A 68894-nucleotide genomic window follows, 5' to 3' on the forward strand; every position below is an offset into this window, starting at 1 on the left:
GTTAGAACAAGATTCATCAATTAAATCAATGCAAGAAGTTGAAGCAACTACCCTAGAGATAGGAATTGCACAAGGGATAGTTTGCTTCATTTCCAAAGAGTCATTTGTATCATTAATGCTCTCAAATTTTAATTTAAGCTCTTCATGCTCCTTGCTAAGCAATTTGAATTTGGACAACAAATTTTCAAAATTTGTATGAAGAGAAGCATTTAGATCATTGAGAGCATTAAGGCTTTTAATTTCTTTTCATTGCTTCTTAATGACTTTTTGGTGCTCATGAACAAGGTCAAGAAGTTCATCAATTCAAGGAGAGTCGGAGTCATCATCACTTACATCGCTATCCATACCTTTGGCCATAAAGCAAGTGTTGGATGATAATCTCATGTGGGTGGTGAATTTCTTGTTTGATTCATCACTTGAACTACCTTTGGCCATAAAGCAAGTGTTAGATGATAATCCCATGTGGGTGGTGAATTTCTTGTTTGATTCATCACTTGAACTTGCACTTGATTCTTCACCACCGCTTACCCATTCACCAAATACGGCATATGATTCATGTTTGGGCTTATTTTCCTTCTTTTATTTGTTCTTCTTGAATTTCTTCTCAACCCTCATGAGTTGATGGTGAGGCCCATCTTTGAGAAAGATCATATACCCCATTGAATTGATTTCCTTCAAGCATTTGTTCATCTTCTTTACTTGCTTGTAGAGGTTGGGCTTCATTGGCTCTTTTTCATCATTTGAGGAGTTTCTTGCATCCTCTTCTTCCTCATCACTTGCGCTACCTTTGATGGCCATCTTCTTCAACTTCTTGAGGTGTTTGCATGCAAGTGCGCTATGTGTTGTGAAGAAGATGGCGCCTTTGTCTTGATGTCATTGCGTAGCTCATGGGCAATCACCTTGTTGAGGACTTGATTTGGTGTCATCGTGTCAAGCTATTTCTCATATAGAATTGTGGTCACCAAATCAAAGTCCGGCTTTTGGAGTGAGTGAAGGATCTTGCGAATGAGTTCCAAGTCTTCAATTTACTTCACACCTAAGGAATTAATCTCATTCACAAGAGTGTTCAAGCGTGAGTACATTGATTCGGCATTCTCAACATCAATTTGCTTAAAGCTATTAAGCTTATCAATTAGAACATGATATCTTTCGTTGGCAACATCCTCCGTGCTCTCATGGTTCTCAATGATAGTCTTCCATAGCGCTTTAGCATTTTCACAAGAATAAACACGATTGAACACATTGTCACTAAGAGAAGACAAGATTATGCATTTAGTGGTGACATCATGTTGATTCTCTTGTTGACCATTATATTTTACACATTCACTCACAACTCTCCAAACGTTTAATCCCGTTGCTTGGAGATGGGCTTGCATCAAAACCTTTCATCGTTGGAAGCCCGTGCCGTCGAACCGTGGAGCGGGTCTAAAAGGATCCATCCTTTCCCCCTAAGAGCTAACTCACTAGGCGGTGAAGTCTACCGATCTAATGAGCCGGTAAACACAAATTTGCCAATGGAATTGGTTTTCTTTGTGAGAGAAGTGAGTCCCGGCTCTAATACCAATTGAAAGCGATCGGGTGCTCTAGCCTAAGAGGGAGAGGTGGTGAATTAGGCACTATTAAAATCTTAAACTATGCCTCCAACTAGTTTGCACAAAACTTAAACTAGATTAAGCTATCTAGATGTGCAACTACGGTTCACCTTAGTGTGAAACCCTCATCCCAAAACAGTTTTGCAACCTATAGCCAATCCTAGCAAGATACTACACTAAGAAAGTAAAGGCACACAAGTTGCAATATGAAATGCGGAAGCATAAAGAGAGGGATGAGAGGAAGCGAACTCTCGACATGAGGATTTATCCCGTGGTTCAGATTGCCACAAAGGCACCCCTACGTCCACGTTGTTGAAGCACTCACAAAGAGTATCGCTTCCCGGCAATCAAGTCTCTTCCGTGAACACAATCACGGTCACCTTGATCCCGATCTTCACTAAGGGAGATTGCCCACGAAGGAGGGGTTGCCGTCCCCCGCACAATGTCGTCGACGCCGCTCCACACTAAGCCGGAGGGTCGTTGACTTGTCGGCGAGCCACCAAAGCTTCAAGGATGGCCGGCGCACCAAGATAAAAAGATGATTCACTCTAGAACACCAGCATAAGGATCTAAACCTTGCTTGATCACTCACTCAAGAGGTAACCTTGCACTAACACTCACAAATCTTGTGCTAAGGACTAAGGATTTGATCTTTATTCTCTTGGATGGATTGGAGATGTTCTTGGGTGTGTGTGGGATGTTCAGCAACTCCAGCAAACTCAAAATGGCCGGGGTGAGGCGTATATATAGGCCACCAAGTCTTATAGTCGTTGCTCCAACGGTCAGCAGAAATCAGCATACCATCGGATGAACTGATGCCTCTGCATGGGGTGGCGTCGGTTCATCCGGTCACTCTCAGACCTGAAGTAGCCGTTGAGCTTCTGACGCACTGTCTGCAGAACCACCGGTTTAACCGATGACTGGGTATCGGTTAAACCGGTCACTCACAGCACTCAACTAGCCGTTGGACCTCTTTCTCTCCTGCTAACGTCATTACACCGGTGCTATGCTCCGATGCACCACCGGTTCAACCGGTGCTGAAGGCTTGGCTCCTGCATGCTTGACATCGTCTCTGGAACATAGTACATCCAATGCACCGATGCCTAGCTTGACGCCGTCGGTTCAACCGGTGATCTGGCTATCTTGACTTGGTCTTCGCTTGATCTCCATTTGGTGCTATGGGCGTCGGATCTTCCGACAACCATCGGATGCACCGATGCTATGGGCATCGGTTCTTCCGGTGCTACTGATTTCAGTAGAACTCGTCTAATTCAGCATTTCTTTGAGTTCTTTCTTCGTGTTTTGCTTTGTATGGCCTTTTTTATTTCATCCCTAGGATCTAGAAATGTTCACTTAACAAAATCATTAGTCACATTGATTGCGTTGTCATTCGATCACCAAAATCACTCGAAATGGCATAAATAGTGCTATATTCGTTATACATGGCCGGGGTCGGGGAGCAGGCTTTCACCAGTCTTCACTCATGGTTGAGATGGAATAGTCGTCGGCGTTGCGTCGCGCGCGCCCGAGAAATTCCCTTCCCCCGCAGGTCTAAAGAAGTCGCTGGCTCCTTCTGGGGGAAAAGCCGGACCAGAGACCGCAAAGATCAGAGACACACACTATCGAGATGGAATGCGACGCAACACACACGACACTAGTGTGCCTGCGTGCTTCTGGTGCTGAAAGACAGACGACGGGATATAAACCTTAGAACAGATTTGGCAATTGCGGCCTCACAACTTGTCAAATGCCCAGTGGGCAATGATCTCTTACAGGAACGAATCAGCTGAGCAGCACAAAGTTTACAGTTCAATGGCTACTCCGTAGTGCTCCCCAGCATGGTTTCTGGCTAGCCTCAAGATCAGCATGGAGGGTAGCGCGGTGTTGATAAAAAAGATTGCAGGTCTTCACAATGAAATGGAGACATAGCGTTTCTGTGAAGTGATTAGTGCAATATTAGCAACAAAATTAGATCAAGGCCGCTAGTTCTGCGGCAAACACCTTCTGTGTGGTTAAGAGCAAGAGCAATAACGCAGCCGGCTGGCGGGTGGCATGCGCGGCCATGCGCCCGCTGCCGGTTCAGCTAATTTGGGCCCGCATGCAGCAGTGCAACGCTCCCGGCTTCATTCTCTTTCTTATTTTCTCTCTCCTCCATTTAGGATTTAGTCTTCTTATAGCCCACTATAATACTTGCTCTAAGAAAAACCGCAGCTACTAACACGCACAAGAGACCGCGATTTAGGGCCAGGACAAGCACGAATGTAGTTACCTGGAGAGAATTCCTTATTTGCCATCAAAATTTACATTGCTTCCCTATTTGCCATTGAGAAAGTTTTCTTTTCCTATTTGCCATTGAGCTAAACTTCATTTCCCTTCCTACCACTTCCGTCCGTCTGTAAGGATGACGGTGTTAGAGAGCAGATGAAAGGACTATTTTACCCTCGGTAGAAACTCTATTGTAAAATTTGGTGTTTCCTTTCTTGCCATCAGAATTTGGCTATCATTTCCTTTCTTGCCATCAGCCTGTGTATCGCTTCTTGATGTAATTAAAAGTGGACATGGAGCTGTTAAGATATGCACAATTATATTTTTTTCACACATGAATAATCACCAATAATTCATCCATAACACATCAGATTCAAGACACATCCATAACACATCAGGTTCAAGAGACATGACCCAGACCGTGACATTACCTTATGGCCATTAAACAATGTACAGATCACATTATATCATGTGTTCATTGTGGCCAAGCAAAAGGATTATACTACTAGGTGAGAGATCTCACTGGTGATGAAATGCTAAGTTGTTCATGCATACATAAGGCCAGAATCACATTACATCATAGTTGCTCATGCAAAGCACCACCAAAACAAAATAAATAAGCATCCATTCACAGACTGAGCCTTCTTTTACTTCTTGTTGACATTGCTGGGCTACTTGGATATGTTGTTTTGCTTCTAGTGCCCATTGCAGGGCTGTCAAGTTTGAGCTTCTTTACCTTTTCTGTCTTCTCCTTGACTGCAGCCCTTTTCTTGCCTCTAGTTTTGGTTGGTGCCTTCTCGGTTTGTTGTCCGGAATTAGACAAAACCACAGGATATTCAATGGAGAGGGCCTCGGGCTGATTGGATCCACTTATTCTCCTTGACCTGACATGCATACATTTGAGTAAGACAAAAAAAATAAGTGTGAAGATAGCACACAATATGTTAATCAACTACCTGACATATTTTCCTTTTCCAGAACTTGAGGTGCGACCTTTTCTTTTTTTCTTAGCTGAAAGTTCACTGTTTTGGCTATGAAAAAAGATAGAATAAATAAGTGATTGTTACTTGTTTTTTTGTTGGTACTAGTGTTTCAACAGTATGAGGCCTAACCTTGGTGGAAAACTCATGCAGGGTGCTGCTGCATCATCCAATGGGACAATGCTTAACTCAGTGGCTGCCATGGTAGTTTTCTTTGTCTTCTTCTTTGGTGGCCTGCATAGGAATCATAGAAACATAGGAATAACATCAAGTTATTTTATAAATTCTTGTAAGAATGTAAACACACATGATCTGTACCTTTCAGCCAACAGGGCTGCAATGTCCTCCGGGTCACCTTCCCTGCATTTGTACCAGCGATGACCATAGCCCTTGCAAACCTTACATTTGTGCTGCCCCTTTTTCTTCTCTGCACATCCTTTGAACCTCTCAGTTCTTCTCCTACCACCTGCTACAGCCTTTAAAAGTGGTGGATTCATGAAGAATCCATGTTCAGATTTTGGCCACTGAGACTTGTCCACCAATGCAGGGAGTTGCTGAGCATAGATTGTTCTAAATCTCTCTACAGAGTAGAAGGGGTCCACATAATTCTCTAGGGATGCATTGCTAAGTGAAGTAATGAATGCTAAAGCATGTACACAGGGAATGCCTGAAACTTGCCATTGTCTACAAGTACATGTTTTGTCATGTAGGTTGACCACACACCTAAAGCCACTGCCAGACAATACAGAAACTTCAGCAAGCCCATTTCCACATTCTATCACATCCAAGTCCAAGTCCCTGCTCCTTTCATTCAACCTTTTCAATATGTGGGGCAGAATTAACCCTTCCAAAATGTTTGAGATTTTCCTCCTTCGGTTCCACTTTTGCATAAGCAATTGTCTAATTCTGTCCATGAGATCATCCAAGTTCAAGGACTTGTAGTCTTTAATCCAGTTGTTGAAGCTCTCTGCTAAATTGTTAGTCACATAGTCAACCTTACTGGCTGTTGAGAATTGGCTTCTTGTCCATAATCTAGTGTGCCACTGCCTTAGATATTGTGTTGCAGCTGGGTTTGCTTCTTCTATTTCAGCCCAGTGCTTCTCAAAGATGTATGGATTCAATGCATATGCAGCCTGCCATAGATGTTCATCAAACACCTTTCCACGATACCTCTTCTTAAAGTTTGTTACCAAGTGGTACATACACTCCCTGTGTTCTGCTTCTGGAAACACATCTTTCACTCCTGTCATCACTGCTTGCCCAGCATCAGTGCATATGGCTAAGCCTCTTGGTGATCCTATTAACTTCTTAAGCATTCGCATGAACCAAGTCCAGTTCTCATTGGTTTCAGAATCCATCACTCCAAAAACAACATGATACATCCAGTTATGACCATCAACAGCACAAGTAGTAGCCAATTGCCCCTTATACTTTCCTGTCAAGAAAGTGCTATCTATTGCTAGATATGGCCTACAACCACTAAGAAACCCCTCTATGCATGGTTTAAAAGCAACAAACAGTCTACTAAATCTGATCTTGTCATTTATTTTGTGATGTTCAATGTCAACTAAACTACCAGGAGAGACCATCTCAACTTGTGCCTTAAACTTATAAAGATTGTCAAAGCTAGTATCCCAATCACCGTAAATTTGTTTCAGTGCTAGCTCCTTACCCATATATACTCTCTTATAGTGGACCTTTATCTTGTAGTGCTCTCTGATCTTTTGTTGTAATGCTTTTGGTCCCAACTTTGGATCCTCAAGTAACCAGCCCTTCACCTTGTCACATACCCAATGCTTGGATGCATTCTTCGCTTTCTCTTTCCTTCTAGTGCTTGAACAGATATGACCAAAAGGGTTACGTGTTACCTGAACAAGTGAAATAATGAGAGGTCAAAAATTGTACAGCAAGCAAATTTTACAACAATGAACATTCAGCAATTACCTTTATAGTTTGCTTGTCATCCATTGTAGAAGCATGTAACCTCCAGGGGCAGTTATCTTCTTGCTTCCTTGTACAATAGGCTCTGAATCTGCCCTTATCGCTCTTTTCTGTGTTGTATTCAAACTCATGTTTGATAGCATGTTGAGCTAATGCCAACTTAAATACTTGAATATTTGGATATGTCATCCCAACATGCATTGGAGGGTCATTTTTATCATAATCTGCATCTATAGGCTCCATCCCTTCTACCTCATTTTCATCATCCATCTCAGAGTCTGAACCTGAATCAGAATCTTCTTCTACCACATAGTCTGCGTCCTTGTCCTCGCCCTTGCTTGGAACATCATCCGCAGGCTCCTTGCCCAAGTACGTGCTCTCCTCATCAATATCTACGTACTCATTCTCTAGTAATGGATTTGGACAATTTTCGTCCTCAGGTTCAGGCTTTCCTTTGTTCATAGGCTGCTTTCCTTTGTTCATAGGCTGCTTTTGCTTTGGATCACAAGTAAAATCAGAATCAACATCACTAGCACCAGGCCACTTAGTGATTGGTATATATGGTTCCAAAGGATCATTGTATGTAATGGCCATGTCAACAACCTTGTTCTCGGTGTGTTTCTGAAACATTGACAGCAACTCTTGGTCTGTTTTAACTTTAGGAAAAGCTGCCAAATAACTATCATAATAGTGCACATGAACAACTTTCTGGTAACCTGGGGGATACTGGTTTACGATGGACTCAATGAAATCCTTAAAATTTGTCGTGTCTGAATCAACAACCTTCTCGAACAGAAAACAAGTGACATCATTCCTAACCTTTTTTGGGTTGCCAATAATTCTAATTTTTAGTAAGTAACTTGAACTAGCATCCATCCTATCAACCAAAATAATAAAACTAACTCAAATTTTGTTGGATCTCTTCTATTTCTACTGAACTAGCAACATCTTGAAACAAAGGAAAAAAATATTGTGCTGGAAAACCAAGCCATTCGCGAGTACTCACCCTTCCAATAGCCATTTGCTTGCTCCGGCGAGGCTCCCACAGAGGGCAAGCTCCGCACCTGGGCTGCTCCCGCGGGGGGCGCGGCCGCTACCGCCCGCCGCTCCTCTAGCGCCGGCGGCTGCGACGGATTGCCCCTGGGCAGCGCGGGAGCTGGGGCGCACATGCCGTCTGCGCTGCTCGTGTGGGGGGCCGCGGCCCCTGCCGCCCACAGCTCCTCCAGCGCCAGCGGTCGCATGGAGTCACTGGGCTCCCTGGACGCCTCGGGAAGGGGACCGCCAGGCTCCCTGGGCGCCTCGGGAGGGGGACCGCCGGGCTCCCTGCCGCTCCTGTGGGGGGGCGCGGCCACGCCCGCCCACCCTTCCTCCAGCGCCGGCGTGCTCATGCACGCGTGAGCGGGGGTGCGGCCAGTGCGGCCCCTCAGCGCAGGAGCAGCCAGGCGGGGAGAGAGCGTGGTGAGGAGAGCGTCCGATCTAGGGTTTGGTGAGGACAGCGTGGGGAGAGAGGAAATTTGGGGTAGAAAGGGAGCACGGGGGAGAGAAATAGAAAGGGAAGGGAAAGGGAGCAAGGGGCAGTTTAGCCAATATGAAAAAAAAATTGTATGCCTCTGCGTAACAGATCATGACGGAATAGACGGAAGTGGCAGGAAGTGAAACGAAGTTTAGCTCAATGGCAAATAAGGAAAAAAAACTTTCTCAATGGCAAATAGGGAAGCACTGTAAATTTTGATGGCAAATAAGAAATTTTCTCAGTTACCTGACCCATCAGTTTCCAACAGACTAACAGTGTAACACATTGTATGGACAAAGCGCATGTCAAGAACCCGAGAAGAGTTAAGTCTCAGCTCAGGGTTCTCCAATACAAAACCGCAATACAGAACGCGTGTTATAAGTATTGTAATTGATAAACGTTCAATTTTCAGATAAACCGGGCGCTGAAAAATCATGCTCAGTGCAATGAAAAGGTACAGATGCTTCTCTATCCTGTTGGTTACGTACTTTCGTGCCTTCCCGGAACTAGTAAAAGACAGAACAGGATATATTCTCTGCCGAAAGAAGAAGGCGACCGTAAGATTCGCAGATCACAAGATGCCATCATCCATATCTCATCCTCTGGAAGACTGGAACAGGCTAGTCGCTCTTGATCATTCAAACCTTGCGTCCTGCATCTTAGCTCAGTTTGGGCTTGGCCTTTGGCCCTTTCAAGTTTCAAGAGTACTTCACAGAAAAAGAAAAAAGAAAAAGAGGCCATGGATAGTATCACATTGCAAAAACTGACAGCTCACGTTCACATAAAACCAGAGTACCAGATGATTCATGGAAACATTGCAAAAATGAGAATTATCGGGAAAGCAGCACATGTCATGTCTCGACCGAAACAAAAGATGGGATCAGAGCGTCCATAAGGCCATATGGACTAAAGATGTAGTAGATGTTAAGGACTGATTTAGTTAGCCATGGCCTTGGAAAGAGATCTTCACAAGGATGTGATGGACAACATCACATGATCCTGATAGCTCACGTTCACAAGGCATGGATTACATCCACAGTTGATAGCTCACCTTCACATAAACCAGACTGATTCAGAGAAACCATAGAAAGATGGCCGTTATCAGGAAAGCAGTACATGTCTCGATCAAAACAGCAGATGGGATCAGATCAAGGCAAAGATTTCAAGGACCAATTTTGAAGATGTCAACGGCAAGTATTCCGACAGAAAAGCAGATGAGTCAAGTAGTCAACATATACTACAGAATAGCTCAAGCAGCAAGATCACGTGAGCAGAAACCCTTGTCGAAAGAGTGTTTGTTTTGGCCAGGTTTAATAACCATAAAACAAGAATCATGTCAACGTCGTGATGTTTATTGACTACCTTCTTAAATGCAAATCAACATCCAAACAAACTGTTGTCGGGAGACAGGCAGCTAGTATGACGCTTATAGTCAGGCTTGACTGCAATGAGCAGACTATCATACTTCTAGTGCTATTTCAGGAACTTCCTTGCTTCACTTGGCACATAAATAAATTTGTGAATAAGTAACTAGCAGACATGATTCGATCTCCAATTCAGCAAAGACCTAGGAGGCACTTCACTTAAGATTGAGGTTGGATGTCATTTGTCATGAAAGAGAAGTCCAGGTCAACCTTTTTATGGACAGCTCAATTAAACTTAAACCTTGATTCTAGAGAACTAATGCAAAGCTTGCAACTGATTCATGCCAACTTAAGGAATTCTGAAAAAATAATCTGTTAGCCCACTCTTGAGCAACAGACCTCAGATATCAAAACAAGCTTACATCACAAAAAATAGATTTATATTAAACCCGAATTGCCAAGAAGGTAGTTCTTAGACCCCGCGTCGCTAAGACAATTTTCTTGTTATTCACTGTCATCATAATCATAGCAATACAATAGATGATCAAACTCACTGTAGCAGTTCGATCAATGTCTAGAGCTTGTATACCTCAAAATTCAGATGGATGAATGCAATTGCAAATATGAAAATGCCAAGCCCAAAATTGAGTCTAGATTCTATAGTAAGCATGCAGAGTATTGAACCACTCCCTTTCTGGTTAGTCTTCGAAGGCTGACACCAGCTCCGGCACCGGCTCCGGCACAGTGGGCAGTACTGGGTAGTTCCGAGAGAAGCAGGCGTCACAAAGCTCATGTGCTTCATCACCGTAGATGCTGTGGAGCTTGTCCAGCGAGAGGAAGGCGAGCGAGTCGCAGCCAATTGACCTCCGCACGCCCTCGAGGTCCATCCTGTTGGATATCAGCTCACCCTCGCTCGGCGTGTCGATGCCGTACAAGCAGGAGCCGATGACCGGAGGGCTGGCGATGCGCATGTGCACCTCGCGCGCGCCGGCGTCGCGGAGCAGGCGCACAATCTTGCTCGAGGTGGTGCCGCGCACGAGCGAGTCGTCGACGACGACCACGCTCTTGCCGGTAATGACGCCGCGCACGGGCGCGAGCTTGAGCTTGACTGCGAGGTCGCGGATTGCTTGCGACGGTTGGATGAAGCTCCGGCCGCTGTAGTGCCACCGGATAAGGCCCTGCTGGAATTCGAGCCCCGACGCCTGCGCGAAACCGAGCGCGGCGTAGAACCCCGAGTCCGGCACGGGGATAACTACGTCCGCGGTCGGAGCCGGGGACTCCTCGGCGAGCGCGCGGCCGTACGCGCTGCGGCGCTCGTGGACGGCGTGCCCGAACACGACGGAGTTGGGGAGGGCGAAGTAGATGTGCTCGAAGACGCACGACTTGCGCGGGCGGTGCGGAACGAGGCAGGCGTAGGACACTGACATGTCGCGGCGGTCCACGACCACCACCTCCCCGGGCTCCACCTCGCGCTCATAGGCCGCGTCGATGAGGTCCAGCGCGCAGGTCTCGGACGCGAACACGACGGCACCGTTGGGGCGGCGCCCCATCACAAGAGGCCGGAAGCCGAAAGGGTCGCGCACGGCGAAGAGCTTGTCGGCCGTTAGGAACAGCAGCGAGTAGGCGCCGGCGAGGCGCTCGCAGGCGTCGCAGATGCGCGAGAGCAGCGGGCGCGAGAGCGATGTGGCGATGAGGTGCAGGATAACCTCGGTGTCCGACGAGGTGTTGAAGATGGATCCCTGCGCCTCCAGCTTGTTGCGCAGCGCCTGGTAGTTCACGAGGTTGCCGTTGTGCGCCACGGCGAGCTGCCCGAACCTGTAGGCGGCGAGGAACGGCTGCACGTTGCGCATCGAGGAGGCGCCGGCCGTGGAGTAGCGCACGTGGCCGATGGCGGCGTCGCCGGGGAGCTTGGCGAGGCGCGCGGGGTCGCCGAAGACGTCCCCTACGAGCCCCAGCCCCGTCACCGACTTGAGCTTGCCATCGGCGTCCGCGGCGGCGATGCCCGCGCCCTCCTCCCCGCGGTGCTGCAGCTTCTGCAGGCCGAGGTAGCAGAGCGACGACGCGTCCGGGTCCCCGATGACCCCGAACACGCCGCACTCCTCGCGGGGGTGGTCGTCGCCGTCCGCGTCGAAGGAGAAGGGCGTGACGCGGTCCGGGAGCAGGGCCCGCGCCGGGGCGAGGCGCGCGGCGCGGTACCGCAGCTCGAGCGGCGACGGTTTCGCGGAGCACCCGAGATGGTAGTGGCGGTCGGTGGCCGGCGCCGCGGCCGGGCGGCGGAGGAGGGGGAAGGAGGGCGTGGTGGTCGCTGCGGCGGCGGCGGCCATGCGTTGGTACCGGGAGTTTGGGGAGGCGACTCCGAGGGCTATCGAGGGGGATGCCCTCCCGAACGCACGTGAAGGGACGGGATTTAAAGCGGGCGGCCGAATTCCCCCAAACCTGGAGAAGCGGAGAGCAGGAGGTATACGGGCGTGTATACAGGAGATATACGGTTGGGCGGTTGGCCCAGCCGTCTACGAAATTTCTTCATGCCTTGTTGTTGGCCTCGTGATTTTCTTCCAGCTGGTGCGGGGGGATCATCATTATTAAGATTTTCAATAAAGATTTTACTGTGAAGTTTTAATACAGCGAGTGCATAGATTATCTCTTAGTACTACGCGGATTTCCTTTATTTTGTACATAGTACAGCTGCATCTTAGGCAGGCACTAAGTCTGCAAAAGGTAATATGTATTCATTGCAGTTAACATGGGCGGGCTGTAGGGAGGAGCATGACATTGAGTTTTATGTTTTTTATATCAATTTCTGATATGGAACTATAGAATGGACGTTAATTTAAGAATAATTCAAATCTCACAATCAGTGATCGGATATGTATTTTTCAATAAAGGATGAACTGGCCTCTATATCCATCCGATGGATACGTACGCCCAAAGGTCGGACATGTATAATGCAACCAAGTATTTATATAATCCACAAAAAGAAACAAATGCTTATATGAAAAAGTCAATTGCAACTATTGAAAACATAACAGCTCAATTTGTTTTTTTGTCTAAGTCCGTGGTGCTTACGCCATCCATCTACTCTACTATAGTAGATCAAAAGCATTATAAACATCACTGCATGAATACTGATGCATAGTCTACTGTATTATTGTCGTACACAAAGAACATTTTGCAACAACATTGTGTGAATACCGCCACAGTGAGCTAAGCTATTGTTGTATATCAAAAACTTTTGAAACAACAATGTGTGAATACACCGTGCAAAATCTCAGTACTCATGGAATAAATGAAATTCCTAAGAGCATCTCCAACAGATTGATTTTCCCCTTTCCTCTTTCCACTTTTTAGCCATAAAAAAGATTTAGGGGAAAAAATTTAGCTCCAACAGATTGATTTTCCCTATTTCCTATTCCCTTTTTCCCTTTATTTCCCTCCCCTCTCCCCTATTTAAAGGGGAATTCCACGTTCTCTCTTTCCTTCTCCCTTTCTATCCATTCCTTCCTAGTCACAAGATCTATATGCATGAGAAGATCCTGGCCACTCATGAATTAAAGGGGAAAGGGAAAAATCAATCTGCTGGAACACATCTCCCCAATAAGATAAAATTGTAATGGGGGATTCCCCTATAAGATGAGAAAGGGAAAAGAGAAAAATCAATCTGTTGGAGTTGCTCTAAAGACTTCTATCTTTTAATTTGGGCCACAGAGGACGCAGCCACTGGAGACAGCCTTCGCCCCCGCGATTCCCTGAGCGTCAGCCTGACGCCGTCACATAGCATTTCCTTTTTAGAATTTTTCTTTTGTTTTCGAGAGGCCGCCTTCACGCTTTCCAATTCCGGACTGCTCCTGCTGTTGTGGGCTCGAGGTGAGAGAGGCCCACTAGGCGACTCGTGGGCCCACCACTGAGCCGACCTGACTGTGGTCCCCGAGCCAAGTGGGTGCGGTGGGCCCGGCCCCGCTGAGCGTATACAGAATACGGGCCATACGTACGGCCCACGAATGATGATACTCAGTTTACTACCTTTTCCGGGGCTGGGGCAACATGTTGTTTTCTGTGAGCACCAGTTACCGTCGAATCTGAAGCACTAAGGCTATCTTTACTCATAAACTCCGTAAACACAAAAAAAATCATCGCATCATAAACTCCGTAAACACAAAAAAATCGTCGCATCGAATATTTCGACACATGCATGGAGTACTAAATAAATTCTATTTACAATTTTTTTTTTATAGATGGGCTGTAAATCGCGAGACGAATCTAATGAACCTACTTAATCTATGATTTGCAACAGTGATGCCACAGTAACTATCCGCTAATTATTGATTAATCATGGATTAATTAGTATCATTAGATTCGTCTCGCGATTTACAACCCATCTATACAAAAAATTTTGTAAATAGACTTCATTTAGTACTTCAAATTAGTAATATTCCAACACAAAAAAATTTTGCTTTCGAACTAAACACGACCTAATAATCCAAGCAGGGAATCTTTTTTTTATGGCAAATCCAAGCAGGGGAATCCTACTCGTGTCCTCGAGTCAATCAGCTGGAATCCTCGTCGACGTCGGCGCGTTGCGTGATTCCTCCCGGCATTCGCTCGCCGTCTCCACCCTCCAGCGGCCTACCCTTAAGGTTAACCGAGCGCCGCGCAGCCATACGCGATGACGCGACGAAGAGACACCGCACAGGCCGCAGGCGCACGGGATCGCTAGCGTCCAGCGGCGCGAGTCCAAGTCACGGAATCAGAGCCGCCTCGGCGGCGCCTCGCGGAGCCCTCGCCGCCGCCTCACCGGCCGCCACTCGAGTCGGGCGGTGCGCTGCCCGTGCCCGCAGGATTCCGTTCGTTTTGTCCACTCCATACGACCACACACGGACACGGGAGAGGGGAGGAGAGGACATGAGCGTCAGCGGGCAGGAGGAGCGCGGCGCGGGGGCATGGCTTGCGGAAGCCGTGGCGGGCAGCTTGCCGTCTCCCTCGTCCAGAAATCGGAGCCGATGCAGGGATGCTTGGCTGGATTCGCGTGCTACGCTCTCGTCCGCAAACACACCAGGACTGGCGTCCGCTTCAGCAATGCTGAGTTTCCGGATGACCGCACGCAAGAAAAAATTACGGTCGACATGACCCACCACGTGATCCCCTCCCCCACCTGCTCCATTCCTCCTCTATCTATTTTTTCTCTTTCTCATTCTAGATCTGAATCCAGACGAGCCGCCCGGCGCTGTCCGTCCGTCCTCCTCCCCATCCCTTCCTCTCCTCCATGGCCGGCCGTCCTCCTCCCCATCCCTTCCCTCTGCCTCCCCCTTCCTCTCTCTCCCTCCCTTCCTCTGCTCCATGGCCAGCCGTCCTCCTCCCCCTCCCTTTTTTCTCTGCTCCATGGCCGGCGGCGGGGGAGGAGAGGCGGGCGGGGCCCTCTGCTCCGTGGCCGGCGGCGCGGGAGGGTAGGCGCGGCGGGGCCTCTCTCTGCTCCATGGCCGGCGGCGGGGGAGGGGAGGCGCGGCGGGCCCCCTCTGCTCCATGGCCGGCGGCGGGGAGGGGATGCGCGGCGGTCCGGCGGCAAGGAGGTGAGGGGTGGCGTGGCGTGGCGTGGCGGCGGCAGGGACGGGAGGCGCGGCGCCGGGCCAGCGGCGTGGAGGGGAGGAGGCGCCGCGGCCCACCGCCGCCCCAGATCCAGTTTTTTTTTTGCAAAAATTTTTCAACAATTTTTTTTGAATTCCTTTGATTTTTTCGGATGAATATTTTTTAATGATACAAAAAAAATCTTGAATTTTTTCTGCTCTCCAAATTTTTTTTCTTGAAAATTTTTTTCTGCTCTCCTTTTTTTTGCTTGAAATTTTTTTTGGTCTCCAAATTTTTTCGTCAAAAAATTTTCCCTCTCCAAAATTTCTCTTACAAATTTTTTTCCCAAAATCGAAAAACGACAAAAAAAAATTACTAAAAATGGAAAAAAAAACAAACGGTCAGGAGATCGATCGTAGGGAGCCCCTCCTTACGGTCAACCGTAAATTAGCGATACCATCCGCTTCGCTTCAAAAAAGGCGAGAATCTCAGGCTGACCCCAAGAAGTCCGTCGTAGTTCGTGTCAAAAAAAAAAAAGCGAGAATCAGCGGGACACGGTGCTGTGCACCGAAAGCTGCCGTGCTGCTGCTTACACGAACGATTTCACGGAACCTATCCCCTGCTGGGCAGGCAGGTTACCGCGTTGTCGACGGAAGAGAAAGGCAGGTATGTGGCGTCGCGGGAAATCTTCGGGCTTACAACAACTCCAACAGATTGATCTTTTCTTTTTTTTTTCTTTTCACTTTTTCTCAATATAGAAGATTGATGTTGAAAAAACCTACTCCAACAGATTGATTTTTCATATCTTTTTTCCTTTATTTTTTTCAATCCTCAATAATTTCTCTCCAATCCGTAATAAAAAGGAGAGACATCGCATCTCTCTTTCAATATAGAAAGGGGAAAAATCAATTTATTGAAACATTTTTTCTATATATGTTGAAATTGAGAAAAAAAAAATTCCCTATACGGTGAAAAAGAGAAAAAGGAAAATCAATGTTGGAGTTGCTCTTACTTGACGAAGCGTTTCATCGGCGGTCGAGTGCGCACGAGCACGGTACGAAACGAACCCTGCGGGATGATGCGCCGGTTCTGTTCGGCCGGCACGGCTGGCAGGCGCCACGGCCCACGGCAGGTCGGGAGCAAAACCCATTCTCTTCTTGGCATGCGCTGACGTGCCTTTTGTCGTAGTACCAACAAGCGCTCGAGTGTGCCAAAGCCAAGGCGTCCGTCGAAAGCGCCGCAAGACGGAGGCGCCGGCGGCCAGCGGGGGAAAAGAGCTCCGCGCCGCTCTCCTTCAATTCCGAGGCTCCGAGCTCCCCGCCCACCTGAAGTTGTCTCCGGCGGTCCGGGCCGCCAGGTCTGGAGGCCGCGACGCGAGACGAGCACGAGACCAAACCGACCGACCAACCATATGATGAGCGAGCCGGCACGAGTGCTCTCCAAAGCCCAAACGCGCGCGCGCGCGTCGTGTCGTGTCCGTTCCCGCCGGCGCCGCGGATCCGGCCGGGCCGGCGGCGGCAAGAGACCCCCGAGGCCCGAGGGGTTAGTTAATACGGGCAGCTTCCTGACCGGCAGCCATTAGCATGCTGGCTCGGAAGCTGACCGGCGGGCCCGGACCTCATGTTACTGACGTCTCTTCCAAAGGTTTTACGGCCTCGTGGTCCAATAGCCTAGCCATAACAAACTTGTTCCTGTCACGTGGGTACCACCACTTGCTCCGATCAACTTCGTGCCGATCTGAGGCCGTGTTTGTTTTTCCAGTGTAGCATAGCACACAATTTCCGAAAAAAGAATCTTACATGTATGGAGCACTAAACGAAGTTTATTTGCAAAACCTTTTCACGGATGGGTGTAATTTTTCACGACGAATCTAATGATAGTAATTAATCGATGATTGACTACAGTGATGCTACAGTAACCATCCTCTAATCGTGCGATCAAAGGCCTCATTAGATTCGTCTCGCGAAGTAGTACAGGACTGTGGAGTTAGTTTTATAAATTACCTTTATTTAGTACTCCTAATTATTGGTCAAAATTTTTGTGCTAATTTTGCTACTCCCATCCAAACATGCCTGAATTCGAACCAGGGAAAAAAAGAAAAAGGACGAAGCTGGTGGGAGTAGCGAATTAAATGCACATGGTGATACTGCATCTCCTAGCCCATTTTCGCCTTCACATCCAAGTCCCAATTTTAGAGTCCAACACGGCATTTCGTGGCAGAGACTGGCCGTGCACAACAACCATCCACCCCCAAGCAACGCAAGGGCGAGGCAAAACCCAAAAACAAAAAAACAAAAAGAAAAGAAAAGGAAATGGGGATCGAACTCATTCCCGGCAACGAGACAATTCCACCATCTCGTGCTCCCGTCCTCTCTGGCTCTCTTCCCTGTTTCCTCCTTTCAATTCAGCCCCATCGCTCACATCACCGGTCAAAACCACGCCGCTTCAACCCCCCAAATCCGAACCTGAGCGCGGGGGCTCGCTTCAAATGCGCCGGCAGCGCGCCGCCGCACGCCGACGATGAGCCCCGCCGCGCCCGACGCCTCGGGCGGCGACCTTTTCGCCGCCAACCTCACGGGCTCGCTCCTCGCCGTCGCCTCCTCGGCGTTCATCGGCGTCAGCTTCATCGTCAAGAAGAAGGGCCTCCGCCGCGCCGCCGCCGCGGGAGCCCGAGCAGGTATCTGCTCCTCCCCCGCCCTCGCTCCCCGAAGACGCTGTCTCACTCCGCTCGCAATTTTTTCTTTCTCTCGAATACTCCGCTCGCCGCCCTCTAGGTCTTTCTGGTTCCTGTATGCTAATTCGAAACTTAAGTGCTGAGAAATGTGACAAAGGCTACCTCTTACCTACTTTAGCTGTCCAAAATTTCAGGTGCCGGAGGGTATAGCTACCTCTTGGAGCCACTCTGGTGGGTCGGGATGGTCACCAGTAAGCATCAACGGATCCCTTGGGCTCATTTGTTCTTAATCATGCCAAAACTTGTATTCAAGTGTTTTATCAAAACTGAAACTTTGCAGTGCTTGTTGGGGAGATTGCCAATTTCATCGCTTACATGTTTGCGCCCGCAGTCCTCGTCACACCACTGGGCGCACTCAGTATTATTGTCAGGTATAGTGGCGAATTTTTCAGCTGGTTTGTTCTGAATGTGTCTTTTTAGGTGTCTGATGAGGTGTTTTGTTGTGTGCAGTGCTGTTCTAGCCCATTTCACACTGAATGAGAAGTTGCATCGGGTGGGCGTGCTGGGCTGTGGTCTCTGCATTGTTGGGTCGACAATGATCATCTTACACGCACCCCAGGAAAGGACCCCTAGTTCAGTGGAGCAGATTTGGCACTTGGCGACACAGCCTTGTAAGTTTCCATGCCTTTTTGCGGTAGTTAGCTAGTTGCCATCATGCTGGACTTAAATTTTGATAGTGTCCTGTAATTTTTGTTACTGCAGCCTTCCTTTGCTATGCTGCCATAGCAGTGGGAGTGTCCCTGTTCCTCATGCTATATTGCGCTCCACGGTACGGACAAACGAACATAATTGTTTATGTTGGAATTTGCTCGGTGATTGGATCCCTGACAGTAAGTGTTATACATGAAATTTTATTCTCTTCTGATAAAGTGTTGTTTTGTTTGTAATGTGAAATTTTCGTTCTCTTTGCAATATGAATTTGTTTGCTGTTGTGGTATTTTTAGGTAATGAGCATAAAGGCTGTGGGCATTGCCATTAAGCTTACAATTGAAGGCATAAACCAAGCCGGCTATTTCCAGACATGGGTATTTGCAGTGGTTTCGGCAACATGTATTGTTATTCAATTAGTTTATCTGAATAAGGTATGCTTCTGCCTGATCAGTAACATTAAAAGGAAGCTTGTTACTCTTCAGATTTCATAGAACGGTGCTTCCATAACAGATGTAAACTGTGACATTTGAAAAGTGTATCATAAGTTTCCTAAAAAAATTGTCTCAGAGGTCCCATATTTGCATCCACATTGATCAATTTAATGCAGTGTCACGAGTGACTGCAGTACCTAATTTCAGTTCGTGTTTTCTTAGTAGTAGCTAATATGCTTACTGTGTGCTACACGGCTACTGCATGTTGTGTTAAATTTCAGGCCCTGGATACTTTCAATACAGCAGTTGTCTCTCCCATCTACTATGCCCTGTTCACAACGCTCACTATTTTAGCAAGTGCTATAATGTTCAAGGTTAAGTATTTTTTTTAAAAACTTTAGTGAACCAATAATATGGGTGTTGCCATGTTATTTTGATAGTAAACCTATTTCTGATGACTATACAGGACTGGTCTGGGCAGAGAGCAAGCAACATAGCTTCAGAGATTTGTGGGTTTCTTACAGTTCTAGCCGGGACTGTTGTGCTACATTCAACTAGAGAACCTGATCAAACTGCATCAGCAGGTAGATTTTTGTTCAATCTAGTGGAATTGTTACAGTGATTTTCTCCAAATTATTACCTTAACTTTTCTGTATATTACTGCAGACCTATATGCCGCACTTCCCCCAAAAATATATTGGCACATCCAAGGAAGTGGTGATATTGGGAAACAAAGAGAGGATGACTCCCTTACATGTGAATTCATCACTGTTGTGCGGCAAGACTACTTTGTGTAGGGATCATCCAGGATGCTTGCCTGGTGTTTCATGTGTTTTTTCTGAGTCTCTCCGCTGCAGCATGTGGACAGAATCCGTTACAAGACCCATTCCAGTCAAACACCAGCTTGAAGCAATTGTGAAGTTTTGTAGAAATTGTATTGGCTTGTGTCCAGCGCATTGCCTCCGAGCTAGTGGCCAAAATATTTGCTCTTTGAACTACCTAGCCTTAGTCTGACAATGCTTCGAGGATATGGTAGCAAGTGGTTTACTGCTCCCATCTGAGTGTAAATTATGTAAGGTTGTTGGCTTCATTCAGCTATCCTCTTTTTTTTAGTAGAATCCTTTTCGGCTCCCGAATGTAAGCCCCTGTTTGGGAGGGCTCCAGGAGCGGCTCCACGAGTGGCTCCAGGCGAAGCCCTCCCAAACGGTAGTTTTGTAACCGGCTTCACGTGTGAAGCCACTCCTGGAGCCATTGGCGGCTTACACAGACAAGGTGAAGCCATGAAATCGTGGCTCCACACGGCTCCGCGGAGCTCCTACCGTCCCTGGACCACCTTGCCCTCGCTAGGGCCCGGGAGCAGCGGCGCGGGCAGACGCTAGGAGCCAACGGCGCGGACGGAGGCCGGTGGCGGCGAGGAGGCGCAGCGAGATGAGGGAGGGGGCGCGGGCGGCGGGACGGAGGAGGCGCTGTGAGACGAGGGAGGGGGCGCGGGCCGCTGCCGGCCGCGGGGAGGAGGAGCAGGCCGCCGCCGCTTGAAGGAGAAGGCCAAGCGGAGGAGGCGGCGACGGGGTTGGGAAGTCGCGAGAAGGAGACGTGCGACCGGATAAGAGGAGAGGAGGAAAAAAGAAAAGGGAAAGAAAAAGAAAAGGAGAAGAGAAAAAGAAAGAAATGGAAAAAAAAGAAAAGGGCAATTTAGATTTTTTACAACATCAATCTAACAAGTGAAGTTGTTTTGCCAAATATTTTCTAAAACGGCTCCAGCTCCACTAGAGAAGACACTATCTGAGGAGCCGGAGCCGGAGTTGTTTTTGGAGGAGCCGGAGCCCTGCCAAACAGGCCCTAAGTTGATGTATTTGAGGTTTGTATTTGTGCAATTCATTGTGTATGTAAAAATCCCAGCTCAGTGAGGTTTTATAACCGAGCAAAGCTGCTTGCCTTAATCGTGAGCGGATGACGTGACGGGACGGTAGCAGTGGCGGAGGGCTGTGGAGGCCAAACTGGGCCATGGCCCCCCTTGGCCTAGGAAAAACAATGAGGCCGTGATACTCCAAGTTGCTGCTGCAACGGCGGACATGATCTCGTTGGGCCGGCCGGCATGATCGAGATCGACCGACGTGTGAATAATTCAATTACGTATGGAGGGGTAGGGCCACCTGTAGTGGAGCTGCCACCAGTGGAAAAGCTTCTGGCGCACATCCCTCGGCAGCTTGCCTTTCTTCTTCTTCCTCGAGAGCTCCTTCCAGAGGCTGCTCAGGTAGCCGCTGTCCTTGTTCAGGAGGCGGTTCTTCAGCTCCATGTCTTCCGTGCTCGTCACTGTAGCACCCCCCCCCCCCCCCCCCCCCCCCCCCCGATTTGGCAATAGCTCCGGCCAATCTGCGTGCGGCCTGCATGCTCTGTGCCGCCTTCGCTCGACAGCGCCCCAGCCAGGTCATTGCGAGGGCAGGCAGCGGCGGGGGCCTCGTCGGCGCAGCCCATGCTCGCACCGTTCAGCTCCTGGTGCTCTACCCGCGGCAGCACCGAACACGGCTTGTTTCAGGAGGCAGTGCTTTGTTGCAAGCTTGAAGCTTGGATCTCCTGGCATTTTGTAATCGCTACCTGACGGATGCAATGCAAGAGGAGATATCAGGATTCAGGAAGCACACATTGTAAGAGGGCTAGTGAAGTATGAAGCTGCTCGAGTGCTTTGACCGTAGGTGCAGCACAATCCCGAATATTCAAGAGGTTCGAGTGCATGCTCATCTGTGTGTATCATGGATGTTCCTCTTACGCGCGTCATTGCTGTCGATCTTTTCGGTCGATTTGTCGGGCTCTTCTGATATGTGCATGTACGTATCTTTCCTGGGTGAACATCTCATCGCTATATACATATGCAAGTGAATGACATACAATCTACATGCTACGCTGTCGGTCGAAACAAATTCCTTAACCGACTCACTTTATTTTCAGTAAAATAAAAATAAACCGTCTCACTGTCGAGGGATCTGATTTCCTTATGCCCTGTTTAGTTCTTAAAAAAATTTCTACAGTACCCGTCACATCGAATATTCAGACACATACATAGAGCACTAAATATGGTTAAAAAATAACTAATTACATAGTCTAACTAATTAGCACGAGATGAAGCTTTTAAGCCTAATTAGTCCATGATTGGACATTATTTGTCAAGTAACAACAAAATGTGCTACAGTACCAAAACCAACAACTTTTTACCAACTAAACAGGGCCAGTCTTGGTAAAGTAGGCCAATAGGGCACAAACAAATTGGCACTTTACAATACAAAAATATGTGCTTATTTCGAGTTTTAAAGTACGTAATACAATCACATCAACTATAACCGTACTATCAGATATACAACTTGACCTGGAGGTCACAGTCACACTAGGACACTCCACAAGTGTGCAGTGAAAACTTGATAGAAGACAGCGTGATCACGATTCACAACTATATAAGATTAGATGCCGACAAGAAAACATGGGCAGAGACCATTTGTAAAGCAGGTCTTTAAGAGATCCAAAGCTTGTGCAACGCATGCAGTTGGCCCAGAGAGGAAGACTTAAGCGACAGACGGTACATCTCTTTCAGCTTAGCAGCTTCGTTGTTGCTAGTGCTGGACTGGGCGCCAGAAGCTACTCTGCCAGTGCTGCTAGGTAGCGATGCAGCCAGCATCCTCTTCAGCAGGCTCTGCAGTTGGCTCCAGAACTTTGGCTTTATGTCCAGATCCACATCGTTGGAGTAGTCTTCATTTGCCTCGACCACCTGCCGCCCTTCCAACAAGTGACCCAGTGCAGTTTCAAGCATCTGTAAGAAAGAGGCACAAATTATGGAATACATTCAAAAGGAACATTTACTTCTGGATTGCACATATAAGATCGGGAGAACAAAGGTGCAGATAAAAGGTGAACTCAAGGCAAGAGACCTTAGCTAATTTCTACCTAGTACCTACAGGTAATTACAAAGAACTATGATGAAGCTGTGTAATAGATTCTAGCTAGTGTGCGCTGGCCGTAGAGATTTGTATACCGCCATAAAACAGCTTTCCAGGGTTTGCCCTCCAAGAAATTGTTACTCCTTGGAAGAAACAAAATCCAGTTACTTAACAAAATTTCCTACCACTACAGCCATGATGCTATGATATCGAATATAAAGCATAGCAGGAATAATTCTTCTATGCATACAGCACTAATCTGCACAATAGGCATACCATGAACTAGCACACTGAACAAGGCCTTTGAATAGGTAATGCCCTTTTCAAAATGCCATACAGAAGAGTGACTGAACTTAATTCTAGAACACTGCCAAACTTAATTCTAGAACACTGAAAAGCTGGAGATAGGTAGGAAGGCCTGGGGGGAAACATACCGAAGTTGAGTGAAAGGAATTAGAGATATTAATGCAAAGGGCAGACAGTGCCATAAGGATATTAAGAAACATAGTAGGATGTGTCTTCGGACCATAGAATTCTAAAGCCTTCTGCCAGTTCTTCTCTGCTCGGGAACCATACCACTTGCTTTTCTGACGATATTTATCGTCATTTTTCTGTTTAACCTCCTTGTCAACTAAGTCCAGAGATCTTAAGCACAGATCCCTCTGATAACAAGCCAGCTGAAAATGACCAAAAGCAGCTTCCTGTTTGCGATGCTCACCAAGGGATTCATAAGTAGACAAAGCCTCCCGAAAAGCATCACTTGCTGAAATCTCTAGAACTGTTCTGTTAGACGAGTCATCAATGAGTCCGCCTTCATAACTGTCAGCTAAGAAGCTTTCCCTTGCCAAAAGCATACCAAGTCTCAGGTAGGTATGGGCATACTGTGTATAAACCTCATGGTACAGTACTTTATCAACCTCAGTATTTACATACTTCAGTTGCCTCTTAGCTGTTGAATAGTAGTTTATTGCTTGAAAATATTCTGACTTGGCTGACTTAAATGATTGCATATATGTGCCTTCAGGAAGATCAAACTTCTGAAATTCATCAATCCTGGACACACATTCCTCTGCTAATGCTCTCCTACCATGACCTAAGTTGCAGTTGATCAATATAACATTTGTGTGATCATAGACCTCCTGAAATGCTCTAATAGCATCTGCAAAAGCAATCTCAGCACTACTAAGATTTCTAGTCTCAAGTCTACAGCGGCCCAGTTCATTAAATGCCCAGCCTCTCTTCTTAAGAACAGTGGAAATTTCTGCTGAACGCACAGGATATGCGAACAATGCTCCCTTGGCTGCACCATAACAGTGAATAGCAGAAGACAAGTTGTACTCAACATCTCCTGGTTTGGGACCACCCAGGATCTTGAAGATGCCACCATCCCTCACAGTGGGAATACTTGTGTGAGATTTATCGGGAACACCATCCATATTTCTAGACTGATTTTCCCTAGCATGATTGTGGTGATCAACATCATCATCTGATACTGAATTGTTTCCATTACACGTATCTTTCACACTATCCTGCTGCTTTTCAGAACCTTGTGTAGCTTCCTGTGCCATAGGGTTCTCCTCGGTTACTTTATATTGTGATTGAGGGTTCCTGCCAAGTGATTTTTTATTTTTCTTTCGACCATAGATTGTGGAGGCCTCAGGACTACTGCTACTTGCACTGCTTCCACTACTTGCCCTGTCACTTTGGCAGCTACAGTTTATCAAAGAGCATGTGCCACAGTTCTGCTTATCCTTTCCCAATTTTCTCTTAAGACGTTTGACTTCCAATGCTACTTCGTTCGACATTCTAACTTCACCACGAGACTTTTGTTCTGGTACTACCTTTGCTTGCTGAGCACTCAATCTGTGATATTCTGCATAGACATCACCAACAAGCATCCATGCCTTTGCCCAAAATAAATAATTGGGTGGCAACCGTTGGGAAGAAATTTCATAGCTGAAGCATTCGGTGTCCTTACAATAGCCTGCCTCATCCAGTACAAGTTTGGTTTTTAGATCAACATCTTCCTGGCCCAATGAACAGGACATGGATGAGATGAACTCATCACCATCAAGATGTCCAGGCATAGACCCATAAACCAAACATGCTAATTCAACAACTTTAAGGGTGCGCTGAAGCTGCCCATCATTCTTGTATGCCTCTCCAAGTGCCAAATAAGATTCCCCAAGCAAGAGAACAAGTTTCCACAACTTATGATCCATTTTCGATTTTGGCAGCCACTCCCTAATATCACAGACTTCAATACAATCAACATCACCACATCGGCATAAAGAGAAGTCGACTGACCTCTCCCAAATGGTATCTGCGCTGTCGTCGCAACCATCCTGATTGTTCTGCAGTTGACGATTCCATCTAAGGGATTTGATAGCTTGAGATATGTGGTGTATGGCAGCCAATTTAGAGGAGATCGCATCAGCAATTGTTTTTGATATTCCCGTCCGGCACATTACCAAGCTATCCATAGAAATGTCTACTTTTGCAACGGAAGATGAAGAACCATCATCAACATGGCTTGGTTCTACTAAACTATCTGTTGTACCAGAAGACACCAATGGTGAACATTCCAACATATCGTCTAACGCTGCTGGCTCGTTCTTGCTAATCTCTGGCAATACATTTTGTTTTGATGGTAAATTCTCGAGTCTCAACTCTGGAGAATCATCATCCAGATCAGTAAGGGTGACTTCAGATTCAATCATAAATGATTCAGATGTCAATTCCAATTCCAACTCCTCATAGCATTTCAGGATGAGCCTGGCAAACTGTTCATGAGCACATGCCCGGACAACCTAGAAGATAGAAAAGAAAATAAATATCACAACTCTACTGTTACACTAATACAGTAAAAAGATTACAAAATGACATGATAAATAGAATACCAGGTGATCCTGCTCACTGAGAAAGTCCAAACATTTCCTGAAGAACTGTGCACATCTTGCTTTATTACTAGGCACCTGAAAAACATATACAAAGAATTGCCCAAACATTTTGCATTATTAATAGTCAACAACAAAGTAAGATAGCAAAGGATGAAAGATAATACTCCAGTACCTTAGATAAGGACATCCTGTGAGCAACACGATAAAGGAGTGTACCCAAAGACAACAATGACTCCTTTCTCCCCTTGTTTATAAAGGATGACATAGGACCACATGGAGATCTATGATCACCAGCTGTATGTTTTTCAGGCAAGATAGACAGATCATATAACTGTATGACATCTTCTTCAGCGCCTTTGTACAGCTGAAAAACCAAAGATTCAGTATAATGAATGAGAACAAGCAAGATCGTCATTGCTACAAACACGAGATATTTAGGCAATTCAATCAAGGGGATTTAGTATAACATCTTCACAGTAGTTGCGCGTGGTGGTGGTGGTGGTAGTGGTGGGTGGGTGTTTTGGGGGGGGGGGGGGGGTTGACATACCCAATATGCACCAGGGTCTTGCTTACAGTTAGCCTGAAGGAACCTTAGGACAGCGAGGCCATTTTGCCGGACAACTTGTGGATGAAATGCAGGTGTGCCATCATCTGAGACACCCTTAAGTAGAAATATATCATCATTCTTTAAAAGCTCATAACCTTGAACAACACCATTCTGATGATAACATATGGCCAATTCTGGAACACTTGCCATCACATTGTCGAGCCAAGCTTCAAGCCAGTTCAGTGGAGTAACCTATAAAAATACAATTTGTTAATAGGAATGGAAAAAATGTGTAGTCATATCCATCAGCAGCGAAAGAATACCTGTCTAGAAACATCCCATAGGTGCAAGCTGACTGCAACATATTTCTCATTACTAAATATGAGCAAGTCACTACCCAAAAGCATATGGAAATTGTGGAATTCCCAAAAGCAAACCTTCCGGAATCCATTGTTTCCCACTCTCTTGCTCTTCTCAGATTCTTGCATCTCACAGCTGGTTTTTTCTCCAACACGAGTGGTTTTTTTTATAGGATCAGATCCTTTTGTTTTTTGCTTATTTTTCCTTGCTCCTAAGTACAGGCTTTCATGAGTACCATGTGGACCTTTTCTACTTTTACTATCATTCTGATCCAGATATGGTGACGTGCTAAAACTAGATGATGGTGGCGAATCAAAAGAACCCTCCCTACAGCCAAAGGGTCCACGTAAGACTGCTGAGGCTGTTTGCTTCTCCTGTGAAGGTTGATGACTTGGGGGGCAATCACAAGCTTCTGCTCGCACGGAGTGCATCGCGAAATTCAGAAAAATCGATGGATCAGATCCTTTAGGCTGGTTGTTTTGTCTTCTAAATATCTTTTCACCTTCATCAACATCAGGCCTACAACAATTATTCAGCATGATGATTATTTAGCATTGCATTTGTACTATGTTCCGCATGATGGTTACAGTGCAATCAACTACTTACCCTGTGTTCAGAATGAGTGTATCTCCTATACGGTTCACAGCAATGGATACCTGTGCCTTGGAGTATGGTATTTTGAAAATCTGCTTCAGAATATCAGCAGGGGCAATCACATCTATCTCATCACCATATTCCGCTAAACCTGACACAGCTAGTGCTTCACACTTCTTTGATAAGTTCTGGTTGACAAGTCCACTGTCATACCGTAATCCTGACCAGTATTAACAGAGTTATAAAGATAATAATAAGAAATGAATCGTCACACATGTGTATATAATGCATCAGTACTGGACGGCTCGGACAGGATGTTGACCACATGCCAGTATTCTTTTTTTTTCTCTCTTTCCATTAATCAGATTATAATTATCAAGCGTCAAGTGGGATCACCTTCAGTATTCTTTGCATCATTTGGAAAAACCTTCTCCGGGATGTTTGGAATCATAGGGAGAGTGTTGAGATCAGTCTCCAATGGCAGCATTTGATATCTTGGAGCTCCAGTCCTGCATGTTTTGTTACAGCACGGCCATAATTAAACAGTAATTCTCCTGAATGGGCCTGGCATTCTGAAGTTGAATTGGACATGAACAGGATCGTAAGAACTGAGTGCTACTTTATATCTTTATCTTTCAATATAATTGTAAGCACATGCTTGCTATTTATCACAGCACAAAAGATAAAACTAAAAGGAGGGAATTAGTATCCAGTGTCCATCAACATTCTAGGATCCACCAGAACATATATGTGTTCTGTTTATTTTTGCGTTATAACCACTGAATTCTGGTAGGCATTGACGAGAAAATCAACATAGTCATACATGAGATCACGCCATTTTCATCGAAGCGCACGACAAGTTTAAGCAAACTAGCAAAAGGATAAAACTTCAATTATGGCGAAGAACAAGCTGTTTTACAAGCAAGACAACAAAGAATTAATATTCCAATCTTGCAAGAGTGCATGGGTGGTTGATGGGTGAACCAGAGAAATAGAAGAAAATAGAAGACATGTTTTGCTTGATTGATTGTGACACTCCAATCAACCACGACCCTACTCTTTTACAGGGCGACAGCCCTCTTGCTTTTCAAAGCCGAACGTATCCAAGTCCAATCAATCACTCTATCGATACACGAAAAAGTGGGCACTGGCTCCATCTTCTCGCACATGGGTTCGCCAGCAGCAACGGCAGCAACTCGCAGCCATATGCAAAGGAAGCAGCAGCATGCATACATTTGGGCTGCGGTCAATACCTGCAGCAGTTGATGGCCCTTTATTGACCTGAGCACATACACCTCGGGGAGCTGTATATTGGACCTTGAACTAACAAGAAGAAGCAGCTTGCATGGTGCTGTTGATCAAACCCAAACAGACACACATGAGCTACTGTCAATGAGGTCCAATCAGTTAGTTAAGTACAAGTGCATGGTGATGGTCAGGCTGTTATATTGTGATCCAAATTCATTGCACAAGAAAAGGCCGACTTCCGACGGAGCGAAGCGGAGGCCCGTCCATATACCCTTTAGGGTTTGCTCCTCATTCAGTTGATTCCTCTTGTAAGCCGCCGCTAGGCGTTGTAAACACACACCCGATATAGTGAAGATTTGCTGGCTGGTGCCCGTGGTTTTTCCCTTCCGCATTGGGAGGGTTTTCCACATTAAATCCTCGTGTCTCCTGTGGTTTGATCTTCTTGTTCTTTGCCGTTTGTTCGCCGTCGTTTCTAACACAGGCCTTGTTTTTTTTCAATAACCACCAAAGTAAATCAACCAGATTAATTGATTTCAGACTATAACCAATCATAACATCTAGGTATTCCTTTCTTGACCGAATAGCATGGTAATCTCACAGAACAACTTCTACTACTCATATATGGCAACATGGTCAAGCACAGCCGGATCTGTTGTTACCACATTCTATAACTTGGCTACCTTATACATTTCATCGCAAGAAACTAACAGGCTAATTAAATAATCAGCCAAATTAAGCTAATCATCTACTCAATTTTTGTATTGTTCAACCCAGCAATTGTGTCTAGGCTATAAAATACCATTTGTTACTATCAGAAGTAGGTTGCATCCATCCATCAGACCAATCCTAGCTAACACAGCAGGTGATTTCTATTCATTTCACCAAAACAATTCTATCACCATTTCCTATCATGAAAATTTACAAACTGAATAAGTAATTGGTAACTTATCCTCAGCTCTAAACTGATGCCTATCTCAGAGGGTTCTCCCTACCAAATCATAATAAACACAAATAATTCTAATTGCACAGCATGGAGAGAGGAAGGCGCTTACTCCCACCGCGTTCTATCTCAAATTCTCAGTTTCAATCCTTACGAAACCCCTAAATTACATCGAGACGCTTTAAACCCTAAGCATCAGTTGCTCGCGATTTGAAACAGGCCATTGGAGTCGAACAGGAGCCACATCCAGCACTAGCTAAATGCCTTAACCAGGCGCATGACATAAGCATGCGCGCGGAGGCGAGAGTAGGGAGAGAGGGGCTTACGGGGACGGTGAGGGCAGGAGGGCTGGGAGGGAGGCGGAGGAGTCGGTAGGGACCGGGAGGGAGCCCACGCGGAGGTAGCGCGCCGGCGGCGGCGCGGCAACCTCCAGCCGACCCACGCACTGCAGCTCCCCCGGCGCGTCCATCCCTGACCGCCGTCTTCCGCGGCGCTCTAGCACTTCGATCGCCGGAGCTTTCGAGTTGTTTGCTTTGGTAGTCTGCTTGTGCTTGGCGATTTGATGGGTTCGAGAAGCCTCTCGGAGGCAGCGGATTCTCCTCCTCCAGTAGGGATTGAGTATATTAGTGTATACAGATCACATATGTTCCCTTTTTTTTAAAAAAAAAAGATATAGGAGGAGTATAATGTTTGTATGCAGGTCCTTCAAAAGATATTCATCGTAACAAACTTAAAAATCTCTAAAAAATATATATATAAATACCACTATTTTACCTGAACAACTGGGTTAGGGCGTTAGGCCAATTTAAAATATAGGAAATTCATCTTGTTATCCTATCTCGGCAATTCAAAGCTAAAGATGTCCCTTAGTTAAAAAAAAATCTAAGCATGTCATCCTGCATCCACCAATGTAAATATCTGATTTTTCAAGTTTATTTACTGGCTTTGGCAAAACCATTTTAAAAAATCACAAAAACAATTCCCTAAGAAAGAATCACAAAAATACCATGAAGCAAATAACATTGCCTGGTCTAAAAAAGGTAGTAAGAGCCTGAGTTTGTGGGCCAGGATATGGTCATATGGAACTAAAAAAAATGTAGCAATCTTAGAATTAAGATATCAAACTGAACAACAGTTTAAGAAATCACTACCAAACTGAGCTTAGGAAATTGATTATGGTATTCTGATGCTACAAAACTCACAGCAAACCATGTACACCTAAAAGATTAAACGGCACTGCATCAGAAATATGTGACATCAGAAATCAACTCTTGCTCCCCGCCCCCCCCCCCCACCCACCCCACCCACCAACATCAAAAAAATATGTATACAAATTACTCTGATATCTATTCGATGATGGAAAATTACCACCGCAATATTAATATCATGTTTCATACAATATTCACTGCAAAAAAAGGACAATAATCGCAACACCAGTACTTGTCTCTTGCAACATGGGTCGAAGCATCTGATTTTTTCTGCACGTCGCACGTCCTAATCCTAGCATTACTGAAGATTAAAACATTGTTTTACTATATTTGATGTAGGATGCCAATCATAAATAATTTAGATCATTAGGTCAACACAACAAATTAATAAAATGAACTAGATTGACTCAATTCTACATAACTAATTTAAGGAGAGAAATAAACTAGAATGATATGCTACTGTAATTAATCAACTGATCCAGAAAATACAATTGGGAACCCACCTGCAAGCAAACGTTATACTTTATGCGACACCAATCAAACTGAGAACTCACTAAAGCTCTACAAAGCGAGATCGGATGCTGGATTACAGAAACTTCAACAAGATATGCTGCTTAATGGCCGTTGAATGAGCTTCTCAGTTAGTTTCATGATAATTGGGTATGATCATGCACTCGTGTGCGAGCATCCACGTCCTCACTGTGCCAAACATTTCACCCTCAAGAGGGATTACTCGGTCGAAGACCTAATGAATCTAAGCAACACAGAAGAAAACACGACGAGATCTTTGATACTCTTTTTTCCTTCAAAACTTGCATTCCTTGTACAAGAGCTAACAAACACAACAAATTCTTTTTTACAATAAAATTTCCCTTTCACCCCACCATATATAATACAAAGTTGGCCTGGGCATGAGCCCGTGGCCAGCATCTCTACCTCTCTTGGTGCCTTAAAACTGGCACCGCGCCGGCGTTTCAAGCTGACACCTTGCTGCAGACAATTTAGCTCAACAGATTTCTTGTATCCTTCAAGCAATCTGGATTTTCAAGAGCACATATTGCAGAATGTTTTTGTGGTTTTAGCATCGATTGATTTAGATTCATCATTGTACTCTTAGGTTGTCAACTCTATCGATCACATCAAGGGCTTTTGTCCGGTCGATCTCAAAGTCGATCACAGGAAGCAGCCTCCTGATTGATAGCAACTCTTTCCTGTTGCCACTGCTTGGTGAATGGCTGTTACTTTTGCTTAACCTGCTTTGCTTGTTATGCCCTGCCCTAGTGTCAAACTCCTGGCTTTTGCTTATACCAGGGATGAATTTTCTGTACTTGACATCCCTTAGCATATCTTGATCTTCTTGCGTCAGGATAGGTGATGAATTGCTGCTGGTTTTGTTTGGTGACAATGAGATTGAGGCCCCCCTTTGCGTAGGAGACCGGACAGGAGACTTGATCGGAGACCTCTCACCATTAGCAGTTTTGGACTGACTGATAAGATTATGAAGCCACAAAACAAGCTCAAGGATATATGCTTCAGTCTTGTCCTTGTCAGCATGGTACAGTGTCTCAATTCGGGTCAGGTCCATCTGCCCCGTTGGCTTGCAGCTCACATCTGACCTGCATAGGACAAAAAGATCAATTACTTCCATGTTCTAGCCATTTGCTTTTCCAGTTAAAATTGAACAAAGTCAGGTATCAACCCTGTATTTGCCCACTCTCCAACCCATCCGAAACCATGGTGAGCCCTGGTATGAACAGAACATCATAAATTCAGTAAAAGAAAGGGATAAGCAGAAGCCTGTAGCTGATTTTGCATGGTATGAAGGTAGTTTAGATTACTTGGTGGTGTTAGATGCAATAGGGACGAGCCACCGCAGGGTCTTCTCCATTTCAGCCTTGATTTGAGAAACAGTAAGCTACACAAATCAAGTAAAAGCTTACATTAACTTTACAGTTACATGTAATAAGCATAGTATGGTGCTGACTCTAAAGCCTACTATATTTTCCAAGTCATGCAAACATCTCACATACCTCTTCCTTAACTCCAAACGAGTGTAGCTTAGAACGGAGAGATGACTTTATTGTAGGTGGCAAACTTTGATATAACGCATCCCTTGTGTTTGGAGGAATAGAACTTGATCGAGAAACCTGCCAAATGATCAGCCCTCGTTAGACTACCAGGAAAAAAAAAGTGGTTTTCTAGCACAACAAATTCATTGAAAGTTGAGTTTCTTAGCACAACAACATTCAATCTGTATGTGACCATAAAACAAGTACCCCCTGAACTGTAACACTACCCAATCCTCCATCCCCATAGAAGAGCTGCATTTTCTCAATGGAATATTGGGCAGTAATAGGTATGTGATATTGACAAAATTGCATCCGCAATGCACGATAAAAGTTTTTCGGACACAGAAAATGACCTATTAAATTTTCTCTTCATGCCACAGAAAAAATAATAAAACAGTGGGGTTTGTGAACTTACAAGAGTATCTATCTGACTGATGATATTGGCATAATGCAGCGCAAGGCCTGCTGGACCCAATCTATTACGTCGTTTGGTAGGTTCCTGCGATTCCTCATTGTCTGCGTAGTGTTAGAATGACAAGCTTCAGTCAATGCTAAATGCAATAGTGGTGAAGAAAACCATCATAGCATTCAGTGTCGAATCATAATATGTTTAAAATTTAAATCATGAACATGATTATGTTTTCATTATATGCAAATTACATATTAAAAAGATAAGTTTGATCATAGATCACAGATGCATGAACAATTGTGAAATTATTTTCCCAAGAACTTGCTGTGACATAATGGCAGAAAATACATCAGATCCACAGACTCTATAAAGTATGGCATACAAATGACTTAACTAAGGCACGAAACACATCCCTGTACTATTTAAGAAATAAGTGTTAAACAAGAAGAATCTTTTATATACTTGGTAACCAAGAAAATCAATGGGCACAGTTTATCAAAGAGCGAGTGAGACAATGCCTGTTAAATGCTAGTGGGTTAGCTTTATTTGTGTAACAGAACAGCCCCAAGACCAGATGGACCGGACCGAATCCTGGTTCTGTAGCGACGGTTACTGTAGCGCCGAAAAATACTGTAGCGCAGGATCCATAATCCCATGCTGGGAATCGGTAGCGAGCCAGACCAGCTTAAAAGCCTTAACTCCGGTTCGAACCTTTTGCGCGAAGCGAGGACGAAAGCGCAAGAGAGAATTGGCAGGTGTGGTCCACTCAACGTATAGAGTGGATCTTAGCCGTTCTCATGACAATGCTCTTGGGCTTTCGCCTTCACTTTGGCGAAAAGGATATAAGCCGGTGTACTCGTTTAGACTAGCAATGTCATACTACCCTGTACCCCACCTAATGCCCGATACCAAACTCGCTCCCTCCCCCTCATGCCACGATGGCAACCTATAAAATAGTGGCAGGGGCCTGGTGTGACAGCTGCTGAACTGTGGTTTGGTTTGGGCCCTCCTACCCCTGGGGGGGGGGGTAATTTAACTATTTGCCATCCTTACGGATTGCACCTGTTCGTTTGCCATCCTTAAAATAGAACCTTTTTTTTCCACCGTCCTCTACCCGAAGCTAATCTTTTACCAATTTCGCTGACGTGGCGCGCTAGATTGAGCCAGGTCAGCTTGCCAACATGTAAGGCGCACGCAAAATGACCCCCGTGCCCCTGCTTTAACTTATTATCCAGTGCTCTCTCTCCTTCTATTTCTATGACTAGTGGGATCCACACTTCTTCCACCTCATCTTCTTCCTCCAGGCAAGGAGCACGAACAGCACCATGCCAACAAGCTTTAGAACTCTCTCTCCGCTCTTTCTCTCCCATTGATTTAAGCTGCAGCTCCTCCACTCTATCTCCTCTCCCAAATCAGCACGAAGCTGCATCCCCTCGCTCGCGGCCGCACGCTGCTCGCGCACCATCGCTAGCTGGAACAAGAGTTGGGAGCCATGGGGAGGGGGCGGGTGGAGCTGAAGCGCACGGGCAAGAAGCTGCACGCCGCTCCCCTCGCGGCCGCACTCTGCTCTCTTGCGGCCGGGCGCGTCGAGCCGCGGCTCCGCTCGCCGCTCTGCGCCGCGTCTCGCCCGTGTCGCACGCTCCGCTCCGCCACAGCTCGTCGTGCATGGCCGGCTCCGAGCTTACGCGTCATCCGTCCTGCTCGCCATAGTGGCCCTCTTCAAGATGTCCGCGGAAGGCCTCGGCGAGCTACGCCTGGTCGACAGCCACGGCGGGGCGGCAGGGCCCAAGTTGCAGCGGCACTGGATACTGAGTTAAAGCAGGGGCACAAGGTCATTTCGCGTGCGCCTTACATGCTGGCAAGCTGACCTGGCTCGATCTGGCGCGCTACGTTAGCGAAATTGGCAAAAGATTAGCTTCAGGTAGAGAACGGTGGCAAACAATTAGGTTCCATTTTAAGGATGGCAAACGAGCAGGTGCAATATGTAAGGATGGCAAATAGTTAAATTACCCCCTACTTGGGGGTAGTTGGAGTCCGTCGTCAGCCCAGGTACAGTATGGCCCTATAGGGTCTGCACTGCCAGTGTTCGGGGGGTTTCTCAACCCTTTGAAGGCTGAGGTTCCTTCCAAACAATACCAAGGGGTGGCCTTTCCCCTGCTGATCGAGTTTTTGATATCCAGAAAACTGTGCAGCCTGAAAACCATTAAAAGCCCAGCCCACCCATAGGGCGGATATGCATGTCTAATAATGCCTTCAGCTTTCCTCCAAAAGAAGTAACCCGGAAGTGCTATGGCTTAGGCTGACAAAACATATAATCTAGATGTTTGGGTGGTTTAAACAAGTGGGGTGTTACATTGATTTTAAAAAACAGTTTATAAGTAAACCTACAGTCCTAGCACTTGTATTATAGGGACTGGAGTGGAGAAGGTGAAACTGAAGTACGACTTGTGACACAGTAGTAGGGACACTAGAGTGGAGAAGGTGAAACTGAAGTATCTCTTTTCAGCGATAAAACAATCAAGATAATAAACTAGCCGAAAGCTCAATATGTGCAGAAGTTTTGTAGGATATAATCACAAGTTTATTACCTGAACGCCCAAAGGCACTATGGATCTCCAAATGTAAGAAGTGCACAATGTCCACAAGCTTTCCCATGACCTAGGAGGAACAATTATGTTTTGAATTAGTAGAACAGGATTGCGTGCTTTCCTAGAGCTAATAACTTGCTGATATTATGGCAAACATCGACTATGGATGCATAATAATAAATGAAAAGAGATAGATGCTAAAGATTCTGACAAAAATAAAAAACATCTAGCCTTCAATTCTGTGGGCCCTTTTTTCGAAACAGTGGACTGTAATATGGAAGGTTCTACAAGACTCAACAGGCAAGTAACCAGACACGGGACACTGCATTACTGTACCGTACACAGGTGCTACTGTTTTTTTGAGAACTGTACAGTGGGGGAGGCCCTGTCACTGGGCCGGAGCAGGTCCATGGGCAGGTATAGGCCGATGACATTATGGTTTTGTTTGTTGAACAAGATGCAAAAATTATGGCAAAAACTATAGTGATTGCTTATAACTAATTACTCACAATTCTTGGGTAGAGGGAGAGAATAAAAACTTCTACAAACAAGTGGCTTCTGTGGATACTCTTAGCAACCTTTTCTAAGATTTTAGGCGGGTTCAACTTATGTTTTAGAATGGAGTATCTATTAGTAATGTCATCAACTATATATTGACTAAAATCTTAAGACTGCATTGTTAAACATAGCTACTCAATCATGGAAGCATAATGACCAATTAAAATAAAGCTACATACCAACCTCTTCCAGATTTTTGGACCATAGAGATTTTTTCCTCAAACTTTTAACATGCTTTTGTTGGCTTTTCACTTCCTGCTTTAGTATGTGCAGGTTATCACCTGCAAATTAACAGTACCACATTCAGCATCATATCGAATGACACAAATAAAAAACAGTGCACAAAATTCTACTCACGGAACAGTTAACAAGTTGAACCATTAAAATCTAGTCTGACACGCAATACCAAAAGAAGAGGAGAAAAGAGGCTTGATGCTCCAGCTAAAGATCCATTAAAATTGAATGAAATAAAACAAATTACATCACTAGCATAGAAAATGCTTAAATGGTTAAAATGCAGCCCAGACAGTAGCAGTAGTTGTACACTCGTGCTTTAGCATAGGAGGAACTTAATTGTACAGGCAGTAATATTAATATGGAAAAATCACTAGCCTAGGGGTTGTTCTTATTCATAACTCATGTCCATGTTAACAAGAAGCAGATACAAATCCAGCTGTGCTACTGACTCACTGTACTTTAAATCTGCATCATATCGTTAGACCTTAAGCACAATCTTCTACTATTGGAATTTCATTCAGGTCAACCTAAGCGGAACAGAATTTGACTATATTCCTTCCTCAAAAGAAAGTTAAAACAAGTGCTGGACGCAAGAAAAAAAATTTGGCTGCTTTGGATTTGTCAGATGCAGTTGATATAGTCAGATCAATCATCTTCCCTCGGATATACTGGTCAAAATACACTAGCTGGTGCTCACCTAACGGCAATTATACAGACAGTTGACAGTGATAGATGACAACATAGGAGACCAGGACCTTGTTTATGTATGCATAGAACTGTCAAAGTCACAGTGAACTTTTATAACATCAAGCATTTCTTTTACAAAATTGGTCACTTAGAAGACATCCAGAGTATTATCTTCAATCTAAAGTTTTATTTTTCCAAATGGCCTTAAGTCTGTATTTTTTAAGCTAAAGTTTTTAAAAATAAAATATCATAAGTAACACCAACCAAAAGATACATAAAGTTGTTCGTTCAACCAAACCAGAGGACAACACATTCAATCCCTACAGATGATTCCATTATATGATATTATCATGCAAATTGGACTGACCTCTTTGCACAACACTTGAACCATCCTCTTCTTGATGTTTACGCTGATAATCTTGTTCAAATCTATCCAAGGCATGCATTTCGTGGTATAATTCCTAAAAGATGGGGGGAAATAATAAAGGTTACATTAAACAATTCTCATTACAGGGCATTGTTTCCAAGGCATAGAAATATTTACTTACAGCTGTAAACTGAACACAAGTCACCAATTGCTGCATTACTGATTCTGCCTCTTCTTTCAAATGATGTTGAGGAGTCCGTTCTGATGCCAGCCTGAAAGATTTTGATGCATAAAGGCACTGAGTTAATTATCAATACCCCAAGATTGTTGCTTCTATGATATCAAAGGCAGGCGCCAAACAATGAACTTTACTTATCAAAATAACGGTCCAAGTTGTGCCACTGAGGATCCTTGCAACGATTTCCAAAGCGAACAACTTCTGTAGAAAACACTTTCAACTCTTCCCTGTTGGCCCAAACAAAACTTAAGTAACTACAGGTAGAAAACAAGTTGAAGTACAAGTTTGCTACATAGCCTGGTTGAAGTTACTTAAATAAAATAAAGGAATAAGGCCATATTTGGCCCCTCATCTCTTCCATTTGCCCAATTCTAACCCTCAGCTATTGTGCCATCTAAACTTTGCACCTCAACCATTAATCACATTTAACCTTGACCCCTCAGCACATTTGAAGCTGATTTTGTGTGACATGGTGGTGGTTTTCCATATCCATCTTGGCACATATGCCACTTCATCTGTTGACGTGGACTTGAGTTAAAAGCCATACCCCAGTACCCCACCTTGGTCTGGGTCCGCTTGTCACCTTATCCTTCCTTTCCTCATTCTTCACTCCAAAGCAGGGGGGGGAGGCTAGTGGCTGACAGCCTGACACTGGCATGTCCCCGATGGAAGGAACCGTCACCAAGGAAGGATTATCCACTCGGCGCTCGCAATCTCGCTCAAAGAGTTGGGGATTAAAATCAGACGAGCAGGGGTGTTGAGGGGCTAAACATGGACTTAATCCTAAAATAAACAAATCCTGTGGACAACTATTGAAGTTTATGAAAGCAGCAGAGATTGAACACTAACCTTTTGTCAGCAGCAGCAATCTTGAGTAATTCATCCATATCTTTGGATATAAGATTCTGAACACCTTCTGAGTGAAGCACAGTTTCTTTTAAATGCTTTATGCTGTCTTTTGAAAGGGCACGCATCAGATTGCAACCTTTGACAATGGTATTGGCAACCTCAAATGCTAAAATAGATATTTTGTTGCCCTTTGTTGTAGTGCCTGATCCAAAACCACTTATATTCAAATTTGTCATGCTACTTCCAAGTGTATCTAGCACGTCCACTGCTTTCCCAAGGCTAACAGTACTAGCTCTACCAAGAATTGAGCTTACTTCTGACACCTGTTTCAACATGGTAAGAAAACATGAATCATGATACAGGACATAAGTCATGTATCGTTTTGAACATTCGAGGAACAAAAATCATGAATAAACTGTGAAGGACAAATATTTCTATTTAGGAATGATAAAAGTTCAAAAAGATTAAATGTCCCCTAAAATGCACTTGGCAAAATGGTGAGCTATAAAACTATAGTAGTGTGGCGATAAGTAGCAAAACCTAGAAGGCACTTGTAAGCATGAAGATCAATACAGCATAACTGTATTGGGCTTGAAAGATAAGCACTCGGTCACTCAAAAGTATGCAGAAATTCCCACCCTAAGTCCTAAGAAAATACAAAGTGGGGAAAGTTTGAGGCCTAGATTGAGTTGATGAAGTAGACTAGCAGGGAAATGGGATCAGCAGAAAACAGCAAATGTTTTTGTTGCCAAGCACTTAATGAAAACTTGTTAAATTTTGTATGCTAACAGATCATCCACTAGTTCAAGATATCCTGATTCCTGAAAGGCTGATGCTACATGGAAAAAAAATGTAAAATTCCCTATGTGCATAGTGCATTAATCCAGTGACATGAACACAAAGTAAGAAGTACTGAAAACTTGCCTTAGCCGTAGCTTTTGCCACACCTATCCCCGACCTCTGCGATGGCAACCGCGCCAGATGTGGCACCCCATCCCATGGTGCTGTGGAGGAATCTGCAGACACTCCAGGGACTGAAGTTTGCGACACTGATACAGACTGTGGCGGCGGCGGCGGCTGCTGTCGCTGATGTTGCTCTTCTTGCATCTTCTTGGCAGCAGCCTCCCCCACCACAGCCTTCTTCTCCTCCTTCACCACCAGACGGTCATGGTGGTCGACCACCTGGCCGGGGCCGAGCGTGGTGTCGCTGGGCGACTTGTCCACCGCCGAACCCTTGGAGCAAAGACCCCCCATTTCCTTCGCCCCTCTTCAACCAAACCCTAATCCCCCAGTGCCAACCGGCAGCTCTCAGCTCCCAGGCACCCAAACACTCCTGATCCCCACACGGCCTTCTCCCATCCCCATCAAACCGATCCGCATGAACACGAACCAGCTCGGAACGAAGGTCCCAACCGCAGTAGGTTCCTGCCGACTCCAACCGGCGAGCCGCGCACCTGTAGACGCCACAGAAACAGCGCCGAGTCAGAAAGAAAGGCGCGAAATTTCCGCGCAGAAGCAGATATTTTACTCCTGGAAACGCATTTTTTACCGGAAATTGGCGCGAGAGGGCACACTTGCGGCGGATGGATCGGCGAGGCGAGACGGAATCGGGCGCGAAGGCCCTCTGCTTTCCTCACGGAGAATTGGCGGATTTGGGGGAGGATAGAGGCGACGCAATGGGCAGGGTGGGTGAACTTTGCAGCTTCTTGCCTCCTTGGAGGAGCAGAACGGGGCCGCGGGGGGGAGTAGCCGAACGTCCACTCCACCAGCGGAGCTGCGGCGAGGGAGGGTCCAGTCCACTGCAGGCGCAGGCTCCTCGGTGGCCAACTGCCACTGCTACTGCCACACGCAGGAGGCACACGCCCAGCAGCAGCGGCCGCTCATAACGCGGCGTCGCCGTCCGTGTGTACGCAGTTATTAAGAAAGAGGTTAGCAACTGTAGAATTCATGCCATCTTTGTGTTCGCTTCATCTTCGCTGCATCCAACCAATAGTATTTCTCTCTCACACAAAACCAGCACCAGCCAGCCATCAATATTTTTCTCTTATAAAAAATCAGCACCAGCCAGCCGAATGGAGGCAATATTTATGGTGCGCGCTTTCATCTGATATATTGAGTGCATCTAGGAGCAGCATGCTTCGGGTGCAAATGGATTCCGCAAACATTTCCTTTTTCATGGAGTTGATCAGTTGAAGCAGATGGTTTTCTCTTTTCTGTTGTTGATCTTCTGCTCTGTGAAACTTTGACCGAAGACAGTTGGTACTTATACCTTAAAACAGTCAAAAGCTAGCTCGCCGTGTTGATTGACGTCTACTGTATGTTATTTTAACACTGATTTGCTGTGATATATTCCCGAGACCATGTGCAGCAATGACTTGGATTCTCCAATCGATTGCTTTGACGAGCACTAAACCTATGTCTTAAAATATAGCTGCTGCCTGTTGGGATGGTACATAAGAAATATGCAAAGCATCAGTGCTAGTAATTGTAGGACTTAGCTTGTCTGTATTTTTACGAACCATCATCAGCTTCGAAATGAATATTTATAGTATCCAGTGTAGAAATACGTAATGTATAGGAGTAGGACTCTAGTATCCTAACTGGACTCCTATGTTTCGTACCGTACCTGATACGGTTTGTACTCATACCTGTCACTATATAATGAAGTACCCGGCGCCCCTTGAGGGTTAAGCCGTTCCATTGTATCTTACATGGTAACAGAGCCTCTTCTCCACAAGAGCATCTAGTTGCAAATCGTGAGTTTTTTTTTCTCTCGTCGCCGATCTAGATGGCGTCGACGAGCACGGGGGCTTCGTTTTTCTTCTCAATCCCGGTGTCAGAGAAGCTCTCCCGGGACAATTACCTGGTGTGGCGAGCCCAGGTCTTGCCGGCTATCCGTGGCGCACGGCTGGTCGGAATTCCTGATGGATCTATCTTGCAACCTTCATCAACCATCAAGACCCAGAAAGCTGACCAAACCATCGAAGAGGTGGACAACCCGGCGTATAATCGCTGGATCGAACAGGATCAGCATCTTCTTTCCTATCTTCTCTCTTCAATGACCAAAGAAATATTGGTTCAAGTTTCCTCCTGTGAGCATGCTGCTGAAGTATGGAGCGTTGTTACAGATATGTTTGCTTCTCAATCGAAATCTAGAATTTTGCAGATCCGCTCCCAGCTATCTAGAGAGAAGAAAGGAGATTCTTCTGCAGCTGCCTATTACTCCAAGATGAAGAGTCTTGCTGATGAACTTGCTGCTGTTGGAAGAAAGCTTGATGATGATGAAATCATCGAATATATTCTCAATGGTCTCAATGCGGATTATAATCCGTTTGTCTCTTCAATGGTTTCTAAGGAAAACCTCACGCTTAGTGATATGTATGCCCAATTTCTTGCATATGAAGCTCGCCTACGTCAACAAGCCTCTGATGAATTCAGATCATACTCTTCTGCTAATGCTCTCTCACGTGGACGTGGTCGCGGATATTCCCGAGGACGTGGCCGAGGTACTGCCGGTCGAGGTCGTGGTGCCATGTCTGGTGGACGTTCTAATGAGCGATCTGTTCCTCAGGACTATGATACTAATGATGATGATAGCCCTGTCTGTCAGCTTTGTGAGCGCACTGGGCACACGGTACATGATTGCTGGTACCATTTCAACAAAAAATTTGTCCCACCTCGAGATGGTGGCACACGGCCCTTCAAGACTAGACAGCAGAAGTTAGCCTCCTCTGCTGTCCCCTCCTATGGTGTTGATACTAACTGGTATTTTGATTCTGGATCTACTGATCATATTACAAATGACTTAGATCGCATCACGTCGCGAGAGTGCTATGGAGGCGATGAACAGATCCATGCTGCAAATGGCAAAGGTATGAGCATATGTCATGTTGGTACATCTAGTTTTCATACTCCTCATCGTGATTTTTCTTTCAACAAGGTGCTTCACGTTCCAGATTCTACAAAAAAATCTTATTTCTGTTCATCAATTCACTACTGATAATGATGTTTACCTTGAATTCCACCCCTCTTTTTTCTATGTTAAGGACCTGGACACGAAGAAAACTCTTCTTCACGGTAGATCTCGTGATGGCCTCTACCCTCTACTGCACAAGCTCCAAGCTCACCATGTCGTGAAGCCTTCTACTTCTCGGTGGCATCATCGTTTAGGCCACCCATCTCCTGCTATTGTTAGTCGAGTCCTTAGGGAATATAAACTCTCTTTTGTTAAAGATCCCAGTACATCTATTTGTGATGCTTGTCAAAAGGCAAAGAGTCATCAATTGCCTTATCCCCAGTCGGATAGTGTTTCTTCTTTTCCCTTGCAACTTGTGTTTTCAGATGTTTGGGGACCAGCCCCCTCGTCTGTTGGTCATTATCAATATTATGTCAGTTTTATTGATGATTTTAGTAAATACACATGGATCTATCTTCTTAAAAATCGATCTGATGTTTTTCAAGTCTTTCTTAATTTTCAACAGCTTGTTGAGCGTTCTCTCAACACAAAAATTATCACTATGCAAACCGACTGGGGTGGTGAATATCAAAAGCTTAACTCGTTTTTCCAAAAGATTGGCATCACGCACCATGTTTCATGTCCTCATGCTCATCAACAAAATGGCTCTGCTGAGCGCAAGCATCGTCATATTGTAGAAGTTGGTCTCTCCCTTTTAGCCCAAGCTTCTATGCCCCTCAAATTCTGGGATGAGGCTTTTCTCACTGCGACATACCTTATTAACCGTATTCCTAGCCGAGTCCTCAATTTTTCCACTCCTTTGACTTGTTTATTTGATGAGACCCCCTCTTATTCCTCTCTTCGTGTCTTTGGCTGTGCATGTTGGCCTAATCTCCGACCATACAATAAACATAAACTTGAGTTTCGTTCCAAGCAATGTGCCTTTCTTGGCTATAGTGATATGCATAAAGGGTACAAGTGCTTGGATATTGCTACTGGTCGGGTGTATATTTCTCGCGATGTCGTGTTTGATGAAACTATTTTCCCTTTTTCCACTCTTAATCCTAATGCGGGCAATCGTCTTCGTGATGAGCTTCTTCTTTTTCCTAAGAATTTTCATGATGAGGATATGAATTCTGGTGCCTCTAACATGTCTGATGCTTCACCCGAGTCTTGTGAGCTGCCTTCTGTTGATACAGGTGTGAACAATGGTGCAAATCCGGCTGGTATGCCCTCTATGGTGTTCTTTCCATTACCGGCAAGTTCTGGCGAGTCTTCTTGCAGTTTGGAGCTTCCATCCGAGTCAGGCACGGCTTCTGGTGTTAATACAAGCTCAGAACCTAGCGTTACTCCTCTGCATGATATGGCGCTGGCATCCTCTCCTACGGATCCAGGTTCCTCCAGCCCGGAGCTGCCACCTGCCCCGACATCCTCAAATTTATCGCTGTCGGATTCTATTCCCCAAGGATCTCCTGTGGCTGCTCCCTCTGCCAGTTCTCCTCTGCCCGGATCTGCTGCACAGACTCTGCCGGTTGATGTTGTACGGCGGCGTTTACCCCCTCCGCCTCCAGGGCCTCCGCGTCCTGTGAATGGTCCTATCCGATCGTTGCTTGGCCGTCCCAGGACACGTCTTCAGAATGATATTCGCATGCCTAAGCGATTTACTGACGGGACAATTCGTTATGGGCTCTCGAGTATGCTTCACGAGCCATCTTCATTGCAGGATGCTCTTTCTTCTGAGCATTGGAAAGCCGCAATGCATTCTGAATATGATGCATTACTTCGTAATCAAACGTGGCATTTGGTTCCTCCGCAGCCCTCTCAGAATGTGATTGACTGTAAGTGGGTTTATAAAGTCAAACAAAAGTCAGATGGTACTGTGGACCGCTATAAAACTCGTCTTGTTGCTAAAGGTTTCAAGCAAAGGTATGGTCTGGACTATGAAGATACTTTTAGTCCGGTTGTCAAGGCTGCTACGATTCGTCTTGTTTTGTCTCTTGCTGTTTCAAAACAATGGAGTATTCGTCAACTAGATGTTCAGAACACGTTTTACATGGTGTTCTGGAGGAGGATGTTTATATGAAGCAACCCCCTGGGTTTGTAGATCCAACGCTTCCTCATTATGTGTGCAAGCTTGATAAATCTCTTTATGGCCTTAAACAAGCACCGCGGGCGTGGTTCGCGCGGTTAAGTGCTAAACTTCATGATCTTGGTTTTCATGGCTCGAAAGCTGACACGTCCCTGTTTTATTTCCGGCAAGGGGGTGTCACTATTTACTTCTTGGTATATGTTGATGATATCATTGTTGTCAGCTCCAGTACTTTGGCTATGGACAAGCTTTTGGTTCAGCTTCGTGATGCCTTTGCTCTTAAAGATCTTGGTCCACTTCATTATTTTTTAGGCATTGAAGTCACAGGTTGTTCTTCTGGTGGTCTGTTGCTTCGTCAAAATAAATATGCCAAAGAACTCATTCACAAGGCCGGACTTAAACATTGCAAGCCTGCCTCTACACCAATGGCTACAACAGAAAAATTGACTCGTCATGTTGGTGATCCCCTTGATTCAGTTGCTGCTACTAGATATCGTAGCATTGTTGGTGGTCTTCAGTACTTGACACTTACACGTCCGGACATTGCTTTTGCTGTTAATAAAGTGTGTCAATACTTACACTGTCCAACTACTACTCACATGACTGCTGTTAAGAGGATCCTTCGGTATATTAGTGGGTCTCTTGATTTTGGGCTTAAGTTTGTTCGGTCCACTTCATTATTGGTTACTGCTTTTTCTGATGCTGATTGGGCGGGCTGTTCCGATGATCGCAAATCCACAGGAGGGTTTGCTGTTTTTCTTGGAGAAAATCTTATTTCATGGCATGCTAAGAAACAAGCAACTGTTTCTCGTTCTAGCACTGAGGCTGAATATAAAGCTCTGGCTAATGCTACTGCAGAGGTCATTTGGGTTCAGTCTCTCCTTGATGAACTTGGAGTGTATCAATCCAAAGTTCCCATCTTGTGGTGTGATAATATTGGTGCCACATATTTGTCGGCTAATCCGGTCTTTCATGCAAGAACCAAGCATATTGAGGTGGATTATCATTTTGTTCGAGAAAGAGTTGCTCAAAAGAAGCTGGATATTCGTATTATCTCCTCTCAAGATCAAGTTGCTGATGGCTTTACTAAGCCTCAGACAGAGCGCCGGTTACATGAGTTTTGTAACAATCTCAATGTTACTAGTGGCTAAGTTAGCTAGTACGTTGAGATTGAGGGGGGATGTAGAAATACGTAATGTATAGGAGTAGGACTCTAGTATCCTAACTGGACTCCTATGTTTCGTACCGTACCTGATACGGTCTTGTACTCATACCTGTCACTATATAATGAAGTACCCGGCGCCCCTTGAGGGTTAAGCCGTTCCATTGTATCTTACATCCAGAACAATCGAACGGCTACTTTTGTAAACGTTGTGTGTTTGCAGACGGTGGTGCTGCTGTTTGATGTAATGAGTAGACTGTAGCTTCTTGAAGGTCAAGGCCGGGACATTTTTTTCCCATCATCTAAAAAAAGCTACTTGCACGGGTTTGTTGAAGATTAACTCAGTGCAATGAACCAAAGCATTTTTTCTCAATTATCAAGAGAAGCAGGTATGGACACTTGCATGGGAGTAGTAGGTTGGAGAATTGGGGCAAGCAAAAACCCGAGCCAGGATAGACTTGCAGCAGAACAAGAGAAACAAGACTCCAGTTAGCTAGCATATGTGTCATATGTGGATCATGTGACCAGACAGAGAGTAGGATGCTAAACTATGGCTTAGCAGAAACCAGGCAAGATTTTAATGCAAGCTATCGATCTACGTTTCCTAGTCAACTTGAACAACAACTTTTCTGCTGTCGTTTTCGTGTACCAGGTCAACTTTCACGCCACTTCCTTTTAATTTGTTGTCCTTGTAGGGGAAAAAAATAAAAGTAGCTGAAAGTAACCCATTTGTTTCTATCTGGTTATCCGTCTGTCCCAAATTGTAGCTGTCTTCTCTGCCAAACTGCCAGTAACCTCACAAACTCTCAGTTCGGTGAAAAACGTAGAGTTCACTGCATCTGTTCGGATGCGACACAACTTTTATGTCCAAACGAAACGAGGTTGGGTAGTGACGACTGTCGTTTCGTCTGAAAAATCTAGTAGCACGGTCAGAATTATTTTAAGCTCATTAAAAATTTTCATACACACACCATGACACCACACCACAATCACACGCATCCACATGGCTGTGGTTCTTGCTGTTCGCGTGCCATGTTGCATGTCGTGTTAAATCCAAGACTCGAACTCGGATGAACACATCCACCTACAATTCTCACCTAACACGAGACGTACAATGCTGATTGAACAGTGGAAACCTCCGTGGTAATATAAGACTAAAACACCTTCGTTGTCGTGATGACAGAGATATCATGCAGCGGTTTCTCCACTGAACTGATTGAAGTATTGTCCCGGCACAAGGGCTGGTCCCCAGATGGCCAGATGGAGCTACTACCTCCCGTCGGCGTCGCGCATGCAGAAACGAACAAAAAGGAAAAGATCAAATCAACGGCAGAACAATTCCTTCCTTGGACCTCGATCGCAACCGGCTGCTAAGCCCGCGACATGCACATGCCCCGCGAGAACAGCCAAACAAACCCCGTTGAACCGGTCCTCGACTGAGCCTTTGAACCGGTCCGGCAGGGGGCCTCTCTCGCGGGACGGCGTGCTCTGGCAGCTATGCTGCTATACTAGTCAAAATTAGGGCAAGTACAACAGTGGAGACAGCTGCTGTTTTTTTGACATAAACAGATAGCTGAACAGACAGTTTGTACAATGAGTTGTCTATCTAGCTGTCTGCAGAGCAATTAATTCGTTTTCTCACACACAAACTCATGGTGATCTAGTGCACAATTGATCTTTATAGTCATTTTATTGCATATATGAAACAATGGACAATACATTCAAATAATTTATATGACTCTTAAAATAAGCATGTATATAATATATATATTTATCTGAAATGATATCCGGAATACATGATATATATGACATAATAATAAAATCACTATTTCATTAGACATTTGCCGCTAATTTTCTCTTAACCCGTATTGCTGCCATATGTAAGAGCTATGATGGTTTCCTGCATTTTGTAAGAGCTATGCAATGATCTGTAGCCTCTCCGATAGGCAACAGGGGGTAAAACTAGCTTCGCAGCAGCAATATGGGTCACTTCAAAAGTGCGCTCCCAGGCTCGGGCGCGCGCACGGGATCAGGCCGACGCCGAGCCGCAGCAGCTGTCGCCCCGATTCGCTTTGGAGCACGCGCCGAGGCCGTCGCCGAACGACTCGACGGCTCCACAGTTAATGCCGTGCGTGGGGGCGTTTTTTGCAAATTGTCTTTGCATGTCGACGGCTCGGCAACGGCCGTTGTACGTGCCCTTAAAGCCAGCACGGCACACAGCCCATGGCGTCGCATTATTGTTGTCCTGTGTCCCGTCGCAGACCGAGTCCAAGGGCGAGGAGGGAGACCGGGTGATAGGTTTGGTTGGGTACGGTTGGGGTTCGGGGTCGTGGCGTCCTGCGGCGCGTGTGATCGGGACGGGCTCGGTCGGTCGCTGGCGGTTGCCAGTATCCCGGGGCGACCGCGACGCCCCGGGCTGGCGCGGCCTGGACCGGGCGGGCGTGGCGACCGGCGAGAGGAGAGGAGACGGGGGATCAAAGAGAGGCCGGTGAGAAGAGCGGCGACTGGCGGAGGCTGCAGAGTCGGTGAGTGATCGGCAGCGCGTCGCCGGTGGCCGTGGGCGACGGGAACGGTGGGTGAGACTAGACTCTAGAGAGATGGCGTGCGGTGCGGCCTACTCTACGTGAGGCGCGGGGTGCCCGGGCGGCCTCCCCGTGCAAACCGGGCCCCTCGCCGCCGACCGGTTGACTTGGCTGGCCGCGGCCTGCAGGCTCGACAGGCGTCAGCCGCCGCGCGCCCACTTGCAGAGACCTACGGTAGCATACTAGCATGACCACTGGATCGGAGCAACGTGCTTACGTGCAGTTACTCTGTAGCACGGTAGCGTGGTACAGTCAGACTGGGGCGATGGCGGCACGGACCGTGCACAGGGATCTCGCGACCGGACGGCCACGATCGCCGATGGTCTCTACGCGTGCTCCCATGGGCGAGAGGACGAGACGCTTCTCGTCTCCGGGTGTAGTGCCCTCTCCATGCAAAGCCTTCCTTTCTCCGGTCCTCGGGTCGCCAACCGCTCAACGCCGCCAGGGGAAATTCGTGGCCCTGCCGGACCGCCGGACGGGGCACGCCATTCGTTTTCCATGCATGGACGTGCTTGGAAGCTGGAGCTTGGAATTCCGGTGACCGCAGAGGAGTTTCTGGAAAATTTTGGTTCGCGGAGACCCTAGCGAGCGAGTGAGCGCCTCGTCGGCATGGCGCTCCTTTCGTGATCCCTCCGCTGAGAGGGACGGTCAGAAGACCAGATTGCTTCATCCCACACGCAGAGTAGCTTGGATTTGGAATGTTCTGAGATGATGGCACGTATAATAAAAATGCATGGTCCGGCTGCCAAGTAGAACTACCAAACTCTTTCACTATGTAAGATGATCGCCAGCCACGATTTCTGGGATCAATCACTGAACCCGCAACGTCAGAGACACGTTCAGTGATTCAGGCGACGGCAGCATGATTGGCGATTGGCCATGGCACCACATTCCACAGCGCATCAAACATTTGGGCCGTCACAAGTAACCAGTGAAGGGAGATCTGCTACAATACCACAAATTGACACAAAGCTCCCCAAAGGCCCAAAGCACCAAGCATATGCTGTCACGAAAGCAGACCGATCACATTTACAGGCAAACAGAGTTGGATACCAACTACACATAGCACGCTAGCCCTAGCTAAAAAAACCTAACTGTGCATGTAATCTTTAGAAATTTACAAGGTCGTCAGTAAAAGATCCTATATATATTCAGCAATCGAGATGTGTTGATGCGCCACATGAATTCAAGTTGTGGGCAGAAACTGATGGCACATATCAGACGTTAAACCACCTAGGTTGAGAGGAAGGAAGACATTGTCCTCCTGAAATCAAAGGACTTCAGAGCTGATTCTGGTAGAGGGCTGTTTCCAGGTACCCACAAACCACCTCCCTTGGGAAGCATAATCTGTTTGTTTGTACTCCTATTATCACCATCAGTCGTCTCTGTTGAAGATTCCTTCTTTTTCTTTACAAATTCAAAGAAATCTGCTACTTGCCGGGCGTATCTTCAATGAAAATATTGAAACGTCAAGGATTATTAAGGACTTTAAAAGCGCATGGAGCTTTAAGACGGAAAAATGCATCTAGTTTTAATATGGAAAATAAAAATCAAGACAAAGAACAACCAAGTATCATCACCATATTAAGGGCCTTTTTGTTTTAGCTAGGAATATTGAAAGGCAGGCTTGTAGATCCCAGATTTTGGAAAGCTGATGGCTGTTTAGCAACAAGGTAAAAAAAGCTGGTGGAGTGGATAGCTGGATTGTGGAATTCTGGGTAAAAATCTTGTTTCAGGTAGGATTACAAAAGCTAGAATCCACAATCTCTAGCTGAAACAAATTGGACCTAAATGTACAAGAAAGCCGACTCCAATATGAGTCCATTACTCCATTGTATCCCAGGCTTGATCTAAAATTGGGTACAGAATTAATTAATGGAGTAAACTGTATATACAGCAGCATTTCAAATAATTTCAGATTATTTAAGAAGTAGTCGGTATATGTTTATTCATTCATGGTCTAAAGGAACCACACATAGTCTTCAATCAATTAGTTGTTAGTAAACTTTAGTAGGCTGGATGTCAAGAACTACCAATTTAGGGCCACGCAAGATGATCAAGGAATAGGAGCCACAATATAAACTATGTTTTATAATGAGATCGCAGAAAGCTGTTGAATGAATTACAGGAAAGTCTATTGTGGAAACATAGAGGTCAAACTTAAACCCAAAGATATCCAAAACAATGGGCTTATAATTTACACACTGGGCCCATCATTAAACCATTATGCTAGCACATCACTTCTCATTGACACTATTTGTATCATCTAGTTCAATTCTGAATACACCAATTTTAATTTAGACCATGTTACACAAGGTTCGTAATTTTCAAATTATTTAGTAAACCACTAGCTGCAAAAAGAACAAGTTATAAGTGGTTCTTGAAGAAGAACAAATTAGACAAGTTTCCAATTCGAGTCCCTTTAAATGAACTTCCATCTGCAAGGATAGGTGAACAGTGCAGGAAAATTAATAAAACATGGGCAATAATTATGAAGTATGAAACTTACTGTCTTTTGGCTTCGATATCCTTGTTAAAATCAATGTCATGTTCGCAATCCAAGACCAAAGCAGGAACCTGATTGAGAAATAGCAACATCCATGTAACCAAATAACTCTTTATTATATCCATACAGAACACGTAAGAGATAGGAGAAAGTTACCTTCTGGATACTAGAATGCATGTGATCTCCTTCCAAGTAAAATACCCGATCTCGTATATCCGCAGGTAGGGAGCCCTCCAAATGAACTGGAAGCTGACTGACTGACAAAACACCAGAACCTCCTCCCTTGGAAGGAAGCAGACAGCTCTCATGTTTTCATGCAAACCTCGAAGGTAATCAAGAGTAACGCCACCCTCTTCTGATCTTTTCCGCACCATCATTCTTTTGTGGCAAGTGTCAGGGCTGGCTCTTAGATAAATAAAACCATCAGGGATAAGACCTTGGGAGTGATGACACGACAGGGTCAAACCAGGAGTCATAGATGCTGATCTCCATCTCATTCATCTAGTTTGCTTCATGGACAGCACGAACAAAAACCTGGAAACATCAACAAAATCCGTTCCTTAAATAGGACAAGATATTGACAGATAAAATAGAACAAGGTGAAATGCAAATTGCATCAAAGCTTTGGATTCATCATCAAGGTTTTTTTTTCTGAGCGAAGATAGACCTACCATTCGATCACTGAAAACACTTCTTTCCATCAGTCGGAGAGGTTTAATTCCACTTGCAGATTCCTTCTCTTGCATGACCCTCGTCACAAATACATAATTCTGGAAGGTGTATGCATACCTCTCTGGCTCAGCATAGAAAGCATCAAGTATATTGAAGTGTTCAGGGCCAACATCCTGCCACTTAGCAATAGGTTCAGGTACTATTTCTACAAGGTCACGTAGTTCAATAGTTTCATTGGCTATTCTTTGAAGGAAGGTAGTTTTTCCAACACTGATATTCCCTTCCACACAGAAGGTCAGCCTCCTTTTAGGAAGCTTAGATGTATCGATGCCTTTCAGCTCTTCATCAACACTCTCTTTAATGAACAAGGTTATACTCTCAGCATGGTTCTTGTGAATGATGCCAACTGAATTTTGCAAGAATTCAACCATCTTCTCCTTAGACTTGCCAAAGAACTGGAAATGCTCATAAAATGTTAACACTTAGCACAAATTACATTGAATTTAGATTAAAGGAACATCATTCGGTTGGGAAAATAAACTAAGAGCAAAAGGTAGGTCACAAGCCACAAGGGAACCATAAAAGTAATTTGTCATTGCTGTTGCTCTCGTAGGAATTTCACCAACAAAATCATTCAGACTTAGAATCCTGCAAACTTGAAAACGTACAGTTCTAACCTTACACCATAACAATACCTAATGTTTTGACAGACCATACATAACGACATATCAAAATAGTCACATTTTCTCTCTTATATTAAGCATGGGAACAACGGATGGGAAGAAAAATAGCAACATTGATGGTACGCCAATCTGTGGATGGCTCACAAATGATAATTTTCTGTTAGCTGCTGGTGGTGGTAGCGGCGGTGTTGAAGGGTGGCTTTGAAGTTAAATGCAAATTTAGATATAACACGTGATGTTCAACTCCTGCAAACAAGTATAACAACTCACGGTGCCTTACAGGTGTCCGAGCTTAAAGTATTTTAGGCAACACCAGCAGAATTGATTTAACACAACACAGCGTCAGCTGTTAACATTAATCCATTAATTGCTGTAGAGTAAATACTCTGTAACCGGTGGCGGTGCTTCACTTAATAAAAGAAGAGGTTAACCTGCGCTTTAGAGCGTGTGGTAATCCAGTGGTTCCTTAGTTCCTAATGTTATCTTTCTTAGTGCTGCGAGTGAGCTTAAGTTATTATGTAATAGACCTCTTGTAAAACTCTGCATTCTTCTTCCTCTAATATGATTCGGCAGTGCTCCTGCCCCTTTTTCAAAAAAAAAAAAACTCCGTAACAGATAACCCAGAATACCTCAAACACACACACCTTATCCCTGTAGAGCTGCTTGAGCTGCGCGACGCCATCGAATCCCTTGTCCACGAGCTTCCTCAGGTTCCGCGGTCCCACCCCGGGAATGGCAAGCAGCTCCCCACTTCCCGCCAACGCATCACTCCGACCACGCTGCCTCCTCTCGGGCACCGCGCGACCCTTCTCCCCGTCCTCCTCCTCCGTATTGCCCCCGCGCCTCGCCGCCTCGGTGGAGCAGAGACCCCTCCCCCTCGCGCCGTCAGAGCGCAGCCACTGTGCGGAGAGGGCGCCGCTAGGGTTTGCGCAGCCACTGTAGTATCACTGTAGCTAATCATCGATTAATTAGGCTCATTAGATTCGTCTCGCGAAAAAGCACTCAGCTGTCAAAAAACATTTATAAACAAATTTTATTTAATACTATAAAATAGTAAGATTCCTTTTGATGTGATAGGGACTTTTGAAAAAAATCCCGGAGCCAAACAAGCCGCCGCCGACCCACGCGGAGGCGGCGGGGGGCGGCTCCGAGTGGCGTGGGTTTTGGGTTTTGGGAGTGTCACATCCATCCCGCCATGAGTAGTCTGGCTGTTGCTGTCTTGGTCGCGAAGCCCGGAGGAGGAGACGAGGAGGGGAAGGAAGGAGAGAATGGCGCACGAGTGGTCTACGGGGCCGACGTGTGTCGTGTGCAGGGTTTTATTTCCCGACCGACCGCCGGGCTCCGGTTCTGATTTACCGGACCGGTTTGACCGGTTATCGGTCGGAACCGGTTGAATTCAAATTCAAATTCAAATAAATTCAAAAACTCCCGTGCAACCGGTTCCGACCGACCGGTTTACCGGTCGGTTTGACCGGTTTGAATTCAAATCCAAATTCAAAAACTCCCGCGCAACTGGTTTACCGGCCGTTTTGATCGGTTTACCGGCCGGTTTTGACCGGTTTAACTGGTGGGTCTTAATGGGCCGGCCCATTTTTTTTCTTTTTTGATTTAACTTTAAATCCACGCAAACTATACTAAATGAACGAATTTTTGAGAAAATTTGATACCATTAGATTCATCGCAACTTGAAGTATTTTTAGAAATTTTTAGAAATTTTTTCATTTTTGAATTTAAATTTAAATTTTGAATTTTGGCCGGTTGGGTACCGGCCGAAACCGGAACCGGACCGGACCAGTTTGACCGGAACCTGTCAAACCGGACCAGTTCCCACGTTAACCCTGCCTATCGTGTGGTCCACGGGAAATCAAATCGCTTAGACGAGGCGGGCCGGCGCGTCGCTGTCTTGCCCTGGGCCCTGGCTGCGGCACATGCGCTGTAGACGCGGGCACGTGCAGCGGTGGGCCGTTGGTGTAATGGGCCTCTTTGGTATGTTTGGGGCGAGGCCTGGAACGCTTGGTGGGCTGTAAGAGTTGTCATAATGGTTAAGTAGCTTGGGCGCCTTGGTACACTTTGGCGGTAACTTCGCCGGTGCTTTCCCTAAAAAAAAAAAAAAAAACTTCGCCGTTGCTTGAACGGAAGAGTGGCGGCTTCTCGGAGAAAGTGGAAGAATTCACGAAAAAGTAGAACATGAAGAATCAAGATTGAACTCTAGAGCTGATGCAGCGTACTACCTAGTAGACTGTAAACCTACGGCGCAAGTGTGTATGTGTGAGCCTCTAAATCTGTTATGGTGTGTTTAGATCCGCGAAAATCTGGTAGAAAAGGTCATATCGGACACTGTAACATACTGTAACATTTTTCGTTTGTTTGTGATAAATATTGTCATATTATAGGCTAACTAGGCTCAAAAGATTCGTCTCACAACGTACATCAAAACTATGTAATTAGTTTTTTTATTTACCTACATTTAGTACTCCATGTATAAATCATTTGTTATATTTAATGTTTTGATGTGATTTCGATGTGATGGAAAGTTTGGAGGAGTTTGGGAGAAGTGAACACAGCCTTGGTTGCCCTGCGCATCAACATCAGTCTGAATCTGAATCCTGACGCCTGGTCAAGTTGTACTCGACGCTTCCCAGTGGCAGAGACCTTGGCATCTTCTCCCGATCTGTATTCTGACCGCGTGGACCAGGAATCCAGGATCGTGAAACGGGGATAAAGGCCTCAAGGATACACAAAAGTTCACCAGAATTGACTCCTGGACCTTGCGCAATAATCTCCAGCTGTTTCAATCGCTAGCCTCGCTGAAATGGTCAGTCCAGTTAGGCGGGCTCTGACCGTCACCGCCGGTCATTCGGCTCCGATCCGCTCCCAGTGGCGCGCATGTAGGATTCAGAAACCCACACGGCTTGGCGGAAATACGTACACTAACAAACACTTTAAAGCGTACCTGCGCACGTTATCTGTTCTTGGCAGCTAGAGTCTTAGCAAACTCGTCGATGGCAGCGCGAAAGCCATGGCCGAACCGTAACAGTTCAGGCGATGCGAATATGCGACGAAAGCAACGCCAGTGAAACAGTTGAGCAAGTCAAAAGGCTGCAGATGGGGAGATTCTTGTCTTAGTTTAGTTTTTTATGCCAGTCAATTACTGCATAATCCGTGTATTTTAGAGGGGTCAGGCTGGACTTTTAGTTCTGGGTGCCGAGCTGAGTGGGTCATTATTTACCAAGTTCCAACGATGGAACAGGAACAGGTGAACCTTAGAAAAATCGCGCAGATATGGCGCGGCTGGTTTCTGTATGAGAGTAAACTAATCATGCTGATTTCAGCGGCATGGGAATCGAGGGGTTGGCACGTGTGCATATACAATCACCCCGTTCGGCAGGCTGGAGCTGGAGGCTGGAGTTGTGTGAGAGAAAAACACTGTTGCCTGGCTGGTGGCTGGAGGCTGGAGCTGGAGTTGTGTGAGAGAAAAATACTGTAGAGGCTGGAGGCTGTCCACCAGCCGAACGGGGTGAATGTTATATGCAAAAGGTTTTGGTCTTGTGAGGCGGTCTATTGGTGAGATTATCGCAGAGAATAGGGTAGGAGAAGAGTATTGGCAACAGCTGATGAGGTGGCAATGGGATTGCTTCCATTTCCCAAACCTACCACTGGAATCTATATCGGCCACTCATCATGGACATATTGCTTACGGTTGGATTAACAGATTAGGGCATGTTGGTACTTGCCTACTTGGTAATTAAAAACCCAACTAAAAAAAAAGGTTCCTGACACGAGAAGTAGGATCGTGGCATCCTAAAAATTGAATGCGAATCTTTACAACACGAAAGCGGGTCCGTCCTAGGCCCATTCTCTGACATCTCATAGCGCCACGTCGCTCGAACCGCGCCGTCCCGCCGCTCAAGCCTTCGGCCGTTCAGCCGTCCGCGCCGTCCCGCCGCCGTGCGAGCCCGCCATCGCGCCGTCCGCCAGCTGCTCCGCCTGCCGCCACGACGAACCGCGTCTGCGCTCGCTGGCCACTGCTCTCGGTGAAGCACCAGCTGCCGCGCCTCTCCTCAGCGCTCCGCGCGGGAGACGAGCGACGGAAGCTGCCTCTCCTTACAGTCGCGGCCATATAGCATGTGTTTGGATTGGAGACGGATTGGGTCCAACCCAGATTTTAGGGTTGGGTTGAACCCAATTGGTGTTTGGTTGGAGGGTTGAGTCGAACCCAGTTTTTTGTTTGGTTAGAGGGATTTGTAGAGATGGGATGGATGTCCATTTAACTCCGTTAGCAACAGTAAAATATGGACCCCACGTGTCATCCTCTATTGTTTTTTTCTTTTTTTTCCTCTGCACCTTATCTTCTTCCTCGAGCTCTCCCACCTCCGCTCCGCCCAGCCCCGCCCCGCCCTGCACGCGCCGGCGCTGCTCCGCCCGCCCCCGCGCGCCGTTCCACCCGTCGCGTGCCGGCGCGCCTCCCGCCCCCGCGCGTCGCTCCGCCCTCCCCTGCGCGCCGCTCCGCCCGGAGCTCGACGAGCTCGGCCGGCGCCGCTCCTCCCTGCTCCGCGCGGAGCTCTGCCGGCGCTGCTCCTCCCTCCTCCGCTGGGAGCTCGGCGAACTTGGCCGGCGCCGCCCCTCTTTCCTCGGCGCGGAGCCCGTCCTTGCCGGCCGTCGCAGGCCACGCCCCCCCCACCCCACCTAGCTCCTCCGCCGAAGCCGGCCGCCGCGACCCAAGCTCCTCGCTGCGCCTCGCTCCTCTGCTGAAGCCGGTCGACGCGACCCGAGCTCCCCGCTGCGCCTCGCTCCGCCATAGCTGGCTCCGCCGTGCGTCGCTGCTCCGTCTGGGCGAGCCGTCGTGGTCCCCGCTCCTCCGCCTCTCCTCGTCTCATCTCGCCCGCTGGCTCTCTCCGCCCGCTCTGCCACCACCATCGCGCCGGCGTTGGCCTCGCCTGCCCACCCTGCACCGCCGGCGGCCTCCTCCGCCCGCCCTTCCTGCACCCGCCCCGCGCCGCTCGCCGCAGCCGCGGCAATCGCTCGCCTTCACTGGCACCGTCCACTCCCTCTCGCCCTCCATGGCCTTCTAGATCGACCTCGCCCGCCATGGCCGCCTAGATCAAGGTCGGCCCCCATGGCCCCCAGCTCGAGGTCGGCCCCCATGGTCGCCATGGCGCCTCCTCCTCCTCGCCCACGGTCGAGCCACACAGCCCCACCTCCTGCCAACGCCCACGGCTGCGCGCGCCGGAGCTGGGCTACGCCTCCCACGCGCTCACGGACTCACGGAGGAAGACGACGTCGATGTGGGTCAAGTTGGTCCGCTCGAATCGGACGGATCAACTCAACCCGCATCTAAGGAGTATATTCCTCTCTAGGGACCAACCCAACCCATACAACCCACCAACCAAACACGGGTCGATGTGGGTCGAACCCGTCCCAACCCATTTCGACCCACCAACCAAACACACCCATAGAGGCTGTGGAGTGGAGGAGATGCCTACAGTGCATTGCATCTACGAAATTAAAGTAGTTTACCTTTCTCTTTTTTTTAGACGTAGGAGTAGCTTACAATTAGTTCGGTAGAGATGAGCTGTCACCCGTCCTGCATACGTAGCGGCTGCTCTACCTGCTGGATTCCCGTTATCTGTTCGAGCCAACGATACAAACAAGCGCCATCCGCGTCACCAATAAGATGGGCAGAAACCTTCTAGGAGAGGAAACTGTTACCGGCAGTGCACTTCTGGTGAAGAAAAGTATTCCTGACGGATGACGAACACTTGTTTTCATGTTCAGTAGGGAGGGCATCAGGAATTAAGTACATATAATAAAGGCCCAGAATAGGCGCAAGCTCATGAGTCGTGGCCCCACGAGGGCCCGTGTACTGTTCATGTGGGTCACACATACTATTCACGTGGGACCCATGTGGGCGCACATACTATTCAGGCGGGACCCACGTGGGGCCCGCATACTATTCAGGCGGGACCCACGTGGGGCCCGCGTATTATTCAGGCGGGACCCATGTGGGGCCCACGTACTATTCATGCGGGACTCACGTGGGGCCCACTATTCTATTAAGTTAGTCTCTTTATCTTAAAAAAATATTTTCCTTTTATTATTTGACAATACAAAATATATTTAACTACTTCATATATATATAAATAATAACTAAACTTTGTATACTACATTTACATGTGATAGTTGTACTACTTCTTGGGTTATGATTTCCCTCCGTAAACCCACAAATTATAATTAAACTGTTCATTCATTTCTAATCTTACTTTTTTTCCTACTAAAGTAATTAAACTATACCTACTGACACAAAAAAATTCCTAAGGAAAAAATATCTGTACCTCTATACTACAATGCTTGAGATTGGCGCGCTCTCAGACACAAAACTACTATGCCGCTTTACTGTAATTTTTAGATCTAACTCAATACATCGATACGATGTTGCTTCGAACATAGTAACGGATAATATCTTTCTATTAATCTTTTAGGTCCACATTTTTGGTATAGGGGCGCGTAGCGCGCCAACCTGACTGTACATATCGTTATCTCTGCCAAACCATACGAACTGTCCTGCACGATTCAGTTAAAAATACCCTCCAACCTCTCCTGAACCTAAACAAGTGCCAATCATCGACGGAGATGGAGTCTAATTAAATCACAAAGAATCAAATATGATGCCGCAAGTTGTGAGGGCGCGATCAGATAGGTTTAGGCGGGGCGCACCTGCGGCGAGAATTCGGATGCACATAAACAAAGAAAAGATTGGCAAGAACCACCCCGGTTCGGTAGGCCTTAACATCCTCCGGCCCTCACATGATCACAAAACTGTATCGTCTCCATGTGTATGCTGTTTGATAGTAGGGTATGAAAATGTTGTCCTTTGGGTACCATCCCATCAACTGCAGCGTCATGCCTAGTAGGCAGGGTAGTAGCCGCCTAGCGGTGTCCAAGGGTAGCATCTGTATGGGCATATACCTAACCATTCGGTCAGTATTTTATCTGGAACTGGAGGCAACGCCATGCTTGTGAGTTTTTTTTAGGCAAATAAAAATGCTTGTGAGTTGTTGCTAACTTCAGTCTTCAGTAACTAAACAATGCGAGGTCGTCAAGGCCTCAAGGGAGGAAGTCTAAGATTCTGGTACTGCTAGTATCTATGAATTGATCAATTACTAGGGGTGTGTATTGTATCACAGTGTCACTACCAGCTCACAAGTCACAACTATTACCGCGCCTCGTTTGCTAGCGTTTTCTATTACAGCAAGAGACGCTGTTTCCTGCCAACTCGAGTTGAACGGGTAAACAAACTCTACGGACGAGAATCATGTCACTGGCTGGTCCAAATTGACAGCTGACAACACTGCTTCCGTAACATGGCTAGAGAAAACCTATCGAACGGGGACCGGGATACAGTCTCCGCCGATCGTATTTCACTCGTTGATTCACGCAGAGCAAAGGTCTGTTTGGCAGAGCTCCGGCTCTTTAAAAAACGGCTCCGGCTCCGGCTCTTTTGGTGGAGCGGCTTCTCTGGTGGAGCTGGATCCGTTTTGTAAAATATTTGACAAAATAGATTCACCTATTGGATTGAGGTTGTGAAATGTCTAAATTGCCCTTTCCTATATTTTTTACCTTTTCTTTTTTTTCCTTTCCCTTTTTTCTTTCTTTCTTTTCTTTGTGAAATGTCTAAATTGCCCTTCCCTATATTTTTTATTTTTTCCTTTTTTTTCTTTCCCTTTTCTTTTTTTCCCTCTCCTTTCCTTTTTCTCTCCCTTTTCTTTTTTTCACTCCTCACCTCCTTATCCAATCGCCCGCTGCGCCTGCTCCGCCGCCGCCTCCCGGCGTCCACCCGCCTTCCCGGTCTCCGCCGCTTCTCGGCCTCCGCCAGCTCCCGGCGTCCCCTGCCTTCCTCTCCTCGCTGCGCTTCCTCCGCCCCGCCTCGCTGTGCCTCCTCGCCGCCACCTGCCTCCGCCCGCTCCGCCGCCTCCTGGCGTCCCCCGCCTTTCTCGCCTCGCTGCGCCTCCTCTGCCCCGCCTCGCTGCGCATCCTCGCCGCCACCGGCCTCCGCCTGCGCCGCCACCTCCTGGCCTCCGCCCGCGCCGCCGACTCCAGGCCTCCGGTCGCGCCGCCGTCTCCCGGGCCCTGGCGAGGGCAAGGCGGTCCAAGGAATGGGAGGAGCTCCGCGGAGCCGCGTGGAGCCACGATTTTGGGGCTCCACCTCTGCAGTTCCGCTCCAGAGAGCGGGAATTCCGGGGCTCCATCCCTGGAGCCGCCGTGCTCCACCCCATTTTGCAGGGCTCCGCGTGGAGCCGGAGCTCCTTTTGGAGCCCTGCCAAACAGGCCTTAGATAGACTCCTATCAAAGATGTTGAATTGCTGATGTTTTCTTCCTGAAAAAGTAGGTATCGATCATTGGTGCACTGCACGTCGTAGAGTTCAGACTTGAGGCTTCAGAGACCCAGGAAACCAACTTGCCGAGCCACGATGCCATCCTACTATCCTAGTATTCCTCATGCGAGCCGGCAATTTGCGGAAACACCAGTTGCTGCTCATGTCGAGCAATCTCAGAACCTGGTACGAGCACAGATATCTGAACCGGCAAGCAGATATCCCCCTCCCCTGGTTCGAAATGAAACGGTCGGCACCCAGCAATCAGGCCGTGTTTAGTTCCCTTAAAATTCCAAAAAATTTCTAGTGCTACAGTAATTTTAACCTTTTGACCACTAATTAAAAGTTTTAAGTGTAGATAACTGATAAAACTCATTCCATAACTCCCGGGTTTAATTTCGAGATGAATCTTTTAAGCCTAATTAGATCATGATTGGACAATGTCGTGCTACAGTAAATAATATCTAATGATGGATTAATTAGTTTCGAATCTTTTAAGCCTAATTAGACCATAAATCGACAACGTCGTGCTACAGTAAATAATCTCTAATGATGGATTAATTAGTCTCGAATCTTTTAAGACTAATTAGACCATAAATCGACAACGTCGTGCTACAGTAAATAATCTCTAATGATGGATTAATTAGGCTCGTTAGATTCGTCTCGCGATTTAGAACCCATCCGTGTAAAAAAATTTATAAATAGATTTCATTTAATACTTCTAAATGTCAAAATTTTGTTTCCAAAATTTTTGGAAAACGGAACTAAACACGGCCCTCAGTGTGCCAACGATGCGATGCTCGGCTGACTTGGCGCGGTCTGGCTGAGCTGTCATCCCGCCTCCTAGTCCTAGGCACACACGGACCGGGCTAGTGGGGGATAAAAAGGCAAGGGCGCCATGGACAAAAGCCACCACGCCTCCTTCTCTAGTTCTCTGCTGTTGTTTGGTGCGAGGACACGTACGCCGAGCGAACCTTTTTATCACAGCGGCGGCGTACGACTTGAACCTACCGTCTACTCCGTGTGGCTCTGCGTCGACCCTTCGCAACGACGCCACGACCGGGGACGGTGAAAGGCCGAACGGAAAAGGAGAAATGCTACTGTTCCACTAGCATTAGAGTAACAACAGCACTAAGGAACACTAAAAGCACCTTTGTCCTGCGTGGACGACTTTCTGCGCGGCCGGATAACGACTCCACTGTAACCGTTCCAGCGAGTGATGATCCACCAGCTTAACCAACCGCATAGGATCCGGAACCCCTCACTCTCTTCTGCCAGGTCGAGCACTGCACTAGGGACGTAGTACGAGCCCTCTGCAGCACCGAACCTCCTTGGCAAATGCAACGGAGGCGATGCGGGCCAATGCTACTACCACTAGGACAGAATCGGGCACAAGTCCATTTGTGGTGACATTATCACGGACCATTATATTCTGGCCAGCTTCATAGCGCCCGGTACTGGTCCATGTATAGTGTAGTGGTGTAGCCCCTCGCTACGTGCACGCGTACATCCACGTCGTCGACGTACGCGCACCCGCGACACGGCACCAACCAACCGACGACCCAATCAGTATACGTACGGCAGCAAGTAGTATACGGGGAGCGCCGCACTCGACTCGGCACCAACCCCACGCGCCGCGGCTACGTCCAGTCCCGGCACCGCGGCAGCTAGCTGCGCCGAGGCCGACGGCGCCAGGCGGGAGTGCGGGGCCCACCACTGGCGGGCGGGCGCGCGTCCCCGTCTGGCCGGCGCCCGTGCACAGTGCGACCCAGGCGTGCTAACTGCTAACCTTGTTGGGACGCTGGCGCACCCACGGGCCGCGCGCGTGGTGGGAGCCGCCGAGCCGGGACGACGGCGGGGCCCCGCGAGTACGCCCCCGAGTCACGGGCCTTGACACCGTACCAACCCGGCCGCCGCGCGCGCGCCGGGGCACCTACCGATGGTCGTGGGCTCGTGGCCTGCTGGAGCGGAGGAGGATGGGACGGTCGCGTCGCGGACGCATGCAGTGGCCGGACGGGGGGCTTGACATCCTTGCTGCCTTTTGGCATGCACTTGCGCTGAAAGCTACGCGCGCGCGCCGGGGCACCTACCGATGGTCGTGGGCTCGTGGCCTGCTGGAGCGGAGGAGGATGGGACGGTCGCGTCGCGGACGCATGCAGTGGCCGGACGGGGGGCTTGACATCCTTGCTGCCTTTTGGCATGCACTTGCGCTGAAAGCTACGCGACCGGCCGGATCGCGGGCGAATCCAGCGCGATCCGCGGGGGGGGGGGGGGGGGGGGGGGGGGCTGAATCCACTGTTCCTTTTCCATCACCGCCCGTGTCGGTTCTGCATCTGTCCCTGTAGGGCTGCCGGACCGATAGTGATCGCACATCCACGGAGAGAGAAGGACCGATGCCAAAACTTATACTACCACTGCATAAATAATACTGTGATCCTGCTATTACATTATAATACTATTAACATTACGCTCATCCCAATATTGCCATTTCTCTGCACACAAGTCACAAGATGACAAGAGAGAAGACACAAGATTTCTTCCTTGTGATGGAAGCCACGCCATGATCCAGCTGATGCGACAAATCATTCACGGCACCCCGCCCACTCGGCCCGAATCCCTCCGCCCTCTTGCGATGTGAGAGAGCACGCCGCAACCTGCAAAGCCTGCAGGCTGCAGGCGGCACGCGCTGACTTCACTGCCCAAGTGCCGTGCATTCCATGCATACTGGAGATCCGCCACTGAGCCTGGGCTGGGCACGCCTCGCCGCAGACTTTGCTGCGCGCGCGACGCCATTGCTTTCACCGGTCAGCAAAGAGACCCCCTCCCTTTTGAGCTCGCGCACGCCCGGGCAGAGGCTAGAGGCTAGAGGCTAGAGGCAACCCAGCCCCATGCGATCGACCTCAACTCATGGGGCACGCCTCGCCGCAGACTTTGCTGCGCGCGCGACGCCATTGCTTTGCGGCTTGCCTCCTGCATTGTTAAGTCCAGTAGGTTTGTCAAATCTTCAATGCACGCGCGAATCCGCGCGGGGATTTCCCGCTCCGATCCTAGCGGTGGATGCGGACTTGGTTGTTTGCCGTGGCTGACTCTCTTAACTACCCCGAGTGAAGTGATTTCAGCAACGACGCCTTCTGGAAGCAGCAGTAGCATTACAGAAGCTCAGAAAGGCTTAGGTACCTGATTTCTTTTGTCGCGATAAGCACCAACGACAACAACCGGTGACGCCTCTCCCCGGAAGTTATTTGGGGGCGGTTGGCCGGCGAACAGTAAGTGCTGTTAGCGCAGTACGGTAGCATCCCCTCTCCTCTCCTCTCCTCCTACCGTCGAGCAGTATCTCGCGTCGCCGTCAGCGTTGGTGTGTCTCTCGCCCCCGCTCATTCATGGTGCCGCCCCACGGGCGTTGAGCGGAGCTGTAATGGCGAAGCCAACGGAACAGTTGCCGGGGCATTTAACGCGCTGAAAACGCCGTGAGTAACCTTTTCGGCCCCATGGTACCGCGCCCTTTTTTTCAACCGGGCCTGCGGTCACCCTGTCGTCACCGTCCTGCGGCCCACCCGCCCGCTGTGCTCTCGTAACGCCGACAGGCGAGAACGACACCCCGGGTGATTGGAGCTCGTGGATGGACAGATAAACCTCTCCCTCTGCCCAGCGCCGTAAGGGCAGTCCCAACCAGACTTTACTATTAGAGTCTAAGCCTTAAAAACTCCATCATAAAAAACTATACTTCTCAATGTAAAGTGTGTTACTTTAGTTTATATGGCCCACTTATCTCTCTCACATTTATTTTTGATTTGCGTGAAGACTTGGAGTCTAAATAAGACTTGAAGTCTTTATTTCTCTCCCTCTCTCTTCCATAAATATACTGCCACATCAGCAAAATATAATAAATAGGAGACTTAGACTTTATAGTAGAGTTTGGATTGGGACTGCCTAGCGCACCGCGGCTTATCCCGTTATCCGATCCGGGATCGAACGGACGGTGGAGCCCGCGAGCCGCCGAGCCGATCGACCGTCGGGCCTAGTAGCAGCGGTTCCCAACGGAAAGGGGGAACCGCGCGTGTTGGCTTTGACTCCGGGGGGCCGGCCCCTATAGTTTATGCGATCCGCACCCACCAACGCTACCAAACTCGGCAACCCAAGCGGCGAACTGGCGCGCGAGAACTACCTCTAATCAGGACTAGATTATTATTTGGCTGGCCACACATGACGGGAGCGCCAGGAGCACAGCTCATGCGGTAGCTAGCCAATCGGTGGCGGTTGCTCCACCAGAATTTTGAAACAAGTACCAAACCGATTCCCTCCTCTCATCTCATCGGCCTTTTCCTAATCATGGACTGGCCCGCCGGAATCATGGCTTTCCGGTACTGCTGTGCTGTGCTGGGTTAGCTAACCACCAGGGGAAAAAAATGCCTCCAACGGGAGAGGTTAGGGGGGGAAGTACTAGAAGCAACTGCTAGTGATACAACTGTGTCCGCGTAAGAGACTTTGCGTAAGCGTAACTAACAAACTACTCCACCCAGAATGGACGGATCGGTCTAATACGAGCGCATCTAAAGTTGGGGTGGAATCTAGACGACCCCATGGTTTTGGAGTAAAAACTTTTGCTTTAAGGTCTTGTTTAGATGCGTAAAATTTTGGATGTAAAGTATTGTACTATTTTTGTTTGTATTTAATAATTATTATCTCGTCATGAGTTAAATAGGTTCAATATATTTGTCTCGCAAATTATAGACAAATTGTGTAATTAATTATTTTATTTAACTATATTTAATATTTTGTGCATGCGTTAAAAACTTCGATATTATGAAAAATTTTGTAAAGTTTTGAAATTTTGAACAGACCTAAACAAAGCCCAAATATTAGCTTGGACCTTGGAGTAGTACAGGCACAGCGAACGAAGGAAGTTAGTTTCAGACGCGATCAATCGCAGCCTCGCAGGGGCACGCGCGGTCAAATGGCGCGCGCCTTGTAGGGTCCAGTCAAGGAAGCAAATCCTCTGCAGTACTGCAGAGGGACTCACCCTCACTGATGTGTGGGCCCCACATCACTCGAGCCCACATGTCAGGGGGTGAGTCCCTCTGCAGTACTGCAGAGGAGACTCATCCTCCAGTCAATGGATGGAGAGAAAAAGGAAATAAAAAAGAATAAAATCCACGCCCTCTCCCACCAGCACGGCAGCACGCACCGCCTGGCTCCCATATATACGCGCTCCGTTGCTGGCTCCTCTTCTATCTTCCCTGTTTTATAGCCAAGCGCCAACGCTCAGAGACACAGAGACTCCAGCCCAAGCTCGACTCGTGGAGCTCAGAGCAGAGGCGCCATCCGCCAAGAAACACCTGCGGCTGCGGCTGCGGCGGCGCGCGCGAGGACCCCGAGGGAGCAGCGGCAAGCTCGGCGCTAGGAGCGAGAAGAGGAGGACGAGGAGCGGGCGGCCATGGGGAGGTCTCCGTGCTGCGAGAAGGCGCACACGAACAAGGGCGCGTGGACAAAGGAGGAGGACCAGCGCCTGATCGCCTACATCAAGGCGCACGGCGAGGGGTGCTGGCGCTCGCTGCCCAAGGCCGCGGGCCTCCTCCGCTGCGGCAAGAGCTGCAGGCTGCGCTGGATGAACTACCTCCGCCCGGACCTCAAGCGCGGCAACTTCACCGACGACGACGACGAGCTCATCATCAAGCTCCACGCCCTGCTCGGCAACAAGTAAGCGCCTGCTTTCTTGCCTGTCCGGTTTCGCGCGCTCGCTCTGTTCTTTCCTTTCGGCGGGTGGCTGATCGGTTGTGGGTGGATCGCGCGCGCAGGTGGTCGCTGATCGCGGGGCAGCTGCCCGGCCGGACGGACAACGAGATCAAGAACTACTGGAACACGCACATCAAGCGCAAGCTCCTCAGCCGCGGCATCGACCCGCAGACGCACCGCCCGCTCAGCGGCGGGAGCGCCGCCGCGGCCAGCGGCCTCACCACGTCCAGCACCGCTGGCTTCCCGTCCCCCTCGCCGGCACCCAGGCCCGCGCGCCCGGTCATCGCCATCCCGCCCAATGTGATGTTCGCGAGGCCCACGCCGTCCGAGGACGGCCACAGCAGCAGCGGCGGGAGCACGGACGCGCCGCGCTGCCCCGACTTGAACCTCGACCTCGACCTGTCCGTGGGCCCGCCGTGCTCGCCGCCAAAGACGCCGGCCGCCGCCGCGTCCACGCCCACGTCGCAGCAGCAGCAACAGCAGAAACGGGCGACCATCTGCCTGTGCTACCACCTCGGCGTCCGCGGCGGGGAGGCCTGCAGCTGCAAGACCGCGTTGCCGGCGGGGTTCCGGTTTCTCCGGCCGCTAGAGGAGGGCCGGTACATATAGGAGGTGTTGTAAATCACAACGGTAGTCAGGCAGAGGCACCCAAGAAAACCTGTAAAAAGAAGGAACAAGAGTTTCTAATGGAGATGACTGATGTGGATGATGAGAGTATCATTTCGCATGTTTCCTCTCTCTTGTTTTTTCTTTCTTCAGAACCGGTTGATTTCTTCCTTTCCGTTTCCTAAGCTTGTGTAGGGGTAGTCGATTGGAGAATCTTGTGATTTGTGCATCCGATTCTGGCGAATGCTTTTGCCATTTGGGCCATGCGGGGATATACCAGTTCGATAATACATCATGCGGTATACTGTTGGTAGGTACGCAGAAATTGTTTTTGGGTGCTCCAGGGAAAAAAGAGAGGAATACTACAAAGATAACATGGACGCATGGTGTGGCAAGTTAGGCACCAGAGAATTTTTTGGAGAAAATGACATGGCTTTGTTTCCCTGGAAAGCTTTCTTTGCTGTTTAACCGATAGAGTGACATGAATGGAATTGTGGATGTGGCGTTGTAGTGGTAGTTAGCCAACCAACCTAGCTAGGTCGACCGGTAAAAGGACAAGGGGAGGATAGGTAACATACGGGATAACTGGATAAGTGAGCCGACCGGCTGCTGGATTCGAAGTAATCCTCCAAATTTACAGCGAGTTTTATTTTGCAGAAATAGTAGCTAGATTCCTCTTCTCTTTGACTTTTTTTTTTGTTTCACATTGTCGGGGCAGCAATCAGAAGGGGGGAGATGGCGGTTTCCCGTCATACGTCATAGAAATTTTTTCTTGGTGAAGCTGCCGCGTTCACATAGATAGCGAGATAAACAAGTTTATGTAAAATGCCACTGTAAAATTGTCCGGAGCTACTGGCTGGTAGGCTGCAGAGGCTAGCAGCCCAGCGCGAATGGCATCATGAAAATCTTCTTCTTTTACTTTTGAGGTTCGTCCACCACACCATCACCTGTCGCCCTGGAAACTAGGTTCTTATCCTTGTGTCAAACCACAAACGAGAGTTTCTTGCAGGCAAGTCCGGCGTGGACGTGGAAATCTTTTTGCTACGGCCGGGCTCGGCTCGCCCAATGATCTCCGCCTACTCTACGCCCCGCGCCGACGATTTTCAAAGCTCTTGACATTGTTGGTTCGGACCACGTACAACTGCGTATGCTGGTTGGTAGTATTCCCGTACCTGATGAAGTTCGCCTGACCTGAAGCAGCTAGGAAGGTTGGTTAACGGGTCCCCATCCCAAAAATTCCATGGGCATTTGCAAGGTCAAACATCTGCTTCACCCGCCATCGTGTTCGGAACAGGAAACATTTGAAGTCTGGCACCGGTTTCATTGCCGCCCCAAGATGAAGAAGAGGTCAGGAGATAAAAATTATGACCCGCGCCTACCGCACGTACCGCTCTGATTTGCCAAACCAATGTGGGATGTTCCTGACGGCTACAATGTGAACTCTCCGGGTGGAACGTACCGTGACTTTTCAAAGCTGTAACCACCGCGTTTTTCTACGATCTTACATGTGATTTAGTTGATGAATTTTTAAATTTACATTCGACTCGAACGTATGTGCAGGGGATCTGTGAGATTTCTTCTTCTTCTTCTTCTTTTTTTCCTGGCGTGGAGGGCTCCGTTGCTTGCACACCATAGCAGAGCACAGGTTGCTTGTCAGTGACCGTTCCTTTCCTTTCGGGCTCGCTTGGCTGGAGGTTCTCGTCCGTTTTCCACGCTGATCTCCGCGGCGAGAGCCGAGATACAGATACTTGTGTTGTGGCAGCGACGGATTCCGTTACC

General features: G+C 47.4%; 7 protein-coding genes, 1 non-coding gene and 1 pseudogene across 9 annotated transcripts; 3 read left to right on the plus strand and 6 right to left on the minus strand.

The window, feature by feature from the left end:
- Window positions 1-4244: 4244 nt before the first annotated feature.
- Window positions 4245-6481, minus strand: LOC120708820. Its single transcript, XM_039994239.1, has 4 exons — window positions 5156-6481; window positions 4970-5071; window positions 4814-4888; window positions 4245-4741 (listed from the first exon to the last, which is right to left on the minus strand). The coding sequence occupies exons 1-4, from the start codon at window positions 6424-6426 to the stop codon at window positions 4486-4488; spliced, it is 1704 nt and encodes a 567-aa protein (XP_039850173.1). The 5' UTR covers window positions 6427-6481; the 3' UTR covers window positions 4245-4485.
- On the minus strand, window positions 6428-10019 carry LOC120710280. The gene is made up of 3 exons (XM_039995919.1): window positions 6782-10019; window positions 6480-6705; window positions 6428-6438 (listed from the first exon to the last, which is right to left on the minus strand). Exons 1-3 carry the CDS (start codon window positions 7652-7654, stop codon window positions 6428-6430), a joined length of 1110 nt encoding a protein of 369 aa, XP_039851853.1. The 5' UTR covers window positions 7655-10019.
- Window positions 10020-10109: 90 nt separating this feature from the next.
- Window positions 10110-12098, minus strand: LOC120708821 (amidophosphoribosyltransferase, chloroplastic-like). Its single transcript, XM_039994240.1, has one exon. It carries the CDS (start codon window positions 11977-11979, stop codon window positions 10354-10356), a length of 1626 nt encoding a protein of 541 aa, XP_039850174.1. The 5' UTR covers window positions 11980-12098; the 3' UTR covers window positions 10110-10353.
- A 5453-nt stretch (window positions 12099-17551) lies between these two features.
- On the plus strand, window positions 17552-20148 carry LOC120708822 (probable magnesium transporter NIPA7). The gene is made up of 9 exons (XM_039994241.1): window positions 17552-17891; window positions 18083-18139; window positions 18229-18319; window positions 18399-18559; window positions 18651-18778; window positions 18893-19030; window positions 19312-19404; window positions 19497-19614; window positions 19697-20148. The coding sequence occupies exons 1-9, from the start codon at window positions 17735-17737 to the stop codon at window positions 19825-19827; spliced, it is 1074 nt and encodes a 357-aa protein (XP_039850175.1). The 5' UTR covers window positions 17552-17734; the 3' UTR covers window positions 19828-20148.
- A 2111-nt stretch (window positions 20149-22259) lies between these two features.
- On the minus strand, window positions 22260-30140 carry LOC120708823. 2 transcript variants are annotated; one of them, XM_039994242.1, is made up of 9 exons: window positions 29872-30140; window positions 27754-27866; window positions 27370-27577; window positions 26727-27282; window positions 26404-26655; window positions 26029-26220; window positions 25857-25931; window positions 23391-25766; window positions 22260-22829 (listed from the first exon to the last, which is right to left on the minus strand). In XM_039994242.1, exons 1-9 carry the CDS (start codon window positions 30012-30014, stop codon window positions 22533-22535), a joined length of 4212 nt encoding a protein of 1403 aa, XP_039850176.1. In that variant the 5' UTR covers window positions 30015-30140; the 3' UTR covers window positions 22260-22532. The 2 variants fall into 2 exon arrangements, with proteins under 2 accessions (XP_039850176.1, XP_039850177.1); XM_039994243.1 differs by lacking the exon at window positions 29872-30140 and adding an exon at window positions 28611-29796.
- Window positions 30141-31534: 1394 nt separating this feature from the next.
- On the minus strand, window positions 31535-40644 carry LOC120708824 (protein PSK SIMULATOR 1-like). Its single transcript, XM_039994244.1, has 13 exons — window positions 40305-40644; window positions 39680-40209; window positions 38756-39078; window positions 38041-38133; window positions 37850-37940; window positions 37669-37762; window positions 36561-36658; window positions 35820-35889; window positions 33238-33338; window positions 32784-32900; window positions 32592-32668; window positions 32453-32497; window positions 31535-32369 (listed from the first exon to the last, which is right to left on the minus strand). Exons 2-13 carry the CDS (start codon window positions 40007-40009, stop codon window positions 31856-31858), a joined length of 1953 nt encoding a protein of 650 aa, XP_039850178.1. The 5' UTR covers window positions 40010-40209; window positions 40305-40644; the 3' UTR covers window positions 31535-31855.
- A 1379-nt stretch (window positions 40645-42023) lies between these two features.
- On the plus strand, window positions 42024-42160 carry LOC120710878. Its single transcript, XR_005690048.1, has one exon. It is a non-coding gene; the product is annotated as a small nucleolar RNA Z247 (small nucleolar RNA).
- A 7364-nt stretch (window positions 42161-49524) lies between these two features.
- On the minus strand, window positions 49525-53329 carry LOC120708825 (annotated as a pseudogene).
- A 12678-nt stretch (window positions 53330-66007) lies between these two features.
- On the plus strand, window positions 66008-67285 carry LOC120708827 (myb-related protein 308-like). Its single transcript, XM_039994245.1, has 2 exons — window positions 66008-66473; window positions 66572-67285. The coding sequence occupies exons 1-2, from the start codon at window positions 66211-66213 to the stop codon at window positions 67116-67118; spliced, it is 810 nt and encodes a 269-aa protein (XP_039850179.1). The 5' UTR covers window positions 66008-66210; the 3' UTR covers window positions 67119-67285.
- Window positions 67286-68894: the final 1609 nt, after the last annotated feature.

The sequence above is a fragment of the Panicum virgatum genome, chromosome 5K (genome assembly GCF_016808335.1).
Source record: "Panicum virgatum strain AP13 chromosome 5K, P.virgatum_v5, whole genome shotgun sequence".
Taxonomy (NCBI): Eukaryota; Viridiplantae; Streptophyta; class Magnoliopsida; order Poales; family Poaceae; genus Panicum; species Panicum virgatum.

What these genes read in the sequence shown, in the direction of transcription:
- LOC120708824 (XM_039994244.1), bottom strand. Translation starts at nt 40,009, where the DNA reads ATGGGGGGTCTTTGCTCCAAGGGTTCGGCGGTGGACAAGTCGCCCAGC. An exon ending in TTCAAGTGTTGTGCAAAGAG is followed by an intron (nt 36,659 to 37,668) that starts GTCAGTCCAATT and finishes GTTAATTTGCAG; the next exon opens with GTGATAACCTGCACATACTA. An exon ending in TCAGTCAGATAGATACTCTT is followed by an intron (nt 32,901 to 33,237) that starts GTAAGTTCACAA and finishes ATCATTTGGCAG; the next exon opens with GTTTCTCGATCAAGTTCTAT.
- LOC120708823 (XM_039994242.1), bottom strand. Translation starts at nt 30,014, where the DNA reads ATGGACGCGCCGGGGGAGCTGCAGTGCGTGGGTCGGCTGGAGGTTGCC. An exon ending in AAGACCCTGGTGCATATTGG is followed by an intron (nt 26,221 to 26,403) that starts GTATGTCAACCC and finishes TTGGTTTTTCAG; the next exon opens with CTGTACAAAGGCGCTGAAGA. An exon ending in ATTCCTTTCACTCAACTTCG is followed by an intron (nt 22,830 to 23,390) that starts GTATGTTTCCCC and finishes TCTTTCTTACAG; the next exon opens with ATGCTTGAAACTGCACTGGG.
- LOC120708827 (XM_039994245.1), top strand. Translation starts at nt 66,211, where the DNA reads ATGGGGAGGTCTCCGTGCTGCGAGAAGGCGCACACGAACAAGGGCGCG. An exon ending in CACGCCCTGCTCGGCAACAA is followed by an intron (nt 66,474 to 66,571) that starts GTAAGCGCCTGC and finishes TCGCGCGCGCAG; the next exon opens with GTGGTCGCTGATCGCGGGGC.
- LOC120708820 (XM_039994239.1), bottom strand. Translation starts at nt 6,426, where the DNA reads ATGGTCTCTCCTGGTAGTTTAGTTGACATTGAACATCACAAAATAAAT. An exon ending in GCAGCCCTGTTGGCTGAAAG is followed by an intron (nt 5,072 to 5,155) that starts GTACAGATCATG and finishes ATTCCTATGCAG; the next exon opens with GCCACCAAAGAAGAAGACAA. An exon ending in TGCATGAGTTTTCCACCAAG is followed by an intron (nt 4,889 to 4,969) that starts GTTAGGCCTCAT and finishes CTTTTTTCATAG; the next exon opens with CCAAAACAGTGAACTTTCAG.
- LOC120710280 (XM_039995919.1), bottom strand. Translation starts at nt 7,654, where the DNA reads ATGGATGCTAGTTCAAGTTACTTACTAAAAATTAGAATTATTGGCAAC. An exon ending in ATGACAAGCAAACTATAAAG is followed by an intron (nt 6,706 to 6,781) that starts GTAATTGCTGAA and finishes TCACTTGTTCAG; the next exon opens with GTAACACGTAACCCTTTTGG.
- LOC120708821 (XM_039994240.1), bottom strand. Translation starts at nt 11,979, where the DNA reads ATGGCCGCCGCCGCCGCAGCGACCACCACGCCCTCCTTCCCCCTCCTC.
- LOC120708822 (XM_039994241.1), top strand. Translation starts at nt 17,735, where the DNA reads ATGAGCCCCGCCGCGCCCGACGCCTCGGGCGGCGACCTTTTCGCCGCC. An exon ending in GCACTCAGTATTATTGTCAG is followed by an intron (nt 18,320 to 18,398) that starts GTATAGTGGCGA and finishes TGTTGTGTGCAG; the next exon opens with TGCTGTTCTAGCCCATTTCA. An exon ending in TGATCAAACTGCATCAGCAG is followed by an intron (nt 19,615 to 19,696) that starts GTAGATTTTTGT and finishes ATATTACTGCAG; the next exon opens with ACCTATATGCCGCACTTCCC.